At 37.4% G+C, this 72,089-nt stretch overlaps 2 protein-coding genes and 1 long non-coding RNA gene across 3 annotated transcripts; 2 read left to right on the top strand and 1 right to left on the bottom strand.

Annotated features, from left to right (window-relative positions):
* Positions 1-44,131: 44,131 nt before the first annotated feature.
* LOC113302404 lies at positions 44,132-47,358 on the top strand. Its single transcript, XR_003336869.1, has 2 exons — positions 44,132-44,597; positions 44,786-47,358. It is a non-coding gene; the product is annotated as an uncharacterized LOC113302404 (long non-coding RNA).
* A 2,896-nt stretch (positions 47,359-50,254) lies between these two features.
* Positions 50,255-52,696, bottom strand: LOC113302402 (L-lactate dehydrogenase B). The gene is made up of 2 exons (XM_026551310.1): positions 51,673-52,696; positions 50,255-50,974 (listed from the first exon to the last, which is right to left on the bottom strand). Exons 1-2 carry the CDS (start codon positions 52,282-52,284, stop codon positions 50,531-50,533), a joined length of 1,056 nt encoding a protein of 351 aa, XP_026407095.1. The 5' UTR covers positions 52,285-52,696; the 3' UTR covers positions 50,255-50,530.
* Positions 52,697-65,487: 12,791 nt separating this feature from the next.
* Positions 65,488-67,072, top strand: LOC113303550 (putative methyltransferase DDB_G0268948). The gene is made up of 2 exons (XM_026552583.1): positions 65,488-65,862; positions 66,157-67,072. Exons 1-2 carry the CDS (start codon positions 65,614-65,616, stop codon positions 66,850-66,852), a joined length of 945 nt encoding a protein of 314 aa, XP_026408368.1. The 5' UTR covers positions 65,488-65,613; the 3' UTR covers positions 66,853-67,072.
* Positions 67,073-72,089: the final 5,017 nt, after the last annotated feature.

Below are 72,089 nucleotides of genomic sequence, written 5' to 3'. Positions count from 1 at the left end.
TCCCATATTCTAATTCATAACCAACCCATCTGATCTTGACTGAACCCTCGACTGGCAAACCCATCTCCCAGATTTACTTTCTTAAAACCCCAATTTCTGCTTCAAACTCTCAATTGGTCACCAACATCTTGAGTTACTTCTTGATTAAGTAAAACCCATTTGTTCTTCTCATTCCTGTAACTCTTCTGTGCTACCAATTCTTCCATCAGAACCATGAACTTTTCCTTGTTCTTCTCGGCATCATCAAACCCTAACTTCTTCATTTCTCGATCTCTCTGAATCTCCATCAATTTCTCACAGAAGTTGCGCCTCTTTTTCCTCACATGTCTAACTTTCAGACAAACACCATAATGATAAAGAGAATATATTCATCTAGTTTTTAGAGTTGTGTAGGAAATGAAGTGGATATAACCACCTAGGTGAGGCAGATAAGGGGTACCCAGAATAGACAACACCCACTCATCAGATAAGGGCCAACAAAGATGTCCGCTCCTCGCTTCTCTAGACTAAGCTGCAGTAGTTGTATCCTATCGCTGGCTTGGATCGGATCCGCTCCCCGTAGCAATTGCACATGAGAATTGACGCTTTTTCTCTTCTTCGAATCCTTCCACCAGCATCAGCCTCCTCTTACATCTCATACCCACTTCTTCTCTACAATTTCTCTTCATCACTAAAGTAGTCGTGCTTTTCAGACATATATTTGCATCACTAAAGCCGACATGCTTTTCAGACAGAAATTAAGAAATTTAAGCAAATAATGAGAAATAATTCGTCTCCAACAGCATTTGCACCTTTTTGCCTTTTAAGCGACGTTTCTTCTTCTTTTGTTCCACATGACTCCAAAGTACCTAAACACTCAAAAGCAAACATAAGATACATATTTAAAAAAAAACTCGCAAAGAAAGTATATAGACTAGATATAAAGTTAGGTGTTTTAAATACCTATCATGAACCTGGAAGAAGATAAGTACTGCTATATTTGGAAAGAGTTTGAAACAAAACAGGGAAGTACGAGTCTTGGATTCGAGTAAATAGGGAAGTAATCATTGAAACAGGAGACGAGAAATATTAATGGGATTTTGTGCTTCATAAAAATAAGTTACGTGAAGGTTTAAGGAAGATGCTTTCCTAGTATTTGTGGCATCAAGTGTTAAGATCATAGTTGTAGAAGACGCGTAAGAAAAAAAAAGAAATAAAGGAAATAAAATTCCAGGACTTGAGGTGAAAGAAATAAAAGAATAATCGATGATATCGTGGGAGACAATTAGCATGTGGTATATAAATAGTTCTCTTAAGACCCGGAGGAAGAGGTTCGGGAGTTAAGGGTAGTTGGAGAGCAAGAAAAATCGTTGCAGAGCGATTCTGCAGTAGAAGCAGGGAAGAGGAAGAAGAAGAGTTGCAGACGACATATATGAAGTGTCGTTCTCAAGAACCCTAGGTTGAAGAACATATAGCTGCAGAGAACAGTCGCAATCAATGTCTTATATTTAAATTTTTCAGTAACAGTCCATCAGTCACGTTTATCCTCAGTTAGTAACACCTCTTGTAACGGTGACTTCTAGAACGCTAATACATCGTTGCAGAATCACTGTATTATATATTTTCTTCAATAAAAACACCTTTTGAGCCATGAGTTATTATTTTGAGTGTGTTTTCACCATGAAGAGCTAAACCCCAACACTGGGACGACGGAGGAAGCTGTATTTCATCCATGTGGTAATTTAGTTAATTCTTTATTTACTTTTTGCATCGATTTTAATTGAATTAAGATTTCGATTAATTACTCGTGACTTTGTTTGATGGAGCATGCTTAGTCCTAGGGATTCTTTATGTGCCATGCTTATAATCTATAAGTGATATTTTATGGAATCTACTTTGGCAAAGAATAGAGTTAATATTTGTTTTGTTTTGAGTTATAACTGCCTAGGATTAATTTCTGAACCACTTGAATATGGAAAACAGTGAAATCCTGAGTCCCAGTCAATTCTTCATCTCGACAACTTTTGTATATATTTTATTATTTTTTTAGTGTTTTTTAATTTTTAAGTCTTAAATCAAACCTTCACAAGCCCGAGTTGAACGAACTTTTACTACCAGTTTCTACAACAAATTAAAATCGTATCAATTTTTGGCGTCGCCGACGCGAACTTGTTTTTAGGTTAGTTTTTAGATTTTCTTTATTTTTAGGTTTTTATTTTTTATTTTATTTTGTTAGATTTTACTCTAGGTATTTTTGTTTTTGGTGTGCAGTTTTTGCTGGAAACTAAAGGTGGAAAGTTGGACTTGCCTAAAAGAGAAAAATATCCCAAACTTTTATTATTTATTTTTTTTTTATATTTTTTTTTTGGAACTTTTATATTTTATTTGCTTGTATATATTTTATTTAAAAAAAACACACAAACACAAACACGAAGGCACACATGTACTTCATATTGCATCGTCTGGCACCGATTAGTAGGAAAACACGTGGTTTAGTAAGGTGAACCCTCTAGGCATTATCATCCGAAATACCACAAGCCTTAGCCTCGTACCTTTGACTAGTCTCTGACTGTAGGTATATTTTTCTAAAGGTAACCAAAGCCTACCCAAAATAGTGAACCCCAGCATTTGCATTTGCATGTGCACGGATTATGTCGAACTGGTATTATTATAGCCAATACAATGAATATCCGACTGAGTTTCAAAATGGACATTATTCATATTACGACCATAGTGTGAATAGTGGTTGGGAAAATCAACCTTTGGAAGGTTATGGTTCATACCATGGTGAGCCCAATTATTATCCGTACGCACACCGCTCATATAAGCAAAATTCTTATGTTTCTCCTTTACAAGAGTCCCTCATGAAATTAGAGGAGTCAACACGTAAGATAGCTGAGATGAATAACTTAGCTATTGACGAGAGAATAAGTAAACTTTCTATAAAGGAATGCCTCGAAATGATGTCGAGATGAATGAAAGAATTTCTCGAGATAATCTTAATTTCCAACATAGTGTTTCCAATAATACCCTTGAAAATGAGGATAGTTATTTGCATAATCAAGATGGCGAGGTTAGAATTGGTAACACTACTTGTTTAGATGAGGCTCGACTATTTTTATGTTATTATGATGATTATGATGAGGATAATGTTGATAAATAATTTGAAATAAGTAGGCATAGTGATCAGGAATTTTCTACTTCAATTGAGCTTTATAATTATAATGTTATTTCTAGTTCAAATCCAAATAATTTTAATAATTATTCACCTATTCAAAAGGACGAGGATTTGACTAAAGATAACATTTCCTTAGATGGTGTGGTATTTCCTTTCGATTACGAAGCCAATTATGGTTTAAAGGAACAGGTATATTTTGAGTCTAGCGATTTAAAAACAGTAGACTTAGAAAAAGAAAATGAACTCGTAGAGATAAGTGAGGATGAACCTGACTTAGAAGAATCAATTGACCATTTTCAGGAATCTGATAACCTTGAATTTAGGGAAGTTGTGACTAGTCTTTCTAGAGACACTGAAAACTCTAAGTTTGGATTGATTATCATTCTCCATGCGCTTTTAGAAAGGTCCCTCACTTGGGACTTGACATATGTGCCTCAACCATTTTAAAAGATTATATTCATACACGTTTTCCTAGTGATGTCCATAAATAAGTTCAGTTGTTAGAAACCTATCCTCTGGTTGATGTGGTTTGCCCAGGCTATGATACCCAGATGGATTTTGTTTTCCCACCGAATATTTTTTAACCAATTATGGGAATGCATGAGTTTCAAATGTGTCATTTATTAAGTTTTGAGACTACCCCGAAGTACTTTAGGATATTAGAATCGACACATTTGCTTAATAATGACCATCACTCTCATTTTGGTCAACTGTGTGAGTCAAACCTGATTGACTTTAAGGATCCCCAATTATTCAGGTTATTGTTATGTGCTTCTAAATTCTTATTTGAGTTTTTCCAGACTCTTCAACATGATAATTGGATCTTACCTATGAGGAACACAATCCTAAAGAAATTTATTTAGACCCTTTTATAAAGCCTGAACCTGTACCACAACTAAATATAGTTGTCTTAAACGGGAAATTGAACAAGGGTGTGCTATGTTGATTCAATTTATTGGTTTGTTGTTGTTTCCTTTTGTATGTGATAACACTTTTTGATGCATACTACCCACAGTTATTCCGGCTATTGCTTTATGATATGAGGTAATTAATTCTTTATTATGTCTAGCTGAAGACGTTAAACTTAGCACTTCTTGGGAGGTAACCCATGCTCATGCAACATGGTACCTTAACTCTTTTGCTTCAAATGGTAAAAGTTTCTCTTTGTTCATGCTTTTAATTTTATCTTTAGAACATTAAGGAGAATGTTAGATTTAAGTTTGGGGGTATGGGAGAAACTTTTTTGTTGCATTAACTCCAGAGCCTAGAAATTTATGCCTATTAAGGATGGCACTAACCAATCTAAGTGGATGGAAGCATCTTGGTTGTAGGAGTTTAGGAACAAATCTGAGTGGATGGAAACATCACATAGAGTCTATTCATAAAAGCACAGAGCTCAGGTGTTAGAAATAACATGATAGTTTCACCGTATCTCGGAATCATCTTATTACTTCTGTTTTTATTTTTATTTTTGCACAATTTTTATGTTGATGTATGCTGGGTTGAAATAGGGTGATTGAGTTACTTAAAAAAAAGTTGGAAAAAAAAGGAAAGAAAAAAAGAAATTGAGACTAGACCAACCGGAATAAATTGTTCAATAAAATCGACTGATGGTTCCCTTGTATATGCCAGACGAGTTGATCTAGAATTAGGATTATCGACCATTGGTTCCCTTGTATATGCCATCTGTGTTGATATTATTCCAGACCAGTATCTCAATCCATTAGGTCATAGGATTCATCTTGGCATTGACGTCCATTCGCAACCATCTATCTCTATTTCCATCTTCTTAATCTATTCATGTGAGTTGCTTGATTCCGGATATTGACGTCCATAGTGCGATTATCTGAGTAGAGTTCGGTCACTTATATATAAATTTTAGTATGCTTAAGTGCAAACTCGTGTATAGCAATTGGAATTTCGCATCAGGGTACTTCCTCTTGTAACTAATGAGAGTATGCCAACCAAGGAGATTCTTTAGTGCCTTCCAAGGTTCTACGTAGATAGATAGGGTCTGGAGTAAAGGTTTTGCGGGTATACCTCTGGTAAACCCTCCCGAGACTATAACTCGGCCACTAGGGACACCTAGTGGTTTAAAGGCTTGTTGCACGCGCTAAGTGCAATCGCGTTGCCTGCGACAGTGAGTTAGGATTTTATTTTGTGGATTTCATTTGCTCGGGACTAGCAAATAATAAGTTTGGGGGTATTTGATAGACGCATTTATGTGTCTATATTCATCTCGATTTTGTATATTGTTAGTACCCATATTTGTACTTATTATGGTGTTTTATGTGTTTGTAAGTATTTTTGGGCAATAAACGTTTTTGGAGAAATCGGCTCGAAAAGTTGACAAAAACTCCCGGAGGACATCTACTATTCGGACTCTCAGTTTGGATACGGGACAGTTCAATTACTAAGGGGCACCTCACTGCTATTTGCACCCCGGATTTTCTATTTACACCCAATGGTTATGGGCACCCTACTCTTGATAGGGGGCATCCTCTTTCTTCACGGTTTGAGAATGAATTTAGCGGGAAACCAAGTTATTACATGCGGAGTTGCCTGGAAGAATAATTAAGGAGTTTTAGACAAAGTCGGACGTGGAAATGGATTAGTACTAGTTTGTTATGCTAAAACAGGGAAGGTATGCTTGTTGGATCCTATCCAATTGGGATGGATAACTCGATTAAAGGAAGGGATGGGGAGTTAACTATATCGGATCTGTTTGGATTTTGGGGAGAATTTTGAATGAGATTTAATCGGAGATTATCATGTTGTTTGTGGGTGAAAACTGTTTCTTCTGGTTTTGGTAAATTTGTGTGTGTAGATGAGAAACGAGTCTAGACCTTATACAGTGCACTGCACGGGAGTACTTTTGATTCGAGAGATCAATCTGTACAATCCTGGCCTAAACCAAGAAATGGACGTTCCAGGATTGCTTCGGTTACAAAGTGAAGGAGAAGGGTTGGTCTTAGGGAGGGAAGCGAAGAAAGTGTTGAGACCAGAATCGTTAATTCTGAAGGTGTGGTTGTTTACGACTTGTATCAGAAAGTAGAACTGGATAGCAGAATGGAAAGCTATCAGGTGATTTCTGGATACTGTGTTGTTATCTGACCAAAACTTGTTGTCTGGTGGAAATAGGTGAAACCTATTTATACAAGTCGTAATGAAACGTACCATGGTCTCGTAGGAAGTGGAAACTATTGACTGGTGGAAGAGTGGAGTAACGTGTAACGTCAGGAATTATTCTTCCATAATGAAGGATCCGTTTACACCATTACTTCTTGTCATTACTAACTGCCCCGTTGTATGACACTTTCTTGTAACGGGCGTATTGCACGCCGCACGCTGTAAACCGCCAGACCAATACCCTGATGAGTATCCCCCAGTTTATGACATGTTTGATGTCTCGAGTGTTTTCATATAAAACACGTAGCACTTTGCTACGTGTGGAAAGTTAAAATCAGGAGACTTGCCGCAGGAAAATAACATGTGATGCTATTAGCCTCGTCTTGGCTGGTCGCCTAAAACTTGCCACAAGTCTGTCAGTTCGGTGGCGAACTTCAATGGCTGAGATCGCATCTCAAGAGTAAGGGTAGCCGTCGATTATGTCTACCTTGTGTTGGCGCCTGATAGTGGCGTTTTGGTGTAAGCCAGTGGCAATGTGGCATGGCTGGCATGGCTCGTGCATGCCAGTGGCACGGGGGTGCAAGTAGCGCCTGGCGTAGCCATGGACACTAGATTTAGGTGGCTGGTCACCTAAAACTTGCTACAAGCCTTCCAGCTCGGTGGCGAACTTTGATGGCTGAGATTGCATCTCATTAGGAAGGGTAGCCGTTGATTATGGCTACCTTGTGTTGGCGCCTGAAAATGGCGCAACGGCGGTTTGGTGTACGCCAGTGGCAATGCGGCATGGCTGGCATGGCTCGTGCATGGCAGTGGAACGGTGGTGCAAGTGACACCTGGCGTAGCCATGGCCACTAGATTTAGGCGGCTGGTTGATAAACACATTTTTGTGACCGAATTGTCCTCAATTTTCAGCATTGTTGGTACTTGATTTTCTACTTATTATGGTGTTTTATGTGTTTGTAGGTATTTTTGGAAAATTCGGCTCAAAAAGTTGGTATAGGCACCCGGAGACACAAGTTATTCGGACTCTCAGTTTTGGATAAGAGGCATCTAACTGATAAGGGGAACCCCAGGGAGCCAACTGCTAATCGCACCCCATTACTGGTTAAGGGGGCTCCATCTTCTTCCTTGATTTGAAAAGAAAAATTGACGGGAAATTTGGTTTCAACGGTAAAGGATTTATTATCTTTAAGATAAGAATATCTTTTTGCCTTACAAACATGAAGTTTTGAAGAAAAAAGAAGTTATCTTGTATTAAACAAGAAAGATATCCTTAGAAGATTTTATCTTGGATTTTATACTGCGAATTAAAGAAGATATGGGTTTAGTAAAGACATATATAGTATAAAGAGAAGGAAAAATTCTTGAAGATATTTTTAATTAAAAAGGAGAAGATTTTGGAGTTATGGAAGAATATATTTGAGTGATGTGTATTTGTGTGTATAAATAGAGAGCTAGAGAGCACATTTGGGGGGAGTTTTGGAGAGAAAAGAAAATCACTGCTTTAATAATTTTCTCACATTTTCATCATTTGTAAACCACTTTTTGAGCCATGAATAAATATTTTAAGTGTGTTTTCGATGTGATGAGATAATCCCCAACACTAGGACGACGGAGGAAGACGAATTTCATACATGGGTAAAATTATTTAATTCTTTTAAGACTTTTGCATTAATTTTAATTGAAATATGATTTGAATTAATTGGTTGTCATTTAATTTGATGAGGTATGCTTAGCTTAAATGTTTTGATACATCATGCTTAGGATTTACAACTAATCTTTTGAGAATCTACCTTGGCAAAATCAGAGTCCATGATAATTTTATTTATTGAGCTTTAATTGTTGAGAATAAATAAATCGAACCCTACGTTATGAATTCGATGAAATCCTAGTCCCAGTAACTCTCTTCATCTTGTGACAATATTTTGTATATATTTTTCTTTTATTTTAGTTTATTAATTCTTAAAATCAATCTCATCAAGTCCGAGTGAACGACAACTCTATTTACCACTATATAAAATTCGATCAATTTTTGGCGCTGCCGACGCGGACATGTGTATAGATTTGTTTTTAGGTTTTATTTTTATTTTTATTATTTATGTTCATTTTTACGCCTTTTGGTATTTCTTGTTTGTTTTCAGATTTGGAGCTGAGCTAAAGAGAAAGGGAGAAAGTGTTGAAAACAAAAGTGAAGCCAAAGAAGGAAAGAAAAGAGGAATCCAAAAGGAGTGAAGAAGAAGATTTTTGTATATAGATATTTTATTTTATTTTTAGAAACTGTAATTAGGATTTTATTGCTGTATTTTTTTTTCTTTTTTTCTTGACATTTTTTGGACTTTATTTTTGGACATTGGACGTTATTATTTTTAAAAACCCTAAGGAAGGGTTCATTTAAATAAAACTGTTGCAGGGAAGGACGACGGTTATGATACCGTCTCGGCCCCTCGGGTTCGGACACTGAAATTGGAGTCGGTGGCCTGAGTCGACTTCAACGGTTCATCGCTCGTCTGGTACGAGAGGTAAGGCTCTATCCACCCACGAATCCCCTGTCAGTGGGTTTATTTTGTGTTGAGAATGTCGAACTGGTATTACAATAGGCAATACAATGAATATCCGACTGATTTTCAAAATGGACATTACTTTGACCATAGTGTGAATAGTGGTTGGGAATGCCAACCTTTTGAATGTTATGGCTCATACCATGGTGAGCCCAATTACTATTCACATGAATACCGGTCATACGAGCAAAATTCCTATAATTCCTTTTCTCTAGACGAGGCACGTAAGATACTTGAGTCAACGCGTAAGTTACATGAGTCGACACATAAGTCAGCGGACACAGATGACTTAGTTATAGACGAAAGAACTGTAACAATGAGTGAACCTTCTTTAGAAGATAACCTCGGGAAGTTAGCTGAGTCAACATGTAAGTTAACTGAGTCAACACGTGAGTTTGCTGAGTCAACACGTAGGCTTGAGTTAGAGACGGAAGAAAGAATTGCTCGAATTACACTGAGTTGCCAATACATTGCTTCAAAAATCAACCTTAAAAAGTGAGGAAATTTTTTATTTACATAATCAAGATGACAAGGATAGAATTGGAAGCAATACTTTAGATGAGGTTCAACCATTTTCATGTTATTATGATTATGATGAGGATAATGTTGATGAAGAATCTGAAATATTTAGGCATAGTGATCAGGAATTTGTTACTCCAACTGAGATTTATAATGATAATATTATTTCTAGTTCAAATCCAAATAATTTTAATAATTATTCACCTATTCAAAAGGACGAGGATTTGACTAAAGATAAGACTTCCTTAGATGATGTCGTATTTCCTTTTGATTACGAAGGCGATGATAGTTGAGAGGAGCGGGTTTATCATGAGAATATTGTTTTCGAGTCTAGAGATTTAGAAACATCAGTCTTAGAAAAACAAAATGAAATCGTAGAGATGAGTGAGGTTGTACCTGACTTAGAAGAATCAATTGACCATTTTCAGGAATCTGATGACCTTGAAACTAGGGAAGTTGTGACTAGTCTTTATAGAGACACTGAAAACTCTAAGTTTAGGGGTGATTTTTATTCTTCATGTGCTTTAACTCTTACAAATATCCCTCACTTGGAACTTAACATATATGCCTCAACCATTTTACAAGATTATCTTCATGCACGTTTTCCTGAACCTAATGATGTCCAGAAAGAAGTTCAGTTGTTAGAAACCCATCCTCTGGTTGATGTGGTTAATCCAGGCTACGATACCTCGATTGACTTTGTTTCCCCACCAAAAACTTTTTCTCCAATTGTGGGAACTTATGAAATTCAAATGTGTCAGATATTAGGTTTTGAGACTAAACCTAATTACTTTAGGAGATTAGGGTCGACATATTTGTTTAAGGAAGACCACCACTCTCTTTGTGGTCAGTTGTGTAAGTCAAATTTGATTGACTTTAAGGATCTGCAATTATTTAAGTTATTATTATGTGCTTCTAAGTTTTTATTTGAGTTTTTTAAGACTCTAGAACCTGAACATTCGGATCTAACTTTTGAGGAAATGCAACCCAGGAAAATATGTTATCTAGACCCAGTTAAAGAACCTGAACCTGAACCACAGCTAGATGTAGTTGTCTTAAACAGGAAACTAGACAAGGGTGTGCTTTATTTGTTAACTTTCTTGGCATGGTGCAGATTCCTTTTACTTGTGATAGCTCTATTTGGTTTTGGTGATCCGCAGTTATTCCGGCTATTACTTTATGATTCTATAAGGTGACTAATCCTTTCTTAGTCTGGCTGAAGACTTTAAACTTAGTACTTCTTGGGAGGTAACCCAATCTCATGCAATATGGTAATATCATTCTTTAACTCTTTTGCTTAAAATGGTAACAGTTTCTCCTTGTTCATATGGTTTTAATTTTATCTTTAGAACATTGAGGACAATGTTAGATTTAAGTTTGGGGGTATGGGAGAAACTTTTTAGTTACAATAAATAAACTCCAGAGCCTAGAAATGTATGTTTATTAAGGATGGAACTAACCAATCTAAGGGGATGGAAGCATCTTGGTTATAGGAGTTGAGTAACCAATCTGATTAGATGAAAACATCTAAAGAGTCTATTCATAAAAGCACAGAGCTCAGGTGTTAGAATTAAAAAAAAAACATGGTAGTTTCGCCATATCTCGTTGAATCCTTTTCACCTTCTGTTTTTATTTTCTTATAAGTGATTGGGTGAAATAGAGTGACTGAGATACAAAAAAAAAGACCAGTCCATCAGACTAACCGGAATAAATTCAATAAAGTCGACCACTGGAGCCCTTGTATATGCCAGTTGTGTTGACCTGGAGTTAGGATTATCACCCGCTGGTTCCCTTGTATATGCCAGCTGTGTTGATATTAGTCAGACCGATATCTCAGTCCATTAGGATAGGTTCACCTTAGTCAACATCAAAACCATCTATGTTTTTCTCTACATCCATGTTCTTAATATTTCCATGTGATTGGTTGACTCCGGTTATGATGTACAGAAACTATCTGAGTAGAGCTCTGTCACTTATATGAATTTTAGTATGCTTGAGTGCAAACTCATGTACATCAATTGGAATTTCGCATCAGGGTACTTCCTCATGTAGTCAATGAGAGTATGCCAACCAAGGAGATTCTTTAGTTCCTTCCAAGGTTCTGCGTAGATAGCTAGGGTATGGAGTAAAGGTTTTGTGGGTACACCTCTGGTAAACCCTCCGGAAACAACACTCTGGTTTAACGGCTTGCTGCACGTGCTAAGTGTAGTCATTTTTATTTTTCTAGATTAGATTTTCTCGAGGACTAGCAAATAATAAGTTTGGGGGTATTTGATAGTGTGACCGAATTGTCCTCAATTTTCAGTATTGTTAGTACTCGATTTTCTACTTATTATGGCATTTTATGTGTTTGTAGGTATTTTTGGAAATTAAACATTTTTGGAAAATTCGGCTCTAAAAGTTGGTATAGGCACCCGGAGGACACATGTTATTCGGACTCTCAGTTTTGGATAAGGGGCATCTAACTGATAAGGGGCACCCCGGGGAGCCAACTGCTAATCGCACCTCATTACTGGTTAAGGGGGCTCCATATTCTTCTTTGATTTGAAAAGAAAAATTTGGTTTCAAAGGTAAAGGATTTATTATCTTTAAGATAAGAATATCTTCTTGCCTTACAAACATGAAGTTTTGAAGAAAAAAGAAGTTATCTTGTATTAAACAAGAAAGATATCCTTAGAAGATTTTATCTTGGATTTTATTCTGCGAATTAAAGAAGATATGGGTTTAGTAAAGACATATATAGAATAAAGAGAAGGAAAAATTCTTGAAGATATTTTTAATTAAAAAGGAGAAGATTTTGGAGTTATGGAAGAATATATTTGAGTGATGTGTATTTGTGTCTATAAATAGAGAGCTAGAGAGCACATTTGGGGGGAGTTTTGGAGAGAAAAGAAAATCACTGATTTAATAATTTTCTCACATTCTCATCATTTGTAAACCACTTTTTGAGCCATGAATAAATGTTTTAAGTGTGTTTTCGACGTGATGAGCTAATCCCCAACACTGGGACGACGGAAGAAGACGAATTTCATACATGGGTAAAATTATTTAATTATTTTAAGACTTTTGCATTGATTTTAACTGAAATATGATTTGAATTAATTGGTTGTCATTTAATTTGATGAGGTATGCTTAGCTTAAATGTTTTGATACATCATGCGTAGGATTTACAACTAATCTTTTGAGAATCTACCTTGGTAAAATCAGAGTTCATGTTAATTTTATTTATTGAGCTTTAATTGTTGAGAATAAATAAATCGAACCCTATGTTATGAATTCGACGAAATCCTAGTCCCAGTAACTCTCTTCATCTTGTGACAATATTTTCTATATATTTTTCTTTTATTTTAGTTTATTAATTCTTAAAATCAATCTCATCAAGTCCGAGTGAACATCAACTCTATTTACCACTATATAAAATTCGATCACTGGTCGCCTAAAACTTGCTACAAGCCTGCTAGCTCGGTAGCGAACTTAGATGGCTGAGATTGCATCTCATGAGAAAGGGCAGCCGTTGATTATGTCTACCTTCTGTTGGCGCCTGATAGAGTCACAATGGCGCTTTTAGTGCATGTCAGCGGCATCGCAGCATGGCTGGCATAGTTCTTGCATGCCAGTGACACGGTGAAATGGCTGGCATAGTTTGTGCATGCCAACGGCACGATGGTGCAAGTGGCTCCTGGCGTAGCCATGGCCACTTAAATTTTGGCACGTTGGTGTTAGACTCAAACGTGGTGTGGAAACATCAGTTTCAATTGCCACATTGATCACGATTTATAAAGGGGGATACCAGTCCTACTAAGTGATGATACCATTTCATCGATCCAACGGCCAGGATCGGTGGGATCTTTTTGTCCTACATGAAACGGTATCAACACTTAGTAGAACTGGTATCCCCCTTTATAAATCATGCACATAGATCCCCATGTTCTATGGAACATTGTTTGGCTCGGTTGGCGCGGCAACTTTGCCTAAATTAGGGTTTGGCATGTCGAAACCCTAATTAGCATATATGGCATGCAGCATGCGGTAGGTGGTCGTGGATGGCGGAGATGATTGGCCCAAATTAAATATAAACCATTTAAGTTGGCTAGCCAAGTTGAATGGCTGAGATGATTCACATAAATTTGTGTTAACTCATGAAATTTCGTGATCAGAAAATTCAGATGCGGGACCATCACTAAAATCGTTGTAAAATTCTCGTACGAACTCGGATTTTGACGGTCCACCCCTCCATTCTTATCAGAAAAGAATTTCCTATCTCCTTTCGTGTGAATATTTAGGTTTTGAGATCGTTTAGGAGGTGAAAACTTCCCGACAGTAAAACTCATGAAGAATTCAGGAGGGATTCTGTCAGTTTTCAGTCATGACCTAGCTCGCCTTTTATGTTGTATCTTTTAGCTCGTTACTCCGATTGATTTGAATTTTTATTATGTTATGCTAGATATCCATACGAAACTTTTGGCATGTATATCATACTAAAATTGTTTACCAAACGTTCCCAGTTGTTTGTTCAATCTTTGGGAAGCCAATTTGGCATGGTGACCACTTGACGCAATTCCACCTCTTTTAATATTGTGGCAGGTTTAGAGCAACCTCATTGGTCAATAAAATGAGGGGTCCGGCCAAGCACGAGTGTGGACACACTTCTGGTGCACGTGGTAGGTTTAATGCGATCCGATTGGTAGATGGAGAATATGGCCGACAAATATGGGCTCAGCCACAACTCATTGGGAGTGTGGCAGGTTTAAAGCGACCTGATTGGTCTACAAAGGAATAAGGGACGGTTGGGTAGCATCGGGCGTGGACAAGTGGCGCCGTCTAGTCTATGGCATGGCCACGCTTCCCTCGTTGTTGCTCCTACTCCGCGGCTCTGTTTATTCTTTGCTTTCTAACTGAGTATTTTGTGCAAGGGCCTTAAACTTGGTACTTGGAGGTTCGTGCTACTCTGCTACGAGTGAACACAAATCCGTCATGCCATACCAATATTAAGGGTTCTTCTGGGTAACATAAGCACAAGAAAAGTACTCAGCAGGCTCCGGCGTTTGTGAGTAATGTAGCTAGGAGCTTATACACTCATTAGGCTTTATACTAGTGAACAATTCATCTAGGAGCTTGAGTTTCAATATAATATGAAGAGAAACATAGGCATTCATCAGATTTTGATATATTCTCCAAATTCCCTGTTGATTATAGACATATCAACGTCTACTACTTCTGATGCCGGGTCAGGTAGATAGACTTTTACAAATTTAGCCCGGAACTAAAAACCACCTTCAACATTAAGTCCCCTGCTTAGCTCGTAACAGTGGCATTTTTGCGGGGTAAGCATAAGATGGTGACAGACAAGGATAAAAATCAAAAGGGCAATTCATGAAGAGATTGCAAGGAAAAATTCAGCTAACCTTTGGCATGAGGCATGAGGAATCAATGGCCTCGTATTGGCGGCTTGGCCATAGGGTGCTGGTGTTGGCGCTACCACTTCGGTCACGGAGTGCTAATGTTGGCGATGCGGGTTAGGCTATGGAATACTAATGCTGGCGATGCAACCTTGGCCACGGGCGGAGATGGTGTTGCTGGCTTGACCACGGAACGACGGAGATGGTGCTGATAGCTTTGGCCGCGGAAAAGTGGAGATGGCGCCGACTAGGTCCATGAAGAGGTGAAGATATGGCGCTGGAACTTTGGCAACCAAACGGTGATGATGGCGCTGGAACTTTGGCTACCAAACGGTGATGATGGCTTCAGTCCATGGAACGATGGATATGTCGATGCTTGCTTGGCTCCTGGTTCGTGGAACGGTGGAAATGGCGCGGCTTGCTTGGCTCCTGGTTCGTGGAACTATGAAAATGACACTTGGAAGGCTTGCTGGATGGATCCCAGAATGTTGGATCGTTGGCGCTAACTTAATCACAGAGTGCTGGAGCCATGGAGAGTTGGCTTGACCACGGAGTGCTGGAGCCATGGAAAGTTGCCTTGACCACGGAGTGCTGGTGCCATGAAGCATTGAAGGTTGAGCGACTGGTGTTCCTCGTGCTGGCGCACTGCTGGTTTGGTCATGGATTGGAGATATTGGCACACTACTTGTTCAGCTATGGATCATGAGTGTGGTGCGCCCAGTCATCTATCCCCGTTCATGGAGCAATAAGGAATCCTTATTCTGTTCAAACTCTAGAAACTGCATTCGTATGAAAAGGGGTATCGACCCTCTTCATTTTTTGTTGTTCGTCCGGCTCCATGCTATAATCTGCAGCATCTGGCCCCTCTTCGTCATTTGTTAGCGGTGGTAGAGCTAGAATTAATGGCAACAAAGAAATCTCCAATAGTTATAATCAGCAACAAAGCAAGCCAGGTGAAAAGGCGGGGGTCTAACAACACCACCTAATATTTCGCTTAGAAATCTGTACGGACTGACTCCGAATTACTTTCTAGAGAATCAACTAGACAGTCAGACTCAATCTAGGTAAAAGTATCTCAAGGAGTTAATATCTCTCTCTTGTTTTGATTTACTCGAGCTAATAGAAATCAGCGAGTCTTTAATCAAACACAAGGAATAACTTAGATGGTACCAAAGACCAATATCCAAGGATCAATCAATTTAAATCAACAACCAAAGGTTAGATATTCTAATTGATGATCTACAACGCACAACCTATATTATTTCAATTATAAAGATAAACAATATAATGCGGAAATAGAAATAACACAGACACCAGAATTTTGTTAACGAGGAAACCGCAAATGCAGAAAATCCCCAGGACCTAGTATAGATTGAACACACATTGTATTAAACCGGTACAGACACTATCCTACTCCAAGATAACTTCGGACTGGACTGTAGTTGAACCCCATTCAATCTCACACTGATCAAACGTACAGTTACGCTCCTATGCCTCTGATCCCAGCAGGATACTGCGCACTTGATTCCCTTAGCTGATCTCACCCACAACTAAGAGTTGCTACGACCAAAAATCGCAGGCTTTGACAATAAACAAATCTGTCTCCCACAGACAAGTATATCAAAGGATCAATCTGTCTCCCACAGATAAACCCTAAAGGTTTTGTTCGTATTTTGATAATAATCAAGGTGAACAGGAACCAATTGATAATCCGGTCTTATATTCCCGAAGCATAGCCTAGAGTTATCAATCACCTCACAACAATCTTAATCGCATGGTAGCGAAACAAGATGTTGCGGAATCACAAAAAATGAGATGAAGATGTTTGTGAGTACTTTTTATATCTTTCCTATCGGAGATATCAATCTCAAGCCAATCAATCTGATTATTCGTATGATAGAATATGCAAGATCAGATCACACAACTACGATAAAAGTAGTATCGGTCTGGATTCAAAATCCCAATGAAGTCTTTAAGTCGTTAACCTGGTTTTAGAAGAAGAAAACCAAAGGTTAAAGGAGAATCGACTCTAGCACGCAAACTGGTATCACAGTAAGGTGCGGGGATTAGTTTTGCACAATACTAGATGTCTCCTTTATATAGTCTTTCAATTCAGGGTTTGCAATCAATGTTAGCTTAGTAACAAAGCATTCAATATTCACCGTTAGATGAAAACCTGATTTAGATTCAAGCTAACATTTCTCAACCGTTAGATCGAAAACTTAGCTTGTTACACACACTTGACAATGCAAGCTTCTAGGTTTGTTAACCGTACCCAAACGCATGCACTTGTTAGTTCAACAATAGTTAACCAAAAGGTTATCCATATGAGCATTTCATATCAACCATGTTCTTCTTCACCATAACTAGTTCAAATGACTTCAAATGAACTAGTCAGAGAGTTGCTCAATTGCAAGGAAATCTCATGTACTACACAAGACACAATTGAAGCAAAGATGATTTGATTCACTTGAATCGGTTCATGAACTTTTATAGCCACGGTTTGCAAACTGCATTCCTTAGTCTTTTTAAGTTTAAGATCAGAAATCATCTTCAGATATATAACCTTCTCAAGTTCGCAGATTAGGTCCGCGGACTTAAGTTACCGGGCAGAGTTTACAAACTCTAGCAAAAATTCTCGGGTTCGAGAACTTCGCCGGTTCGCGGACTGGGTTCGCGGACTTAGCTTCACGCAAGTAGTTTGTCAAATCCAGCAGAAATTCTTGGGTTTGAGAACTTCGACAGGTCGCGGTCTGAGTTCGTGGACTTGGCTCACGCCATTCTTCCGGTTCTCTTGATCAACAAAGTTCGCAAACTTTGGTTCAAGGAATATGACTTATATATAAATGTGTTTCCATAACAATGCTTATGTCCACCATTGGTTATGTAATCTAAACTCTCATTTCAATCATTGAAACATTCTTAGAGGACGTTATATAGTTGTTACACTATTTCTCGTCAAAGAACTTTTCAAAGTGATTGAAACATATCATGACTTTCGTCACTAGGTAAAGATAAACTTGATCAAAGCGAAAAGCTTACCAACATATATTTCGAGATATAGATAGGCGAGGTATACTCGGCTCGAAATACCAAATGTGTATAATCCAAGTCTATATATATATCATACGACTTCTTGTCTCAAAGAGTAGGAGATAGAGTAGATAGACTTTTGAGTGACAGATAAGTTCAAGTCTTCACATACCTTTTTGTTGAGAAGTTCCACCGGCTCCTTGAGTAGTTCTTCTTCTTGTATGATGAATCTCCATGAAGTCCTTGAGCTCAACTACACTTTCTATCCTAGTCCGAGACTTAGCTATAATAGACTAGAAATCAAGACTTATAGTTTTGATCACTAACATTTACAAACATGCTTGAGATAGCAACGCATGCGAGTTCGACCGAGCAATGCTCTAACAATCTCCCCCTTTGTCAATTTTAGTGACAAAACTATCAATACATATGGAATACAAAAAAGATAAAGAAACTTTAGTAGCTCCTATTCCACATGTCTAATCTTCAACATTCCTTGAAATCTTTGTCACTTCCAAGTACTCCAATGATCCCAAAGGTTGTAAGTTTAGCATCACAGCTTTTGAAGATCCGTAGCTATAACAATGAGAAAGCATCGGTCTCGATCATTGTTATACAGTGTCATAGTATTATTACACAATGTCAAAGTCCAATTGTATCACAACTTCAACAATAATACTATGGTGATATGTATCACTCCTCCTTAGTCAATACTCCGTCTCACTTGGAAAGCACTCCCCCTTACACAATGATCCTAAAACCATATGTATTTGTAGTGTGAACTACATATTAATTCTCCCCCTTTTTGTCAATAAAATTGGCAAAGGTACAAGAACGGGATCATAATGAAATTTTCGAAAGAGACATTTCGTGACTAAAAGAAAAAATACATACCAACTAATTTAGATGCAATCGTAAAGCCGAAGCTAGATGCATTCATCAAGGAGTTTAAAGATACAAGATAACCCCTCTAAAATTCCACAGCCGCACACCCGTCAAGATATGACCATTAAGCATAAGTTCAAAAGAACTCTCCTCCATTTGATGTCATTCCCGAAAGAACAACAACGAGCGACCTTAATTTCAAAAGAAAAGAAGGATTTTTATTGGACACCAAAAACCATAAGGATGATTTTCTATATCCAAAAACTCAATCAAATTAATCACAAGTAAACCCATGATTAATTTAATCGGAATACGCAACCAAATTAAACACAAAAGGTGATCAATTTAATTGATTGTGCTCAACATAAGATAACTTACGGAGCTACGACTAAGTTAACCATAAGGAAATGATTAGCTTAACCGTTCATATACTCAACACAAGAAAACCTTATGGAGTCACGAAAATACTCAATTAGATTAATTACAAGAGAACCCATAATTAATCTAATTGGAATACACAACCAAACTAATTACAAAAGTAATCAATTTACTTGTCATTTGTTTTGCTCGACATAAGAATGCTTACGGAGCAATAAATAAATAACCAATCAAGATGATTAATTTAGTTCAATATGCTCGACATAACATATCTCACGGAACAACAACTATGCTAAGAAATCAACTTGGTTGTATAATGCTCAATATAAGATACATTATGGAGCCTCACAGTAATATGGATCAGGGATGATCAATACTGCGGAATACACAAGGATTCATTCTATCTTTAATCATTATTTGCATAACGACAATAATAGATATAATCCTTGAAAACAAAAGATTTTAACCTATCTTCCATCAAGATTGACAATATAGGCTTAACTTTTGTATTTTCCAAAAGTCCATTCATTCTTTTACCAGTACGTGAATACCGAACACGAACGACTTTACTTTTGACAAAGTATGGGACAAACATAGTTCACGGACGTAAACACCAATCCCATAAAAAATTGCAATATATCAAATCATAAAGATTAATACTGCAAAACATCATCCTCCAAATATTTTTAGAATTTAAACCAATAAACCTAAAAAAGAACAAGAAGATGAAAAATAATAGCTATGTGTAGTCACATTCATTGTTATTCAAAGCACTAGTTATTCTTCCAACTAAACCAAAAAGAAGACATACTAGGCATCATAAATAAAACAAGCTAAAGAAAAACAGACTCCAGTGATATCTCGAACACGAACTAAGATCATATGGATGGTTCAGAATCCTCACGAGACAAAGGGTCTTTGAGCTTGTGATCAACAACATTCATTGCAACATAGGAGAGGTGATTCTCTTTGTGAAGATCATTGATGTAAGACTTTATGAGACCAAGGTCAACGGTAACCTTTTCCAACTCAGTTTTCAATACATTAAGATTTTTCAGAGTCACAATAAGCTCTTGTTTTGCTTCCCCAAAGTACTTAAGAAAGTCATGAACAACTTCAGCAGAAATCATATCATCCTTTTCAGCATCTTCATGAACATGGAAAAATAACATGAATCATTAGGATGATATTCATCTACAAGGGTTCTTTTCTTCTTGGACTCAACAACACCGTTGTCAAGGAATCCTCTTGCAAAACCACCATAGCAAGATAAATAAGAAGACATTCTTGACAACCCAGAAACCAACCTAGAGTATGCGTACATGACTTTTACAACTCAATAGGTAAGTATAAAAGGTTTTCTTAGGGAAGGGATTCTAGGGTTTTCTTAAACAATTAACTCGTCCCAGAACACGGATATCCGTTCGAGTACAACATGACCCCAAAAAAAAATCCCAAAAGGGACTTTTTTGCAACAAAAGACTCGAAAAATTCCATACTCAAGAAAGCAAATTTGAGCATAGTTGTAGCAAGAAACAAGATTCAAATGGAACTTCCTAAAGAAAAGAGAAGCAAATTTAGACACAACAATACCTTAAGCACATCAAATAGTTTAGCTATGGACGATAAGAAGATAGCTCAACTCAACAGACGCAGATGCCAAAAGTATACCTGATTATACTCAACAGGATTTTTATGAGAAAGCCCTTCAAACCTTGTGATTAATTAGCACAAGAATGAGCTACACGCTCATCAAGAGATTTGTGTTTAAGGTCAAGTCTCTTTTTCCTCCTGAATCTAGAGAGGGACTCCTTTTTATGTGAGAAGTTATCATAAACTTATTGTCATCAAAATACGAGACATAGTTTGAGTTTTTACCAGAAAAATTTTGGTTTGAGGAGGAAGACAACCTGTTGATGAATTCTTTATACCCTTCAATTATCTTTTTCAGATTATCTCTCATTTCATCAATTTTTCTTCTTTCTTCTAAACTTCTTTTCTCGACAGGAGCAGCGTTACTTCCAGAGACCACGACACGATCTTCCTTTAGACGATGTCTGTTTTGTTATTAAGTGTTCGAGGAACTCATTGAACTGACTTTCCTGGTAACATACACAGGGTAGGTACACAAACCAATTGGTTTAGTCATACGAATGTCAGTTACACCTTTAAGGATTAAATCTAAGGTGTGTTGAAGTTGAACCAAGGAGTTCTTCTTCAACTTAGAGATTCCCTTTCGTTTAACAGAATTCTTTGTCTCACAGACAAGACACTTTCTGATCATCAGAATGATTAGATAGTACAGTATTAATATCATCGTTAGAAGATTTCTTCCCTTCATTTGATGTGCAATATCCTTGAGTGTTAGTGACTTCAGGCACATCCATTTTACTAGAAGAGGCTTCCGTTTTTACTTCTGAGCATGAACCATCTTTAGTTATGTCAGAAGTACTTGGCATATTAGATTGCTTTGATCATCCTTGAATAGAAAGCTTACTCAAGCGATGGTCAATTTCCAAGTCATCTCTTCTGAGACTAGCTTAAAAAGACGTACACGAAGAATGAACTTCAGAATTACCTTTGGGTTTGCAATCTCTTATTAAACCAAGTATAACATTGACATTGTGCTTCAACCGATTGAATCTATCAGCTCGGATTCTAACAAGATATAGAATCAATTCACTCTCTTCAGTTGAATCTCGTTCATTAATGGAGAGGCTCACATTTGAAGGGTAATAGGAAGTACATATGTCAGTGTTAGTCTGTCTCGTCAGTACAGAAGCTTTATCTATATTCGAGATTGTAGAAACTTTCTCTTTAATAGAGTTAGACGAGATAGAACTTTTATTTCTGGTAAAGCGTTTATCAGAGATAGTGCTCTTGTCCATAGATTCAGATCGCTACAAACACATACTTGTAAGGTCTTGAACGTGTTTGCCTGCTCTGATACCAATTGAAAAAGCGGGGGTCTAACAACGCCACCTAATATTTTGCTTACCAATCTGTATGGACTAATTCCGAATTACTTTCTAGAGAATCAACTAGACAGTCAGACTCAATCTAGGTAAAAATATCTCAAGGAGTTAATATCTCTCTCTTGTTTTGAATTACTTGAGCTAGTAGAAATCAACGAGTCTTTAATCAAACACAAGGAATAACTTGGATGGTACCAAAGACCAATATCCAAGGATCAATCAATTTAAATCAACAACCAAAGGTTGGATATTCTATTGATGATCTACAACGCGTAACCTGTATTATTTCAATTATAAAGATAAACAATATAATGCGGAAATAGAAATAACACAGACACCAGAATTTTGTTAACGATGAAACCGCAAATGCAGAAAAACCCCGGGACCTAGTCCAGATTGAACACACACTATATTAAACCGCTACAGACACTAGCCTACTCCAAGATAACTTCGGATTGGACTGTAGTTGAACCCCAATCAATCTCCCACTGATCCAAGGTACATTATGCTCCTATGCCTCTGATCCCAGCAGGATACTGCGCACTTGATTCCCTCAGCTGATCTCACCCACAACTAAGAGTTTCTACGACCCAAAAGCGCATGCTTTGACAATAAAGAAATCTGTCTCCCACAGACAAGTCTATCAAAGGATCAATCTGTCTCCCACAGATAAACCCTAAAGGTTTTGTTCCGTCTTTTTATAATAATCAAGGTGAACAGGAACCAATTGATAATCCGGTCTTATATTCCCGAAGAACAGCCTAGAGTTTATCAATCACCTCACAACAATGTTAATCATATGGTAGCGAAACAAGATATTCCGGAATCACAAACAACAAGACGAGGATGTTTGTGATTACTTTTTATATCTTGCATATCGGAGATATCAATCTCAAGCCAATCAATCTGATTGTACTCGTACGATAGAAGATGCAAGATCAGATCACACAACTACGATAAAAGTAGTATCGTTCTGGCTTCACAATCCCAATGAAGTCTTTAAGTCGTTAACCTGGTTTTAGAAGAAGAAAACCAAAGGTTAAAGGAGAATAGACTCTAGCACGCAAACTAGTATCACACGTAAGGTGTGGGGATTATTTTTGCACAATACTAGATATCTCATTTATATAGTCTTTCAAATCAGGGTTTGCAATCAATGTTAGCTTAGTAACAAAGCATCCAATATTTACAGTTAGATGAAAACCTGATTTAGGTTCAAGCTAATATTTCTCAACCGTTAGATCGAAAACTTAGCTTGTTACACACACTTGAAAATGCACGCTTCTAGGTTTGTTAACCGTACCCAAACGCATGCACTTGTTGGTTCAACAATAGTTAACCAAAAGGTTAGCCATATGAGCATTTCATATCAACCATGTTCTTCTTCACTATAACTAGTTCAAATGACTTCAAATGAACTAGTTAGAGAGTTGTTCAATTGCAAGGAAATCTCATGTACTACACAAGACACAATTTAAGCAAAGATGATTTGATTCACTTGAAATCGGTTTAATGAAATTTTATAGCCACGGTTTGCAAACTGCATTCCTTAGTCTTTTGAAGTTTAATTTCAGAAATCATCTTCAGATATATAACCTTCTCAAGTTCGCAGACTAGGTTCACGGACTTAAGTTACCGGGCAGAGTTTACAAACTCCAGCAGAAATTCTCAGGTTTGAGAACTTCGCCGGTTCGCGGACTTATCTTCACATAGGTAGTTTGTCAAACCCAGCAGAAATTCTCAGGTTTGAGAACTTCGGCAGTTCGCAGACTTGGCTCACACCATTCTTCCGGTTCTCTTGATCAACAAAGTTCGCAAACTTTGGTTCAAGGAATAAGACTTATACATAAATGTATTTCCACAACAATGCTTATGTGTACCATTGGTTATGTAATCTAAACTCTCATTTCAATCATTGAAACATTCTTAGAGGACGCTATATAGTTGTTACACTATTTCTCGTCAAAGAAATTTTCAAAGTGATTGAAACATATCATGACTTTCGTCACTAGGTAAAGATAAACTTGATCGAAGCGAAAAGCTTACCAATACATATTTCGAGATATAGATAGGCGAGGTATACTCGGATCGAAATACCAAATATGTATAATCCAAGTCTATATATATATAGCATACGACTTCTTGTCTCAAAGAGTAGGAGATAGAGTAGATAGACCTTTGAGTGACAGATAAGTTCAAGTCTTCACATACCTTTTTGTCGAGAAGTTCCACCGGTTCCTTGAGTAGTTATTCTTCTTGTATGATGAATCGCCATGAAGTCCTTGAGCTCAACTACACTTTCTATCCTAGTCCGAGACTTAGTTATAATAGACTAGAAATCAAGACTTATAGTTTTGATCACTAACATTGACAAACATGCTTGAGATAGCAACGCATGCAAGTTCGACCGAGCAATGCTCTAACACCAGGAGAACTCAAAGTAGGTGCTCTCGCATGAATCCACCCAATAGTACCATCGATCTTCTCCAGAATGTGTAATAAGGTTCTGACTCCAGAAGAATGAGTATCTAACCTCTCCAGCGAATTTCAAAACTTACCAGACTCCATTGCGCTCTTGGGATGGATGGATGAAATAATGTCAGGTCTAATCTTTGAGATTGATGTTGCGTTGTTGGTTCATCCTTGACTTTAGGTTATTTGGCACCTAGACTTTCTGATTGCGATGATGATATGCTGTGGATGCTTGTATGGTCGAAATCTTCCGGAGCCATTGGGTGAAATAGATGAGTTGAGAGACGTTTCATTGCCGATGTGTTGTTATCAAGTCTTCAAGGAATTCGTTCCAAGCGACATCCTTTGAACCATCTTCTGAATCTTGGACTATTGCATGGAACGTGATGCGTTATACTTCTGTTAGACCCAATTGCGTGGCCGGATATGTGAATGTATATCCGTGGCTTGCTTTTGGATTCTTTGATGGTTGTCGGGATGGACTGCAATGAGCAGTCCTCGGTCGCACTTCTCTTTAGTTTCTGAAGTTGTTTTCTACGAGCAGGCTTGGGATCAGCTGCGACCTCGTAAAATTTTTCAGGCGCCTTCTAGACAGAGGTAATGATATTCTTGTGCTACACCTTTGAAGGGTGGAATACCTTGTCGTGGCTATGACTTTTTGGTTGACCGTGACTTCTGAGCTTTGACAGTGAAGGGATCCCGTGTAGAGCCTCACTCCCCAAGTGTGGTTTACATGTTTCTATCTTGCATGGTCGGTGATTTGACCACGATAAAGACATCATCTTGCATCCGTACTGGTGACTCTATTACTTCTTCCATGTGAAACTAAAATATGTAGAAGTATGGATTACCTTTGTAGTGGTTGTTGCTATTGTAAAGCTCTGGCTGGTATCGACAAACGAGCAGCAAAAGTTCTTGGAAGCAGATGTGGTCATAAGAGACTACATCGTTGTGAGAACCAAAATAGGTTTGCTGGAATTGCATGGGCGTCCATGGAAGCAAAAGGATTGGCTGGATGCGTAAGCGAGTAAACTGTCCACGAGCACGAGGTTTGGCGAGATGGATCAAAAAGTGGCCACAACTACGAACCTTGGCTGGATGTGATCACGATCCTTGACAGAGAGGAGTGTGGCGGCTACGACATGATTCTTGGCAGGGAGGAGTGGCGACTTCTGGAGAGAACGTCGAAGTAGAGCGGCTCCTGGAGAGAAACGTTTAAGCGGCCCCTGGACCGAAACGTTGAAGAGGAACAGCTTCTGGAGCGAAACGTTCAAGAGGCTCCTTCTGAGCTGTGACCATATCCGTCTGGGTTTTGGCAAGAACTCCCTGTCTCTCCATTAAATCGATAATGGTAATGGGAAGGTTGGTTTCCTCTGGATCCTCCAGTCTCTCTTCCTGATGAAGAAGTGGTGTCAACCCTAGTGATGATTGGAGGAGTCATGCTCGAAGAAATATTAGGAGTAGCGGCGGCTCTGGCTCTGGTAATAAGAGTCATCACTTCAGAGGGGATGCTTCCGGTGCTGCTGGTATTAGTGGTAGAGGATGTAACGCCATGGGACGTGTTGACTGCGCTTGTGGATGGTACATTGGTGTTGGCCATTCCCTTTTTTCTCTCGTCCGATACGGCCACATACTCTATTCGCTTAGAGGTCACTCCACAAAACTGAATTTTCAGGTTGCAAATCCGAGTTTATTGTGTGATGCAATCCTGGCCGCGAGACGACTGTGTCTGTGTAACATCTTTATGCCGATCCGCGAAAATACGGAGGATCTCTAGTCCCCAAGAGAAATTCCCCTGAATCTACCTTTTCTTGGACGATGCGCTTCAGAGCATTGCATTCACTGGCAGGATGATTGACGAACCTGTGGTAATGGCAATACTTGGGATTTGCCATTTGTTCTTCAGTTGGTAGGCGCCTAACTTGGGCTAGTTTGATGGCATCGTCTTGAATCCATACTTCCAAGAGTTCAATTACTTTCTCGATCGGGAACGAGAAGTTTGGAGCAGCATCTCCAGTTTCTTGTTGTTGCACATGAATCTTAGCTGTGACCTTCCGGGGTGAAGCCGTTTGATGCGCTGGTGCCACACGTTTGAGTTGTTGTTCCGCTGCTTGAGTTTTCTCTTTCTTCCATTAGCGATTGACTGGAGGTTGGATATTTTATTAGAAAGACGCCTGCTTTCCTGAACATCTTGACGAGCTTCTCATTCTGGAACGGTTCGGATCGACTGAGTAAAGCAGCAGCATATCTCTAAGCAGCTTTTGATGCAATATGGGAATTGATATTTTCCAGAAAAGACGCACATAATGAAATCACCTTTTCATTGCGAGGACTCTGATGAGAACGTGATAAATCCCACGAGTCTTCTTTCTGATCTTGAGGAAACATCTTTTGATCTTCATGAGCAGACAAGTTAGCTTGGTGGATACCTTTCCATTCAGCGTGACCATAGGCTTCATCCTCCTCACTAAGAGTAGGAATAGGAATCTTGGAAAAAAGACTAACACCATCAGCATTGATCCAAAATGAATGGTTGATGGCGTTTCCTTCAGAATGAATATGTGTTGGTTCCTTTGACAGTTGATCCGTGAGTGCTTTCAGAAGCGTAAGTACTCTATCCTGCATATTAACAATAGTAGCTTGATTCCCGACAATATCATTCAGGATTTTCGTCAAATCATGAATAGTTGCTAAATATCGAGACTCCATAGCCTCGACAATGGTTTTGAATGAAAGAACGGATTCAGGGATAACATGTGGAGTATTTTCGGTGCTAGGAGAAGTAAACTTGGGATTGAGGGTTTCTGAACCATTTCTAAGATCAACCATCTTGCGAAATTTAGGAAATTGAAAATGGGTTTGAATTTGGCCTAAGACCAATTGGGATGGAAATGAAATCGGGAATTGAATTTGCAACCGAGAGATTTAATCTCCCACTGTGGTCGTCAATTGTTTATGGGTGAAAGCTGTTTCTTCTAGTTTTGGCAAATTTGTGTGTGTGGATGAGAAACGAGTCTAGACCCTAAAAAATGCACTACACGGGAGTACTTTTGATTCGAGAGATCAATTTGTACAATCCTGGCCTAAACCAAGAAATGGTCGTTCCAGGATTGCTTCGGTCACAAAGTGAAGGAGAAGGGTGGGTCTTAGGGAGGGAAGTGAAGAAAGTGTCGAGACCAGAATCGTTGATTCTGAAGGTGTGGTTGTTTACGACTTGTATCAGAAAGTAGAACTGGCTAGCAGAATGGAAAACTATCAGGTGATTTCTAGATACTGTGTTGTTCTCTGACCAAAACTTGTTGTCAGGTGGAAATAGGTGAAACCTATTTATACAAGTCATAATGAAACATACCACGGTCTCGTAGGAAATGGAAACGATTGAGTGGTGGAAGAGTGGAGTCGTGTAATGTCAGGAATTATGCTTCCATAATGAAGGATCTGTTTACACCATTACTTCTTGCCATTACTAACCCCCCCGCTTTATGACACTTTCTTGTAATGGGCGTATTGCACACCGCACGCTGTAAACCACCAGACCAATACCCTGATGAGTATCCCCCAATTTGTGACATGTTTGATGTCTCGAGTGTTTTCGTGGAAAACATGTAGTACTTTACTACGTGTGGTAGGTTAAAATCAAGAGACTTTCCGCAGCAAAATAGCATATGATGCTATTAGGCTCGTCTTGGATGGTCGCCTAAAACTTGCCACAAGTCTGTCAGTTTGGTGGCGAACTTCGATGGATGAGATCGCATCTCATGAGGAAGGGTAGCCGTCGATTATGGTTACCTTGTGTTGGCGCCTGATAATGGCGTAGTGGCATTTTGGTGTATGCCAGTGGAAATGCGGCATGGATGGCATGGCTCGTGCATTCCAGTGGCACGGGGTGCAAGTGGCGCCTGGCGTAGCCATGGACACTAGATTTAGGCGGCTGGTTGCCTAAAACTTGCTACAAGCCTTCCATCTCGGTGGAGAACTTGGATGGTTGAGATTGCATCTCATGAGGAAGGGTAGCCGTTGATTATGGCTACCTTGTGTTGGCGCCTGATAATGGCGCAGTGGCATTTTGGTGTACGCCGGTGGCAATGCGGCATAGCTGGAATGTCTCGTGCATGCCAGTGGAACGGTGGTGCAAGTGGCGCCTGGTGTAGCCATGGCCACTAGATTTAGGCGGTCGGTCGCCTAAAACTTGCTACAAGCCTTCCAGCTCGGTGGCGAACTTGGATGGCTGAGATTGCATCTCATGAGAAAGGGTAGCCATTGATTATGGCTACCTTGTATTGGCGCCTGATAGTGACACAATGGCGCTTTTAGTGCATGCCAGAGGCATCGCGGCATGGCTGGCATAGTTCGTACATGCCAGTGGCACGGTAAATGGTTGGCATAGTTTGTGCATGCCAGCGACACGATGGTGCAAGTGGCGCCTGACGTAGCCATGGCCACTGAAATTTTGGCACGTTGGTGTTAGACTCAAACTTGATGTGGAAACATCAGTGCCAATGGCCACATTGATACCCATGTTCTGTGGAATATTGTTTGGCTCGGTTGGCGTGGCAACTTTTCCTAAATTAGGGTTTGGCATGTCGAAACCCTAATTAGCATATATGGCATGCAGCATGCGGTAGGTGGTCGTGGATGGCGGAGATGATTGGCCCAAATTAAATATAAACCATTTAAGTTGGCTATCCAAGTTGGATGGATGAGATGATTCACATAAATTTGTGTTAACTCATGAAATTTCGTAGTCATAAAATTCAGATGTGGGACCCTCACTAAAATCGTTGTAGAATTCTCGTACGAACTCGATTTTTGATGGTCCGCCCCTCCATTCTTATCAGAAAATAATTTCCTATCTCCCTTCGCGGGAATATTTAGGTTTTGAGCTCGTTTAGGAGGTGAAAACATCCCGACAGTAAAACTCAGGAAGAATTCAAGAGGGATTCTGCCAGTTTTCATCCATGACCTAACTCACCTTTTATGTTGTATCTTTTAGCTCGTTACTCCGAATAATTTGAATTTTAGTATGTTATGATAGACATACATACAAAACTTTTGGCATGCAGTTCATACTAAAATTGTTTACCAAACTTTCCCAGTTGTTTGTTCAATCTTTGGGAAGCCAATTTGGCATGGTGACCACTTGGCGCAATTCCACCTCTTTTAATATTGTGGTAGGTTTAGAGCAACCTGATTGGTCAATAAAAATAGGGTGCCGGTCAAGAATGAGTGTGGACATACTTCTGATGCGCGTGGTAGGTTTAATTCGATCTGATTGGTCGATGGAGAATAGGGCCGGCAAATATGGGCCCAGGCACAACTCATTGGGAATGTGGCGGGTTTAAAACGACCTGATTGGTCGACAAAGGAATAAGGGACGGTTGGGTATCATGGGCCGTGGACAAGTGGCACCGGCTAGTCTACGGGATGGCCACGCTTCCCTCGTTGTTGCTCCTACTCCGCGGCTCTGTTTATTCTTTTCTTTCTGAATGAGTATTTTTTACAAGGGCCTTAACCTTGGTACTTGGAGGTCCGTGCTATTCTGCTGTGAGTGAACACAAATCCGTCATGCCATACCAATATTAAGGGTTCTTCCGGGGAACATAAGCACAAGAAAAGTACTCAGCAGGCTCCGGAATTTGTGAGTAATGCAGCTAGGAGCTTATACACTCATTAGGCTCTATACTAGTGAAAAATTCATCTAAGAGATTGAGTTTCAATATAGTATGAAGAGAGACATAGGCATTCATCAGATTTTGATATATTCTCCAAATTCCCTGCGAAATATAGACATATCAATGTCTACTACTTCTGATGTCGGGTCAGATAGATAGACTTTTACAAATTTATACCTGAACTAAAAACCACCATCAACACATGGGTATGGACTGATATTGGCCTGTTAATGTGAAAAAATATTGGTAGTTGGTTCGAAATCGAGAGAAAAAGAAAGATATCACATAAACACGATAAAACAGGGAGTGTATATTCTCGAATATTTTTGTGTTATTATTTGAAGTTACGTATGAACCTGGGAGAAGATAAACATTGCTATCTTTGAGAAGAGTTTGAAACAAAACAGGGAAGTACGAGTCTTGGATTCGAGTAAAAAGGGAAGTAATCATCGAAACAGGGGACGAGAAATATTAACGGGATTTTGTGCTTCGTAAAAGGAAGTTCGTGAAGGTTTAAGGAAGATGCTTTCCTAGTATTTGTGGCATCAAGTGTTGAGATCATAGTTGCACAAGACGCGTAAGAAAAAAAATAAATAAAGGAAATAAAATCCCGGGACTTGAGGTGAAAGAAAAAAAAGAGTAATCGATGATATCGTGGGAGACAATTTAGCCTGTGGTATATAAATAGTTCTCTTATGACCCAAAGGAAGAGGGTCGGGAGTTAGGGGTAGTTGGAGAGAGAAAAAAATCGTTGCAGAGCGATTCTGCAGTAACAACATAGAAGGGGAAGAAGAAGAGTTATAGACGACATATAGGAAGTGTTGTTCTCAAGAACCCTAAGCTGAAGAACATATAGCTGCAAAAAACAGTCGCAATCAGTGTTTTATATTTAAACTGTTTTGTAACAGTCCATCAGTCACGTTTATCTTCAGTTAGTAACACCTCTTGTAACCGTGACTTCTGTAACGCCAATACATCGTTGCAGAATCACAGTGTTATATATTTTCTTCAATAAAAACACTTTTTGAGCCATGAGTTATTATTTTTGAGCGTGTTTTCACCATGAAGAGCTAATCCCCAACACTGGGACGACGGAGGAAGTTGTATTTCATCCATGTGGTAATTTAGTTAATTCTTTAATTACTTTTTTCATCGATTTTAATTGAATTAAGATTTCGATTAATTACTTGTGACTTTGTTTGATGGAGCATGCTTAGTCCTAGGGATTCTTGATGCGCCATGCTTATAATCTACAAGTGATATTTTATGGAATCTACTTTGGAAAAGAATAGAGGTAAAATTTGTTTTGTTTTGAGTTATAATTGCCTAGAATTAATTTCTGAACCACTTGAATATATAAAACAGTGAAATCCTGAGTCCCAGTCAATTCTTCATCTCGACAACTTTTGTATATATTTTTATTATTTTTAGTGTTTTTTAATTTTTAAGTCTTAAATCAAACCTTCACAAGCCCGAGTTGAACGAACTTTTACTGCCACTTTCTACAACAAATTAAAATCATATCACCTAGTACAAGTTAACTTCGGACTGGAATGTAGTTGAGCCCTAACCAAGTCTCACACCGATTAAGGTACAGTCACGTTCCTTACGTCTCTGAATCCTAGCAGGACTCTACGCACTTGATTCCCTTAGCTGATCTCACCCACAACTAAGAGTTGCTACGACCCAAAGTCGAAGACTTTATAAACAAATCTGTCTCCCATAGAAAAGTTTATTCTGATAGATAAATATGTCTCCCACACAAATACCGATGAAGTTTTTGTTCTGTCTTTTGATAAATCAAGGTGAACAGAAACCAATTGATAATCCGATTTTATATTCCCGAAGAACAGCCTAGAAATATCAATCACCTCATAATAACTTAACTATATGGTAGTAGAACAAGTTATTGTGGAATCACAAAGAGTGGGATGAAGAGCATTATGATTACTTTTTATATCTTACCTATCGGAGATAAATCTCGAGCCAATATTAGAGAAGATAGTACTCGATACGAGAGAACAAGTAAGATCAGAACACGCAATTACAGAGAAAATAGTTGAATCTGGCTTCAGAATCTCAATGAAGTCTTTAAGTCGTTAACCTATAATAATTTTAGGAAAAACCTAAGTTAAAGGAAGATCGATTCTAGTACGCAACTAGTATCACACATGAGGTGTGGGGATAAGGTTTCCCAGTTTCTAGAGTTCTCCCTTATATAGTATTTAAATCAGGGTTTGATAGCTTTGAAAAAAAGCAATCACTATTCATCGTTAGATGAAATCCTGATTCAAGATTCAAGCTAAGTTTGCTTAAAACTAAAGCAATACTTTTCCACCGTTAGATGGTCTTAGCTTGTTACACACAAATGAAATATACCTTCATTTAGATATGGGTAACCGTACCTAAACGTGTATATTGAGTTGGCTCAAAAATAATTAACCGTTTAGCCATATGAACACTTTTGTATTAATCACATTCATCTAACACTTCTAGAACAAATGATAATCAAATGAATCTAATTGTGTTACTCATAGAGTTGTTCAATTGTTTATATTCTCATAGAAGTATACAAGACACAATTGAAACAAAATCGGATTGATTCAAGAGAATCAATTCATGAACATTAAGTCACGATTTGCAAAGATTGCATTCCTTAATTTATATATGTATTTGTTCATGAGTATGAAATCATATTTAACCGATTTTAGACTTAAACCAACTTAGTTTGCAAACGGGTACGCAAACTTAAGTTCCGGACTTTGGTCTTGTCCAACAGTTCGAAAACGGGTATGCATACTGTTGTCCAAGACCTAACTCAGGTAGAACCGATCGCATACTTGTATGCATACTTGGTTCCCGGACTTTAACAGTTAAAACCGTTCGCATACTGGTATGCAAACTTGGTTTCCGGACCTGAATCCTACCACAACAGTTTGCATACTGGTATGCATACTGTGCTATATCCAGACAATAGTTAATTGTTCTAAACTCCCATTTCAATCATTGAAACATCATTAAAAGACGACAATAGCTGTCTCACACAAACTATTAGCTTATAAGTAATTTTCAAGTGATCGAATGGTCAATACGAAATATTTCGAGTCGACATCAAATGACTGTCTCACACAAATCATGTAAGATGTTTCAAGGCAATTTTCACATGATCATCTTTTGACTCATTGTTCAGTTTCGAACAAATACATTGTTTCCAACTAAACTCGTCAAGAATAATGATGAACGCAGCTAAACCAAAAATCTTCCAACACATATTTCGAGAAAGATATAAGAGAGTTAAACTCAGCTCGAAATATCAAATGTGTATAATGTAAAAGTCTATATATTATACGAATTAGTCTCAATAGGAGATAGAATAGAATAGACTTCTGAGTGAAAGATAAGTTTTAGTCTCCACGTACATTTCGTTGATGAAGTTTCTCCAAGATCTCCTCAGTAGATCTTCGTCTTCAATCGATGAATGCCTTGAAATATAAAGCTCAAGTACACATTGTATCTTAGTCCGAGACATAGCTATAAGTAGACTATAAATAAAGACTTACAGTTTTGATCACCTAAACTTGACAAACAAGCTTGAGATAGCAACACTTGCAAGTTCGACCGAGCAGGGCTCTAACACTTTTATTTCCAGCAATTAAAGCATCTGTAGCGCCCCCTAATCTAGCAGCTGACTAATCCAAGAGATTAACTAAATAAAGAGGCACTACGAATCTAATTCAAATACTTAAACATTCAATTAAGAAATCTGCTACAAAACTTATCCCAAAACTAACCCCGCTCAGAATATATATACATGAACTTCTCTCAAATGATACATATACAATAGTCAATTGGTTTACAGATACAATAAACAACATAATAAACATAGCAGAAGTTAACTAATTAACGGAGTCAACACTTGTGTCTTTCGCTGCGCAACTCTGGTCTGTCTCTGAAAACTGAAAGTGGGAATAATTAAGAATTAACTTCTAAGCAATCATAAGCAAGATTAAGAAAAAAAATAATGTTTTCCCAGACATTAAATAGTGACCAAGTCACTGAGATACACAAACACGAATATGAACAAGCTATTTCTTCAAACAATGTATACTATGGTTGTGCAATTCCTAACTCGCAAATCCATACCTAATCGTAAATATGGATGTCGACAATTCCGAACTCGCAAACTGTCGACCAATACAAGCATAAAAGTTGAATTCATGTAGATATAAATGTGAAAGAGCATATCCTCACAGAAGTAAACAAACATGTATATGGACAAAATCCTTCTTCAAACAATGTATACTATGGTTGTGCAATTCCGAACTCGCAAATCCACACCTAATCGTGAAAATGGATGTCGACAATTCCGAACTCGCAAATCGTCGACCGATATAAGCATAAAAGCTGAATTCATGTAGATATAAATGTGAAGGAGCGCATCCTATATACCAAAAGTGGAAATTCGTATTTCCCATAACAATTCATATGACAAACAAACATTACAAGTCCTTTCCAAACCATGGAAAGATTAACAAAATCAACAGAAGTATAGTAATGCAATTTAAACAAAACATGGAATGCACACTAGACAATGCATGAGTTTGTTAAGCATAAAATTTTGTAAAAGAAACAACAATGGTTACAAAAGAGTCAACTGTATTCCCACCTCTTTTGATGACAAGCTAGTCTACCTCGAGATCCACGATCCACTGGTTCATCCTTTGAATCGATCGTTTTTAATACTAACTGTTAATCACACAAGAAGTCTAAGAATCTAGCCAAAAGGCTCACACAAGAATCATACAAGTCTTTCTAATGATTCTAGGCCCATTTAAGGTTCTACATCTTTTATTTATCTATCTTTAGCATATCTAAGGTTTACTAATTGAATTGGGTTGGTTCTATAGTCTATTAGATAAGTCTTGTGGATATCTACAACTTTGTAGAAGAAGCCAAAGGTTAATTCAGACTACAAGAGGCCCAAAACATCTAACTAAGAATACAAGAGCTAACCCAAGTTCTCTAAACAAGCCCATTAAACTAAAGTCCAGTCCATCTGAGTCAACTAACAATCACTAATGGTCAAAATGATGGTCAAGGGTCAATTAACAGCCAACGTACATAGTCAAGTCAAGGTCATGGTCAAATGGTCCACTGAGTCAAACAAGAATCAATCAAGTTCAACTCGGTCAAGCCTGGTCGGGTCTAGTCACTGAGTTAACTCAGTCAAATACACTAACTCAGTTAAACATACCAAGTCACCTAGACTAACTGGAATAACTAACAGGCTAATCCTATTGTAGTTACAAGAATACAACTAATCCGATTCTATTCATAAGATCAAAACACAACTATTTATAAAAACAGAATTCCAGAATTCAATACACAACTGTAAGTTAAGCTTTACCTGCCAAAAGTAATAACAAGCAACACTCAGACCATCTCCACTCAAACACACTGAACTTCACCCTTAACTCTAAAACCACTGTACTTGCTAAATTCCACCTGCACAATCAACTCTAACTCCAAAAACACTTCCATTTCAATTCCAGTTCCAGACAACCATCATTTCACATTAATTCCTACAATTCATCTCGAAATCTCTCCAGTCCTTCTCAAACAACCTCAATCACTAACCAAAGTACCTCCGTTGCACACATTCAACTAACCTACACTTCTATACAGACAATAAAATTACAACCACCAATCTAACTTCACTATGCGTCTCCACCAGCAACTAGTTACAACTACAACCCAACTGCATATTCACCATCTCCAGCTCTTCACTGCCTCCATATTCAGTTTATGGCAATACAATTATTTCTCCAGTTCCATTAACTAAACAATATCTCAAATCAATCTCATTCACTATCATATCTCAGCAACAATCAACTCAACACATTCTTACATAACCAGATGTACCAGTTTCCTTTAGTGTAACATACATCCAGACCACAACCCCTCAATTAAGTTCATCCATCATCAACACAGAAACACAATCAAGCCTCCTGCAACTCAAACCAACATTTCACTTCACCAATATTTTCATCTTATACCTACAACAATAATTCTCATGGCAAGTACCAAATTCTCTACTAGTTCAACAACATCTTTATCAACATCTCATAACATCATCCATTCTCAAACACATAAGCTCAACCATATAAACAGATCAATACAGATATTTAAAATTCAAAAATTCAAAACTTACCCAAGTGTCAGCAACTTCTAAATTGTTGTTCCACTCACCACCTCCACAGGAGATCCAACTTGACCAAACCCTACGATCTTCTTCACCTTCTTTAATTCTCAGAAATCCTAATTCTTTGAATCTTCTCTGAGTTTTAATAATTAAACTCCAATTTATCTTCTCTGCTTATTTAGTTCAACTTTAATCAACATCAAAACTCATCCGATACTTCAACAATCATCTAATTATTCTTCATCCTTAATCTTAATTCCTCAATTGTTCAATACTCATCTCAATTCCCCGTTTCTAAGGTTCAATTTCATCTTCTATAACTTCTTTGAGATATTCATACGAAACCATAACTTCACTTCCTTCTTCGATTTCTTTCATAAACAACTTCACAGCATCAATCAATCGAATACCCTTTTGTTCTTCATCAATCTACTACTCTAAACATCCATCGATTCTATAAAATTTCCAGTATCATAAGAAAACCTAATTAATTCTCCCTGATTTTCCTTTTCTTGTAATCTGAATCAACTGCATGAATTAACACCACCACAACCAGCCAGTCTTGATCTAATCAAACCTATTTCGATCTCAGAAATTTAATTTATCTCTCAAAATTAGTTCTACCAGGATGAACAGAGAAGAGAAGACAGAGAGAAGGAGAGAAAGAACGAGAAAAAAGAAGAAGAAAAAAGAAATAAAGAAGAATAATGAATCTTCTCGAGGTGAAGATGAGTCCGACCCAGCTGCTGAGACACCCACTCCCTTCGACACGTGCAGCCACAAGGGTAATATCCAAAATTACTATTTTACCCCCCGAAAACAAATTGATAAATGTTCTTAACCCAGTATCCGAATGACGCGTGCGAGTAGTCCATTATGCATAACTCTTCGACACCTTTTAGTGATACTAATTTCGTATCTAGATCGTTGTTAGATTAATTTCTAATAATTAGCGTTCGAGGTACACTAATCGAGTAATTAGCGTCTAAATCGTCTCTTGACTAGTCTAATAGCGTTGACAAGCTTGATGTTCCTTACATTCTCCCCACCTTATACATTTTCGTCCTCGAAAATCAAACCATCCTTCTGGTCTTCAAAAACTCCCCACCTTATAAAATAACCGCATCTCTTATCTAAGCGCAAACAACATAAACAAAGCACAAACCTATATGGCTCTATAACTAAAATCTAAAATGTATAGCTCTAAGTTCAATTACACTGAGTTAAGTTCTATCAAATACGGAAGTCTAAGTTTCTTACACTAATTTCTATCTTATAAAATACTTGTCTCTAATTACAAAGGAGATTCATACGAATTTATTTCTAAGTTAATTTATATCTATCGGTTTCCTAAAGAATAATACTAAGCTTCTACGATCGGTCATCTCTGAATGTAGTTGCCCTGTCAAGGTTGGCCAAGCCCAATAATGCCTTCATACGAACAGAGAAAACACAAACTTCACTATTCTCCAGTGCTGGATTAACTAATTATTAATTTATTAAAATTAATTAGTCTCTAAAATTTTATCGTAATTGGTGTAATTATTATAATTTATTTCGTAAAATATATAAATAGTTCACAACATTTTAAACAATTTAGTTATCTAAATTATTACATATTATCTTCAATGTATCTATTTGTTTATTTCATTATGTGACTGGATATAAGTAAATCACCACTAACAATTTGTCATAATCGTTTGGTATTAATATTTTATTATCATTATAACATTTTTTTTCTTATTTCTTAGGCCGATAAAAGTTAATCGTAATTAAATTTTATATTATTGCTAAATAATCCTTAAGTTGTACTATTAATAAAAATTACATTTTGTTGTTACTATCCTATAATTATTATAATAATATTTTTATTATTAACATGGATGGTCGAACTCTTATTCTAACTAGTCTTCCAATTATTATTGAGTCCTAAAAGTATTATTAACATTTATGTGATAATAAATTATTGACCCTACATATAAGTCAAGGTGCTTAAAAATATATATATATATATATATGACTTTCAAAATTTATCTATAGTACTAATCTCATTTATTTATTTTTTAGTATTGTATTGTGTACATGTTCATACTATTTAAATCAATTATTCTCAAATACATATCAGTTAAATCTATTGGTGTACCCTACAATTTTTACTTCATTACAAACAAACAAATCAATCAATCAAATAATTCTTTTAATTATAGATAGTTTTTTGTGATTAAGATTTATCTCACAACTCAACCCAGTTCTTGACTAATCTATTTCACTAACTGGCACTGGCTATTCCTATGTTTTCCCATGTAAGATCTAATAATGAGCTCTGATATCAACACTGTAGCGCCTCCTAAGCTAGCAGCTGACTAATCCAAGAGATTAACTAAATAAAAAGGCACTATGAATCTAATTCAAATACTTAAACATTCAATTAAGAAATCTGCTACAAAACTTATCCCAAAACTAACCCCGCTCAGAATATATATACATGAACTTCTCTCAAATGATACATATACAATAGTCAATTGGTTTACAGATACAATAAACAACATAATAAACATAGCAGAAGTTAACTAATTAACGGAGTCAACACTTGTGGCTTTCGCTGCGCAACTCTGATCTGTCTCTGAAAACTGAAAGTGGGAATAATTAACATTTAACTTCTAAGTAATCATAAGCAAGATTAAGAAAAACAATAATGTTTTCTCAGACATTAAATAGTGATCAAGCCACTAAGATACACAAACACGAATATGGACAAGTTCTTTCTTCAAACAATGTATATTATGGTTGTGCAATTCCTAACTCGAAAATCCACTCCTAATCGTAAATATGGATGTCGACATTTCCGAACTCGCAAACTGTCGACCAATATAAGCATAAAAGTTGAATTCATGTAGATATAAATGTGAAAGAGCATATCCTCACAGAAGTAAACAAACATGCATATGGACAAACTCCTTCTTCAAACAATGTATACTATGGTTGTGCAATTCCGAACTCGCAAATCCACACCTAATCGTAAATATGGATGTCGACAATTCCGAACTCGCAAACTGTCGACCGATATAAGCATAAAAGCTGAATTCATGTAGATATAAATATAAAGGAGTGTATCCTATATACCACAAGTGGAAATTCGTATTTCCCATAACAATTCATATGACAAACAAACATTACAAGTCCTTTCCAAATCGTGGAAAGATTAACAAAACCATAGTAATGCAATTTAAACAAAACTTGGAATGCACACTAGACAATTCATGAGTTTGTTAAGCATAAACTTTTGTAAAAGAAACAACAGTTACAAAAGAGTCAAATGTATTCCTACCTCTTTTGATGACAAGTCATCCTACCTCGAGATCCACGATCCACTGGTTCATCCTTTGAATCGATCGTCGTTAATACTAATTGTTCATCACACAAGAAGTCTAAGAATCTAGCCAAAAGGCTCACACAAGAATCATACAAGTCTTTCTAAAGATTCTAGGACCATTTAAGGTTCTACATCTTTTATTTATCTATCTTTAGCATATCTAAGGTTTACTAATTGAATTGGGTTGGTTCTATAGTCTATTAGATAAGTCTTGTGAATATCTACAACTTTGTAGAAGAAGCCAAAGGTTAATTCAGACCACAAGTGGCCCAAAACATCTAACTAAGAATACAAGATACTAACCCAAGTTCTCTAAACAATCCCATTAAACTAAGGTCCAGTCCATCTGAGTCAACTAACAGTCACTAATGGTCAAAGTGACGGTCAAGGATCAATTAACAGTCAACGTTCATAGTCAAGGTCATGGTCAAATGGTCCACTGAGTCAAACAAGAATCAATCAAGTTCAACTCGGTCAAGCCTGGTCGGGTCTAGTCACTGAGTTAACTCAGTCAAATACACTAAGTCAGTTAAACATACCAAGTCATCTAGACTGACTGGAATAACTAACAGCCTAATCCTATTGTAGTTACAAGAATACAACTAATCTGGTTCTATTCATAAGATCAAAACACAACTATTTATAAAAACAGAATTCCAGAATTCAATACACAACTGTAAGTTAAGCTTTACCTGCCAAAAGCAATAACAAGCAACACTCAGACCATCTCCACTCAAACACACTGAACTTCACCCTTAACTCTAAAACCACTGTACTTACTAGAGTCCACCTGCACAACCAACTCTAACTCCAACAACACTGCCATTTCAATTCCAGTTCCAGAAAACCATCATTTCACATTAATTCCTATATTTCATCTCGAAATCTCTCAAGTCCTTCTCAAATAACCTCAATCACTAACCACAGTACCTCCGTTGCACACAATCAACTAACCTACACTTCTATACAGACAATAAATTTACAACCACCAATCTAACTTCACTATGCGTCTCCACCAGCAACTAGTTACAACTACAACCCAACTGCATATTCACCATCTCCAGCTCTTCACTGCCTCCATATTCAGTTCATGGCAATACAATTATTTCTCCAGTTCCATCAACTAAACAATATCTCAAATCAATCTCATTCACTATCATATCTCAGCAACAATCAACTCAACACATTCTTACATAACCAGATATACCAGTTTCCTGTAGTGTAACATACATCCAGACCACAACCCCTCAATTCAGTTCATCCATCATCAACACAGAAACACAATCAAGCCTCCTGCAACTCAAACCAACATTTCACTTCACCAATATTTTCATCTTATACCTACAACAATAATTCTCATGGCAAGTACCAAATTCTCTACTAGTTCAACAACATCTTCATCAACATCTCATAACATCATCCATTCTCAAACACATAAGCTCAACCATATAAACAGATCAATACAGATATTTAAAATTCAACAATTCAAAACTTACCCAAGTGTCAGCAACTTCTAAATTGTTGTTCCACTCACCACCTCCACAGGAGATCCAACTTGACCAAACCCGACGATCTTTTTCACCTTCTTTAATTCTCAGAAATCTTAATTTTTTGAATCTTCTCTGAGTTTTAATAATTAAACTCCAATTTATCTTCTCTGCTTATTCAGTTCAACTTTAATCAACATCAAAACTCATCTGATACTTCAACAATCATCTAATTAATCTTCATCCTTAATCTTAATTCCTCAATTGTTCAATACCCATCTCAATTCCCCGTTTCTAAGGTTCAATTTCATCTTCTATAACTTCTTTGAGATATTCATACGAAACCCTAACTTCACTTCCTTCTTCGATTTCTTTCATAAACAACTTCACAACATCAATCAATCGAATACCCTTTTGTTCTTCATCAATCTACTACTCTAAACATCCATCGATTCCATAAAATTTCCAATATCATAAGAAAACCTAATTAATTCTCCCTGATTTTCCTTTTCTTGTAATTTGAATCAACTGCATGAATTAACACCACAACCAGCCAGTCTTGATCTAATCAAACCTATTTCGATCTCAGAACTTTAATTTATCTCTCAAAATTATTTCTACCAGGATGAACAGAGAAGAGAAGACAGAGATAAGGAGAGAACGAACGAGAAGAAAAAGGAAGAAAAAAGAAATAAAGAAGAATAATGAATCTTCTCGAGGTGAGGATAAGTTCGACCCAGCTGCTGAGACACCCACTCCCTTTGACACGTGCAGCCACAAGGGCAATATCCAAAATTACTATTTTACCCTCCGAAAACAAATTGATAAATGTTCTTCACTCAGTATCCGAATGACGCGTGCAAGTAGTCCATTGTGCATAACTCTTCGAGATTTATTTATTGATACTAATTTCGTATCTAGATCGTTGTTAGATTAATTTATAATAATTAGCGTTCGAGGTACACTAATCGAGTAATTAGCGGCTAAATCGTCTCTTGACTAGTCTAATAGCATTGACGAGCTTGAGGGTCCTTACATATACCCTAGAAAAGGATTATTAGTAAATGTTCTATACTAATAATAGAAATTTTTATGAAAGATTTCAGAAATATTTGGTTGGCATTTATTGGAAGTAGGAAAAACGAAATTAGGTACTTTAATGCATATCTTGAGAATATTTTCGGTTTTTGGAGTTTCTTTGTTGTCCAAACAACTTTGGTCTATAAATATTGAGTTTGCGTTTCTTGAAAACCATCCTAAGAGCCAGGAAAACTTCATTCGTATTGTTTCTGGTGGAGTCGTCTATTCGGAAAGTAAAGTACCCTAATTAGGCGAAATCTTTACGACTGCTCGTTGAAAGACTTCTGTGGGATCAAGAATCTCTACGGGTACGATTGGTGGGAAACTAGATAATTCCATTGTTATTTTAGTTTTCGGTTATTGATTTGATTGACTAACGGTTGTTGAAACTTTGATTGCACCTAGTTTGATTATTCATAAGAGCCTTCTCTTCTGACATAAGGGCCACTCAAACTAGATCAACGTATCGACAAGATCTTTAGAACTATTTATAGATTTAAAGACATCTTGCGATATTTCATTTTTAACAGACTTTGTTCTGTGTGTGGTTGATCACGAGAGGATTCAAGTTTATGTTGTGCATGTTATTGGGAAGGCAGTTGAAGATTTCAAGACGAAGAAGATTTTTTATTAGTTTTCGTATCTTGTGAATTCGTGCACACATCTTGATCGCTTGGGATCCGACTAAGATTAGATTTATATTTGATAGATTTGATCATATAGTCCTATTGATTGGCAACTATCATTTGGTGGTTATCTACGATTTGATAGTTGTGAATCTAGATCTGAACTTTTGGATTTGGATTGATCATACCCGACAAATGAGTTTATCAGAATAAACAGAAGAGCCTTTGTCGACTACTCAACATATCTTTTATAGTAAAGATAATTGAAGTGGTTACAAAACAGTTTATTCACTGTTTGGAATATGATCTAAAGGAGGTTAGTACATAAAGAGCTTACTGGGTAAAGCAACTCGAGATAGCAACTTCTATCTTGAGATTCACGTGCGTGACCAAAAGGTCGAAGACGCAGGGATACTGAGGAAACTAAGTAGATAGGAGTAGTCTACTTTGTCTCAATTATACGAAGTTGGCTTATGTTCTTTGTATAACGGCTAAATTCTGAGAGTATCCAAAACTGGACTAGGTCCCAGGGTTTTCTACATTTGCAGTTTCCTCGTTAACAAATCTTGTGTGTGTTATATACTTTACTTTCGCATTATAATTAAGTAAATAATACTTTTGTGAGTTAATCCGAATTACTTGACAATATTGATCCTAATAGTCAATCGATTTTATTACCGTAACTATTATCAAGTAAATATCTTGTTATCGTATTGTTTTATTACCATAGACAATCATACAAGGTATAAGACTTATAAGTTGATATTTAAAAGATTGTGGTTTATTTGGGGACCCTCGTCTTTTCAAATGTTTTTTGGGATAGACAAATGCTCAAACTGGACAGGAAAATTGTCAGAATTGAGCATTTGCCTATCATGGTCAAAGGATAACCACTCGGTCAAAGAATGGCCATAACTATATTTAATTGAACGACTTATATTTTTCAATCTAATGGTCTTTATTAGATCAATCTAACAATAATATTGGTTCGATTCCACTCCTAATATTATTCCAGCCTAATGAAAAAGATGAACTAGTTATTGCGATCCAACGACCAGGATTATATAGTCATTTTGGTCCATGGCTAAGATTACTATCCGTTCGTAATACGCCTTTTGGACGAGTAAATATATACTTTATAAAAGGCCATATCCATGTTTTTACGAATTATTCTGTATCCCTACAAATCACCGCTTACTGAAACTTAGAGATATAAACAACTCTAGAAATATAGATTCAGGCTTCAATTCATTTGAGTTATGATTTACTTGTTGTTTTTGTGGTCACTATGCGCGTGATTGTCCATAGGATCGAAGAAACTGTAAACTAGAAATTTTCAATGGGTTTTGATTTCTTAGAATAGTTAGATTTGAAAAATACCCTAGGAAACAGTTTCTAAAATACAACTCAAGCGGTGATTAGGTTATGTTTTGGGATAAATTGGCAAAATTTGAAGGTCGTCCTCCCCTTTCTGTATAAATGTGTTTTAATCACAGAACAAAACTCAAGAAATTATAATGTTTCCACTGTAGCAACCTTGACCACCTAGATGCATAGTGATTGAAAGATGATACGATGATTCTATCAATATCCAGAAGATCGAATATATTCATCAAAAATTTCGTATTTGGTTTCTATGTGATATAATTAAGGTTAGTATCTCGAATAAATACTCATGTTAAATAATTGATTCAGGATTTGATTTTTAAATCCTAGTAAAGTGAATTCAAATTTTTCACATTCAATTAAATTTGAATTAGATAATAATATTAATTAATTGATTCAACATATTATGCTAGCTACTAATTTATTCTACATTCTTTTTAATGCTGTTGATTAGGATCCCACTGGTGGTAGCCATGATAAGTGCCTTGTAATATATTGAGTATTTTGAAGACCTTGATAAAAGAAGAAGGTTGTGAAGACTCATAGTCATCAAGTCGGTACTTGGGTTTGAAGTTGGTTCTTGAACAACAATAAGAGTAATATTTTTTTTATTTTTTGTGGATGATATAACCTCTTATAGCATCAAGCAGGTACTTGGGTTTGAAGTTGGTTCTCTCCCAATGAGATATCTCGATCTCTCTCTCATGTCCACTAGGTTGTTTCACCAAGACTGCATGCCTTTGATTGATAAACTCAAGACTAGGATCTTGTCTTGGAAGGATAGAGACCTTTACTTTGCTAGAAGGGTGCTCTTGATTAAAGCGGTGCTCAATAGCATGTTAATTCATGTTCTGTGCTTCCTAAGAAGGCCATCAACGAATTAAACTTCATCTTTAGGAAGTTTCTCTGGGCAGGTATCGACCTCACCTATAAACAACCGTCAGTGAAATGCTCCAAGATCTGCCACCCAATCAAGTATGGAGGTTTGGGCCTTAGGTTCATTGCTACCACCAATGTTGATGTATATCTCAAACATATATGGAACATAATCAGCAATAAAGATACCATTTGGGTAAAATGTGTGCATGAAAACTTAATCAAGAATCAAGATCTCCGGCACATGAAAACTCCGGTGGACTCATCATGGTGATGGAGGCGTATTTTGGATCACAGGAGCACTGCCACTAAGTTTGTTTTCCACCTTATAGGTGATGGGGATAACAAAAAGCTATCGAAAGATAATTGGGTGGGTCAAGGAAATATTTTGCATATATTTCCTCGTCACATGAAATATGATTAGATGAATCACAGTGAGGCAAAGGTGAGCAGTTATCTTGTTGATGGTGCTTGGACCTTGAATCCTAACTTGAAGAATGATCTCGACAGTATAATAGAAGATGTTAAAAATGTTAAAACCGAAAATCTTATTGACGACAGGGTGGTGTGTACTGTAGGTAAATCTGGTGACTTTGTGCTTCGAGATACCTATAATTCTTTAAGGCATAAAGAGACCAAAAATAAATGGCACAAATTGGTGTGGTTCTCTAGTTGTGTACCTAGGCAGTGCTTCATTGTATGGATGTGTGTTCAGCTTAAGCTGAAAACCAGGTTCAAGGTTCTCTTTTGGGGAATGAATGTCAACCCAGTTTTCATACTTTGCAACACTATGCTTGAAGATGATTTCCACATGTTCTTTGGCTGCAGGTACTCAATTGTCATGTAGAAACATCTTATAAGACTCATGGGACTGAAAGAAATAATTCTCCATGATTGGGATGCTCAAATTCTTTGGTGTGTGGTTAACATTAAGGGTGTGAACTCAGATGGCACTATACAAATCTCACCTTCAATGCTTATATATATCATGCATGGGGTGAAATAAACAGGAGTATCTGTAAGTCCCATATGCTTGATTGCAATGAATTTTATGCTATTGCTGCAAATATGAGATGCAAATCATATTACTATATGCTTATTCACAAGGTTATTAGTTGGATAAAACCAGAGCCAGAGGAAGTGGCAGTTAACACCGACGGGTCATTATGTGATGAAGGAGCAAGATTTGGTGCTATAATTCGAATTGAACTTGGTACTACACAAGGTGTTGTTACAGGAAGCTCGGCACCTGTGTCTATCACTCTCCATGAGCGTCAAGGAATTAAGATGGCCTCCAACTTGGGAACCAAAGAGGCTAGCCTAGAAACTCTCTCTGATCCGACTCTAAAACATCTTTGAGCTATTTTAAGGAGGATGGCAGTGAACTCCCTTGGTCCTGCCTTCGTGTAAGGGAGTCTATAAAACGACTCAGGTGTCAGTTTGAAAAATGTAGTCCTTTACACACTTACAAAGAAGCGAATAGTGTTGCCGACATGCTTGCAAGCTATAACATGCTGGTAAGTTCGTAGAAACCCAACCAAACTCTTTCTCCGAAGAGTTGAAGAAAATTATAATGGATGATGCAACGGGAAAGTTTACTTTAGATAGTATTAAAGTGTAGGGGGTTTTCACTTGAGTCTTCTGTTGTTGTAGGTTTTCTGTTTTCTTATCTTTATTTTCTGTTTCGTTTGTTTGGTTGGAGTCTCCTTAACCCGCTCTCATTTCCCCAAAAGAAAAAGGACTCATAGTCATGGACTGAATGATAACACTGGCCGTGATCTGCAAGCTTGCCTGGTCGAATGCTCAGCCAAGATGGCCGTGATCTGCAAGCTGCAAGCTTGTCGGGTCGAATGCTCAGCCAAGATGGTCGTGCATGATGAAGCTTCATTCTTCCAAGCCGCAAGCCGGCTTAGCACGATGATTGGTTGTGAGCAAAAATGTTTTTCGAGAAATATGAAGCTTCATTTGCAAGCCGGCTTAGCTCGATGCAGCTTCATTCTTGCAATTTGCAAGTTGGCGAAACACGATGAAGCTTCATTTGGGCATGGCATTTGCAAGATTCGCACTTGGGGACTTGGTGAATGTTTTTTGCTCCCCTAATCTTATTTGTAGAAATGCTAATAAGGCATATATAAGTTTTCTGTTTTCTTATCTTTATTTTCTGTTTCGTTTGTTTAGTTAGAGTATTCTTAACCCCTCTCATTTCCCAAAAAAAAAAGGACTCATAGTCATCATGGACTGAATGATAATACTTGTTATCTATATGTTGTTTTGTATTTGGCACCTTATTATCCTAGGTAGTCCCAGTTAAAAAAATTGGATAAAATTTCACGGTGTTGGCCTTTTATCTTTGCATCCCCCAAATATGTGGGCTACAATTGCTGTGTTTAAAAGTTCGTAATCTTTTTATCTCTCCACCAATTCATCGCTAGCTGACCTTATTCCTTAATGAGAAATAGGTCACTTGATACCTTGTGAAACGATTAGGATCATCCGAGTTTTACCTTGCGAAATTATATCATGTGTCTCTTAAGCCAATAGTAGCAATTCTGACCTAAACAATGGCGAACCTTCGCCTGTTGGATATGTAAAGAACAAGGTTCTCATAAAAGAGAATGGATTGGAAGGTACTCTTACCACAACAGATCTTAATTGCTAAATGTAGGTGCATTCAACCCATAGATATATAGTGCATCTATATCTATAGCTTTGTGATAGACGTGCACCAACTGAGGTGATCACATTCTGTTATATTTGTCTGAAAATTGTTTTCAAATGGTTCCTAACCACTAGCTAAACACGTAGCTATATTGGTTTTAGAAGCATAATCTGGAGGTGGATGGTTTACGATAATTGTTCTTTTGCCGATTAACTCGTACGAAGTTTTCCCCCCATATACCAATCGCTACATGGTTCAATGACAAATTGTATATAAGTATCTGTTGTGGTGAAATTTATATCATAGCTCGTGGTTTTGACACCTCTGTACAAGATGTTTCCATATTGATGCAGTGACAAATTTTTATTGTTATACTTGTTTATGGACAAATAAAAGCGTTCGTTATATTCTTCATTAAAAAAAGATCCACGAACAAGGAACTGAGTATACCACCAATACTGAAAGTAAATTCATACGTTATAGTAGATGATTATATTATTTTTTTAAATGAAACAATGGAGATGAATTGGGATATATACCTCAATGACGCCCCTAAAACCATTGAAGTTTTGTTAGATATGAATTTTGTACTACCGAGGACTATGTACAGTTCGGTTAAAATTATAAATCCCTAAACATAAATTGGACTATGTACAGTTCGGTTAAAATTATAAACCCCTGAACATAAATTGGGGCTTGATCTAAATCAGTTTACTTTAGTATTGCTGACAACATCTTCTAGCCAGTGAGATGGTATTTAAAGAGAGTCATTATTATGGAAAGGAGGGTCTAGCTGCTATTATACTTGATATGTCTAAAGCTTATGGTAAGTTTGAATGGAATTTTCTGGAGAAAGTTTTTAGGAAGTTGGGTCTGTGTGAACACTGAATTTCTTTGGAAATCCAATGTTTGGGCACTGTCTCTCGTTCTGTTTTGCTCAAGGGAGTCCGTACGAGGATCATCAAACCTGAAAGGGGCCTTAGGAAGGGAAATCCCTTATCTCCTTATTTATACATCCTTTGCTCCATGTCTTTACCTGCTTAAATTGAAAAACCCACTAGAATAAACTTGGTCCAAGATATTAAGGTTTGTAGAAATCCCCCGATAAACCACTTACTTTTTGCTGATGGTTTTCTGCTCTTTTCTAAATCCACTGCCCATGATTTTAATATTATTAAGGATTATCTGCATAAAGACTGCTCTGCTTCTGGTTAGGAAATCAATTTTGATAAGTCTAGCATTTTTTTTTGTAAGGACTGACCCCCCCCCCCCCCCCCCCCCCCCCCAACATCTCTCTGATATTCTCAACATTAGCTCTTAAGACCTGGGGGAAAGTACTTGGACGACATTCCCATTAGTTTTCAAAAGTTTAAAATCCAAACCCATATGAGTAATTTATTGTATATAAATGCTAGAATCACTTCTAGGTATCATAAGTCTTTATCCCAGGCTGCTAAAACCTTTCTGGTTAAACATGTTGGTCAACCCATCCCTGTTTATCAAATGACAGCTTTTCTCATACCTAAAGCCCTATGCAGAAAGATGAATTTTCATCTCTGTAAATTTTGGTGGGGGGAATCTCTAAACCCCAAGGAATGGGTAACTTCACTTGCTTGGATAGGACACCCTTTATTCTCCTAAGAGTGAAGTGTGTGTGTGGGGGGGTGGGGGGGGGGGGGGGTCCTGATTTTCTTATAGGTACAATCCTTAAAGCTAAATATTTTCTTAATTCTGATTTTTGGAATACTAAATACCCCTCAACCTGTTCTGGACTTGGAGATGCCTTTATACTATAAAGGAACTCATACAACTTTTTATATCTTGGATTGTTGGGGGTGGTAAATTTATTGATCATTCATTTTGACAATAATTTTGTCCAGAAGATTATTACTATTCCTTTAAACCAATTATGCACTCCTGATATGAGGGACTGAGATCTTTCAAAGAATGGAAAATTTAGTTCTTAATCTGCCTATTTGAATCTCAGATGTTTTAGACCTTCCCCAAGAAACACTCTTTAGAAATGTATTTGAAAACTAAAAGTTCATCACGGTATCCAACTTTTTATTTGGAAATCTGGTAAAATGATTTGTCAACTAAAATTGTTTTGCACACTAGAATGCCAATTAACACTATCATTTGTCCTAAATGCGTTGCTAGAATTGTTTTGCACACTAGAATGCCAATTAACACCATCATTTGTCCTAAATGCGTTGCTTGAGTTGGTCCTACGTCCTTATGTCTGTTGTGTTTAGTCTGCTACCTCAAACTTTGCCAACTCTACTTTGATTGATTGGTTTGATCATTGGCTTGTTAATGCTATTACTTCCCTATCTAAGGAGTTAAAAAAAAAAAAAAAATGTTGATATCATGTGGTCTATCCGGAAATGTAGAAACAAGATGATTTTCAGTAAAAAGAAAGAACAGAAAACCCTAGTAAACAATTTGCTCCTATAATAATTCATGCATAAGATATGTATCTGAGAAAGTAACTTGAATTTTTTCGATCAACAAAGTAAATGCATACTTAAGCTACTATAATAACTCATACAGTACATTGTAAACACTAGCAAGAGAGGTCTAACAAAAACAAAGTAAAATTAGAAAACCCAATGAATCTCTTGAAGGAGCTCAGTCACCTTTTTCTTTTGTGTATTTCTCATGTTAGATTCCAAGCTGTGTTTGGATCTCCAAGATAGTCTTAGCAGACTCTTGTAACCGCTGCCTTTCTTCATCGTTCAAGTGCAAGTCAATTACACCCAAAACTCCATCTCTACCAAGTTGTGCAGGTAAACTGAGAAACACATCTCCTCCATCGATTCCATAAAAACCTTCAGCAAGAACTGATACCGGTTGGATCTTCCTCTGATCTCTCAATAGTACTCTAGCCAAACTAGCTGCAGAGTACCCAATCGCCCATGAGGTATAACCTTTCAAATTTATAACCTCGTAAGCTCCATCTATCACAGCTTTGTGTATTTTCTCTAGGGTGTGTTTCTCATAAGCTATCTGTTGTTTCTCCAAGAAACTCAACACCGGTACTCCTCCGATACTTATACTTGACCAAAGAGCAACTGAAGTATCACCATGCTCCCCAAGAATGTATGCCTACACAAATCAAAATCAAGCATTACATTACATATTCTAGATTGTCATGGACAAAATTTGCATATGGAAGACTGCCACGATTATAATAAGAATATACAAAATTAACGTATGAACAATTCAGAGTACACATTTCAAGTCATTATAATAAGAATATACTCCGAAAGGGACCAAAGTTTATGGGAATTAGTGTAATTTAGTATTTTGTCACCACCATCTTTGTAGTTTGTACCCCGAATCATTCGTATGGTGCTGGGATGGCGACTATTACCTACTTTAATTATTATACACTTAACAGTCAAAATTACTGTTCACGTTCAAATTCGACAACCAAAACAGTTCTGATTAGATACGAAACACGATTTCAAAGCACAAATGTAGAGGTACTCTACACCGCTGGTTGTCTAAAAAGGTGATCATCTCAGTGTAAGAGAAGTGTAAGAACTTTGAGCAAACAGCTCCGATGATTTGGCCTGAAATATCTAAATTCTCAACTTGTCCGTCTGGTAGAGCGGAAGTGACATGTGGAGGGATATCAACAACCGGGGGTGTGTGTTTGATTCAAACCATGTATGTGTGGATTTCTAACACATTCCAAATTCCATATGAACATGAGATTCGCAAATTTTCTAGATCCTTGGAAGTAAAGAAAACAAACATAACCTAAAAGAAAATAGTGGGATCAGTTGTAAGAATGGTACCTGAACATCCTGGGCATTAACATCAAGATGATCTGCAATAAGAAACCTAAACCTTGAAGAATCAAGATTAGTTCCAGAACCAATTACTCTATTTGACGGAAATCCGGATAACTTCCAAGCTATATAAGTCAAAATATCAACAGGATTTGACACAATCAGAAGAATTGTATGAGGAGAGTACTTTGCTATCTGTGGTATAATCTTCTGAAACAAATTCAAATTCCTATGAATTAGATTCAATCTTGATTCGCCAGGAATTTGACGAGCACCGGCAGTAACAATACAAAGATCAGATCCACTGGTTACTTCGTAATCGACTGAAGCAACTATTTTAGTTCTTGGTAAAAATGCTGCAGCATGTTGAAGATCGAGCATTTCTCCACGTAGTTTGTCGGGTAATGCGTCTACCAGAGCGATCTCGTCTGCTATATCCTGTGTTAAGATTGTTTGAGCTATTGCCATTCCTACATTTCCTGTTCCGATGACTGAGATTTTTGTTGGACGGTTTGGTGATGAAACTTGAGATGATTTTGAGATTTGTTTAAAGAATACATTATGACCTATGTCTAAACCAGCTTCTGTAATTGATGATGATGAGGATGAACTCTTCATGGTGAGAGATATGGGATTAAGGAGGTATTAGGGGATGTTTAGGGGTTGCTGGAGATGGAAATGATTTTGGGTTGATATATTTTTCGTGAAGGGAGGAGCGGGGATTTATAAGAAGAACGTTTAATTTTCTAAAGTCGGCTTTCTTCTCTTTTTTTAATGAACACGTTAAGGTTTTTGGTCGACTATTCTAGAGACTCTAGTGTCTTGAAAAGTAAACCTTTTCCGTATTTAGAATTGGGAAGATTGTTGTGGATTGGAACATGGTTTTGTTAAAGGTGGGTTTGAGTGGATTTGGTACAATGCTTATAAAATTGCTAGAATAGGTGGTGAACCTCTTTTGTGGAACTCCGATCCACGGTTGATTTTATGCATTTTCGGAAGAGATTCGCTTAGCAAAGCGTCAAGTACCGACTATGATCTTGACCAAGACGCATGAGAAGATGAGAGAACCGAATATGATACGAAAGCTTGGGTAACTCTACACTCCAATGAGCACAGCCTCTTAATTATTATTTTTTTTCGTTCAATGTCCTTTTCTTACACCAGATTTCGGGTTATAAAACAGCTCGACCCTAAAATCTTAACCGGTAACAAAAGGCGTCCTTACACGTGATCATATCTCCCACGTCTAAAAATTAACATCTACCTAAATTCAAAACAGATTAATTAAAGCCTACGAAATATTACCGACTAATTTTTCTGTTACACACACAATTTCTTAGGCGATGACAGGGTTGGGACATGACAATTACCCTCCCCTTCACACAATTTTTGTCCTCAAAGATTAAACTTTGAAAAATATGCTTGAACGTTCACAATGTCTTCCCAAGTAGCGTCTTCTGGAGTTGTGCGAGACCACTGGATAAGAACTTGTGGTACCATTCTGCCTTGACGATAATCTTGTCGAAATTCCAAACCAGCAACTGGAATTATGTAGTGATCTACACTACAAATTAGCACATAAACAACTCAGAATCTCTAAGGATAGAGATTAGATTTGGGAGAACAGAAATTGGGAGAGAAAAGCAATTTTGATTAATAATTCTTCATGAGATCTGAATACAGATGCGGCTGGAATACATGTACTAGACTAGACTCACTTGCATTACGTGCGAGTCACACAATCTACTAACAACTTAAAATAGATTAACAGAAAGATAAACAAACAGTTAAATAACGGCTAGCTAACAGGCACACGTGAGAACCGGTTATCCCTTTAATAACTACGGATCTGTGAAAACAGGTTCATGACAAATTAACACAAGTTCACCTTCTTCATCAGTTAACGACAGAGTAGGGACAGTAGTAGCAGATGCTCCAAGTTTTTTCTTCAGTCGAGATACATGGAAAATTGGATGTATTTTGGATGCAGGAGGGAGAGCCAATCTATAAGCAACTTGTCCAATTCTGTGAGTTACCTGGAAACGGCCATAATACCTTGCTGACAGTTTGAAGTTGCTCATGACTGCCATGGAAAACTGTCTGTATGGCTGTAACTTCAAGCCCACTTCAAAAGACCTGTTATCAGCAAAAAACTTCATTCTCTCCTAAGACTTAAAGAGAGATTCCTTAAGAAGATCTACATGGCATCTATGTCCTTCAGATAGCTTTCAACAACAACTATTGAAGATGTGACTTCTACATGGAAAGCTATATGTGGTGGTGCATAGCCATAAAGGGCAGTGAATTGAGGCATCTTCAAACTTTAGTGATAATTGGTATTGTACCACCACTCAGCAAGGGAGAGCCACCTTCTCTAATGCTTGGGATTATGGTTATACATGCATCTTAAATAGCTCTTTAAACATGCATTGACCCTCTCAGTTTGACCATCAGTTTATGGATGGTATGCAGTACTCAAGTTCAATATGGTGCCTAAGGATTTGAAGAGCTCTTGCCAAAATGCGTTGGTGAATACCTTGTCTCCGTCAGAGACAATTGAAACTGGCAGACCATTAAGCTTGAAAATGTGATGTAAGAATTCTTGAGCTACAGTGAGAGTTGTATATGGGTGAGTCAATACAATAAAGTGCGCATACTTTGTAAGTCTGTCAACAACTACATTGATAACATATTCCATCAATAAAATCCATAGAGATATGTTTTCAAGCTTGAGAAGGAATTGATAGTGGTTGAAGGAGGCCTGCAGGATGTAGATGCTCCACTTTATTTCTTTGGCAAGTGTCACAATGACTGACATATAAGGTGGTGTCATTTTTGAGGCCCTTCCAATAGAAATAATGTTTTCCCTCTGGTAGCTTCATTGAATACCTGAGTGACTTCATATTGCATAGGAGTGGATGAATTCCAATAATTTCTTTCTCAGTTGATTTCCATCTCCCACATAAAGTCTCCCTTTGTACCTTAGTATGCCTTCTGTATAAGTGAAGTGAGGAATAGAATCTGGAGTGACTAATATTGGGTGATCATTGCAGCAGCCGCATGGTCTTGTTCATATCTGGTGATGATTTTTTGTGCCCAATTGGGTGTGGAAACTGCCTTAGAGTTGCAGCTAGCTGAGGTACTGTCAGAATGAAGTCTTGAGAGTACATCTGCCACTTTGTTGTCACAGCCTTTCTTGTACTGAATAGTGTAGTCAAAGCCTAACAGTTTTACCAGCCATCTTTGTTGTAGAATGGTGGTAATCCTCCATGAAATACTTGATGCTTTGATGGTCAGTGTGGACGAAGAAATGGTGTCCCAACAGATAATGTCTCCATTTTGTAACTACCGTAACCACTGCTAAGAGCTCTTTTTCATAGGTAGATAATCCAAATTTCTAGGTCCAAGAGGCCGGATGAAAAAAGCTATGGATCTACCTTCTTGCATCAGAACAACTTTGTTGATGGTGGATTTTCAACAAGGGATAAAATCGTAAAATCATGATACTGCATGTTTCTGACCAGGCTTTAGGAACACATGTGACGATTCGTGTTTTACGATCCGTGAACTGTTTCACGATCTCTGACTGAGTGAGCATTCCTCTCAGAGCCATGATGAATATGTTTTTCGAAAGGCTTCCCACTAGCTGAGCGTTTGATGCTACACATTTCATCGTGCCCTCTATGTAGAAGAACGGTTGGGCGGTCCTCTGGACATAATTGTTTGGCGGAGGGCTTAACGCCTTCAGGACGTCGGCGATACTCGTTGTTCCCTGACTATGTAGAGAGACTGTGTATAGATTCAGGCGGATCTCTAGACATAATTGTTTGTTGGAGGGCTAAACGCCTTCAGAACCTCGACGCTGCACGTTGTTTCCTGACTATGCACTCTTCAGAACGAGTATGATGCTTCAACTATCTCATATCTCTTCTGCAATAGATTAATTCTACCGTGACATTCACCGGAATTCCTAGAAAATAATCTATTTTATCTCATTACTCCGTTCCATGGCTGATCCCCGGCTGATTCCATGGATTAGCAAAAAGATAACCAATTTATCTCATTACTCCGTTCCCTGAATTCCCCGACTGGATTTCATGGACTAGTAATAGATGCGCAATTCCTAATTATTACTCCGTTTCATGAATCATTCTCTGCTGAATTTCATGAATTAGTAATAATTACTTAACAATCGGGCGTCTGGACTATCACCAAGTAAGCCCCAGTAAAATGGTGCAAGTGTACTCAACGATGATACACGAACGAGCACCCAAATGCACGAACGAGTGTTCGAAAATATGGACAAACGAGGAATCCTACACAAAATATGAGAGAGAAAATAATAATAATAATAATAATAATAATAATAATAATAATAAAAGAGGCGCTTAGGGCCGGGTCCACCGGCCGGCCGATCATGCCGCCATGGCCAGTCCCCACGCCTCTTCCTTTATTTTTATTATTTTATTTTCATGATCTCATGAAGACTCCTTCATTCGAGAAAATTTCCTTGTTTGAGCAGAACTCACGGTTTCTCCATATTTTCACGGTTTTATGAAAAATAATAAAAATAGGGAAAGGTGTCAAGGGACTGGGCTACCTAGCCGTGGCCGGTCCCACACCTTGCAATCCTTTATTTTTCATAATTATTATTTCCCTCATCTCATGAAACTCCTCCGTTTGAGCAAAAAATCCTGGTTTTTCCGTATTTACTCAAATATTGTTCAAACCATGAAAAAGTCAAAAAGTCAAATGGTCACAAGACCGACTAGGCTATTTACGAAAAATATTAAAATACTATTATTTTAATATTTTCAAAATATTGATCAAACGAGCAAAGTTCTACTTGCTCATTCGAGCAAAATCGAGAATTTCGGTCAAAGATCAAACTCTTCTGAAAATCTAAGATATTGCTCAAACGCATACCAGAAAATACCAAAACTCTCAGGACTGATACACGAACATTATGGTGACACGGGCATGTGCATCCTTCCTTGACCGACCAAGGCCGGCCCTAGAGCTTGCAAGGATCCGGTACCACACATCTTTATGATTTTGACCTAATTTGCTCAATTGCTCATATTAGGTCCAAACTTTTTCCAACCGACTTGGAATTTGCTCAAACTACCATCATATGATCCCACGACCACCAAGGGCCGGTCTCATGCCCTCTTGGTCGGTCCCTCACTTATCCCTAATTAGGTTTTATCACCTAATACTCAATTGAGCACTATTTCAATAAATGATTAAACCTGCATTTAATCATCATTCCACCAACCAGTCAATAAAGGACTCTGGTGCGCGCTAATTCGAACACTTGGGTACCACATGGTCGTCCATGATCCCGTGTGGTCGGTCACTCCTTCACTCAGTGTCATATTTTCAGTAATTCATCAATTGACGAACAATTGATCAAAAATTAGGGTTTCAAAGTAATGCTCTGCAAATCACGATTTTGAGCAATTTCAAACACTAATAAATATATGTTAACTCAGCAATCAACATCTGGATTAATTATATAATATTTGGTAGGCTACCAATATTTTAATTAATATTTTATTGGGTCACGTTACCAATAATTCATCGAATTGAGCAATACTTGCTCAGTTGCTCCAATATTGATCATACTGTTAATATTTAGTAATTTGTCGAATTGAGCAATACTTTCTCAGTTGCTCGAATATTGATCCTAATGTCAATATTTAGTAATTTATCGAATAGAGCAATACTCGCTCAATTGCTCGAATATTGATCCTGCTATCAATATTCAGTAATTTGTCGAATTGAGCAATACTCATTCAGTTGCTCGAATATTGATCTAACTATCAATATTCCGCCGAATATTACTCAATACTCAACAATTCGTCGAATTTACAATACTTGCTCAGACAAGCAATATCAACATCATTCAAGAACTATAACATGTTCAATCCATGAATCACTGACCATTCGTCAATCATGCTCAATTCAACAAAACTTAGACTTACTGTCTAATCAAGTCAACGACTGAATAATCAAATACACGTCTGCTTTGCAGACTCCACGTTCGTGAGACATCAATCACGTCACATGGGGGATAACAATTAGGGTTTTGGTCTGGCGGTCTACAACACGTGTGTTCATCCACGATGAGAAATGTGAGTAAGTGGTGCAAACGGTTGAGGGAGTTAGAAAAGTAGTGGGTGTACGATCGACCAAGTCTCCACACGACATGGAACTGATTTTACCACGATCTCCCACTTTCCCACGCTTTCACTCAAGAAACCGTCACACTTACTGGGATCAATGTGTTCACTATTCTGACAATATAAATAAGTTCTGAATCGATGACTGAGGACGACATTGTCTACACAGAATTCTCTTGATCGAAACTTATTCACAGAACTCAACTCAGCAGTTCATCAGTTTGCAGAAACCCACAACACATCTACAATCTTTGATCATCATTGATCCCACAATTCTCAGCTTCCCTCCTACAGATCAACCCATCTCCCTCTTTGTGACCGAATTGACTCTGGAACGGCCATTGACTTGGTTTAGGCCGGGGTCCTATAAATTGATCTCTCGAACTCAAATCACTCATGTGCAGTGCATATGTGTGAGGTTAAGAAGTTTGCTCGGTTGAGGAGTCTCGTCCGAACCGTCGTCTCTTCACTTTCCAAAAAAACCAACAAATCATTTCCCCCCATCTACAAGCTTCAACACCATGTGTGCAAGCATCAGATTCTACCACAAATGGTTTAGATAAATCAGGCAGTGCCAAGACTGGTGTAGTGCACATGGCATCTTTGAGAGTATTAAATGCCTCAAGAGCTTAAGAAGACTAATAGAATGCATTTTTTCAACAAGTCAGTGAGAGGCTTGCAAATTGTACCATAACCTTTCACAAATTTCCTGTAATAACCTGTGAGGCCCAAGAACCCACTCAGCTGTTTAAATTGGTAGTAATTGGCCAATTTTTCATACATTGAATTTTTTAGGGTCAGCTGAAACTCCTTGTGCAGTGATTATATGACCCAGATATTGTAAAGATGGTTGATCAAATGTGCATTTGGAGAACTTGGCATAGAGCTGGTGTTGTCTTAGAAGTGTAAGAACTATAAAAAGGTGTTGAATATGGTCCGTAAGGTTGGTACTATAGACTAAAATGTCACCAAAGAAGGCAAGTACAAACTTTCTAAGATAAGGGACAAAAACAGAGTTCATTAATGCTCGGAAGGTGGATGGTGCATTAGCTAAAACAAAAGGCATAACTTTGAACTCAAAATGCCCATGATGTGTTTTAAATGCAGTTTTGTGTATATCTGGAATATGTAATCTGATTTGATAGTACACTAATCTAAGGTCTAGTTTAGTGAAGATAATGGCACCATGCAATTCATCTAATAATTCATCAATGATGGAGATAGGAAACTTATCTATGATAGTAATGTCATTGAGATTCCTGTTTTTTTGTGGTAAAAATTGGTTCTGCTGAAAATGGTAAATTGGGTGTGCCGCCGAGAAACGAATATAAACCCTAAACAAATGTACTTCACATGAGTAATTTAGATTCAAGAGATCAATCTGTACAATTCTGGCCTAAACCAAGGAATGGCCGTTCCAGTCTTGCTTTAGTCACAAAATGAAGGAGAAGGGTTGATCATAGGGAGGAAAGCAGAGAAGGTGTTGAGATCAGAGTGATGAACTATGAAAGTGTGGTTATTTTATGACTTGTATCAAAATGTAGAACCTGCTTGCAGAATGTAAGCCATAAGGTCTTGGTATTTTATGGATACTTGTGTTGGTAACAAAAAGGCTGCTCTTGTTGAAATAGATTGAAAACCTATTTATACAAGTCATAGTTGAACGTGTTGATATCGTAGGAAGTGGAGGTAGTTGAGTAGTGGAGAAGTGGGGATCGTGTAAACATGGTAAGAACCATTTCCCTGTCATGAAGGGAAGACCATCTTTATACACACTACTCATTTACTACTATCAACCGTCCGCCTTTCGTGACACTTTCTCATAATGGGCGTGTTACATGCCGCACACTGTAAACCAACATACCAATACATTGATGAGTATCCCCCAATTTGTGACATGTTTGATGTCTCGAGTATTTTCGTAGGAAATATGGATCAAGTTACATGAATAGCGGAACAAGTCCTCATGGTAGTTGCTGAGTGGGTCTTGCTGGCAAGACTTGATAATTTCGACCAATCTCGCGCAGGCTAGACGATAGGTGGTCATATGTGATAAGTCGTGTAAATGAAACTAGGCGTGAGTTAGCACTCAAAAATAGCATACGGTGCTTTTAGGTTAAATAAATAATTAAATAATTTATTAAATAGATATTTATGAAATATCGTTTATAATTAATGCACGTAAATCATCGCTTTTAAGAAATCAGCCAAATTAAATCGATACATAAGAAGTGTCGTTGTTAGGAGAGCAACCAGCCTTCTTTGGTTGAGCGGTTGGCAGCCAAGTAAATCGACTGAAGATAGCATGACCGACTCATGAAGAAGGGGAGCAACTGACAGCAATCATGACGTCCCATTGGTTGCCTAAGATTGGATCTAAGCCGGTCAAATCATCTAATGAAGTTGGATGGTTGAGATAATTTTTCGGCAGTTGTTAATTACTGTTAATTATTTAAGACTCTTATGACTAGCGTGGTCAACCAACTTTGGGTAGCTGCCATGAGTCGTATAAGTAGGCTGAGGACAGTCCGACGGTCCTCATGGAAGAGGGGCTGCCGGCGATCATGACAGCATCTCATTGGCTCCTTGAAATCAGATCTAGGCCGATCGATTTGGCTGACCAAGTTGGATGACCGAGATCTCTTTGTGGCAGTTACGTACTGCCGTTGGTCGAATTCGAGGCTTTTAAAGCCGTGTGAGCGGCATACTTTGGATAATCGGTTTAAAGCAATGCAATTGGTCGGAGCTATAGCCGAGCCGAAGGTGAGCATGTCCGTGCTTTGCTGGTCGCTTAAAATTGTATCCATGCCAATCGATTCAGCTAGCGAAGTTGGATGACCAAGATCGATTTAAGACTGCCATGTGCGGTTTTAATTCGATTAAAACCCTTTTTTGTCCACGTGGCTGGCCTATTTCGGCTAGTGGTTATGGTTGCTGCTAGCGGGCTAGGAGAATTCGGATTGGTTGGAATAGAAGTGGGCACGTCGGTGGTTACCATTAGACTTGTTCGGTCATATTTGCAAGACCTAGAGTTAGCTAACGTATCTTACCAAGTTGTGTGGTCGCGATCAATTTGCGACTGTCTTGGACAACGAAGATCTATTTTTTTTTAAGGATTGTAAGCACGTCGACCAACCTACTTCCACTTTTAATTAAAAGCGTTGGTTTCAGCTTTGGAGCGATCTGGTTGGTCGATGGAAAAGAGAGACCGGCGGTAAGCAGCATGGGGCGTGGACGGTCGGCAGGGAGGGGCGCCAGCTAGGGCAAACCGACCGGCCAAGTTGCACAGTCACGCCTCCCTTTGCTGTTTCCCAAGCCGCGGTTTCTCTATTTCTCTTATTTTCCAACTTTCGATAAGATTCTACTTCTACTAGGTACATGATAGCTTAGTTTCCTAGCTTGCCTAGGTTTGTTCTCGACCAATAGGAATCGAGAATTTGTGTAGGTTCCGTTTTAGGGCGAAAACCTAATTTTTGTAAGTTGACATAAAATTAGGTTAAAAATTGATTTTTTGCGAGCTGGCACAAAATTAATCAAATTTAGTGAGTTTGGCACGTTGGCACAAAATTATTAATTTTTTAGCTAGTCTTGCAAGTAACACATTTTCAGTGGCACGACTTGCAGTGCCTATTATGCAAATCTTAATCTAATCATTAAGAAAATTTATGCTTTCATCTGAGAATGAACACAAATTTAACGTCAGTACTTAAGAGTTCAGCGGAGAACATAGCATAAGATAAATGCTCAGCAAACCTTGCATTAGTGAATAATGCAAGCAGGATCTCAACAAAATCTACACAATATTTTGGGATTTTGCAATCAACACCATTCTAATTAAATTTTGTATATAAATATACTGAATTGCTCAGTGTATATTGTAAGCAGAGTGGCGTAAGCGCTCGTCATTTTTAAATAACTCTTATTTCTTTGCAGAACAAGAGTATGTAAATTTAGGGTTTTACGGTTTTATCCCTGAACTAAAAACCACCATCAACACCGATAATCCACACAGAACCTCCAAGTATTATCTTTATTTTTCACTAGAAGTATTGGAGAAGCAACAAGACTTTGACTCTCTTGAATGATGTCAGCTTGGAGCATCTCTTTCATCAATGATTCTACCATTAATTTATGAATATAAGGACATTTATATGGCCTCAAGGTGACTGGTTGAGCATTGGGCTTGAGTTGAATTTTATGATCCAAACTTCTCTGTGGTGGTAGATGTGTTGGTTCTGAGAAAACATCTTTGAAATATTTAAGAAGATGTTGTATTTCAGTGGGTATGGGAGATTGTATAGGGGTGGAAAAGATGTGAAATAATTGGCCAACTAGGGTAGGGGTGTTCTTTGTTAGAAACTTCCTCATAGCATTTCCACTCATCATCATAAGTGAGGGTTTTCATGTAGCTCCTTGAAGTGTAATCAGCTGGCCATGATGGAGAAATGAAATAGAGAGTTTGGTTAGATTAAACGTGACATCCCCAAAGGTACTGAACCAATCTGCACCTAAGACTATATCACAACCTCCTAAAGGAAGTAGTCTTCAGTCCCCAATAAATCATTACCCTGCATTTACCATTGTAGATTATGGCACACTCCAGTGCTAGTAGTTCTGGCACCATTTTCTACTGTCACCAGCATGTGAGCTGTGGGTTGAACTTCACAAGCTAATTGGTTCACAAGTGCCGAGTCAATGAAACTGTATGTGCTTCCAGTATCAACCAAAATAGTAACAACATGTTTATTTAATAAATCCTGGAATGCGTATAGTATCAACACTCATTGTGCCTGTAAGAGCATGGAGTGAGATCTTCATATCTGAGTCAAGCAAGGAATCAACATTGTCCTTAGTGGGTACTTGCTATGGAGAATCTTCTACTTCTTCATTGATGGACATGAATAATTGTTGTAACTTGCATCTGTGACCAGGAAAATAAGTTTTATCACAATTATAGCAGAAGCCTTGAGCTCTTCTCTTATCCTGTTGTTCTCTAGATAAACGAAGAATATGTGGTGGAGCATACAAGGATTTTGTTGCAGTGGTGGTGGGTGTAGAAAAGGGGGAAGGTGATTTATTTTTTGTTGGTGCAAGGGAAGTGGTGTTGATTTTCTGTGAGGTTGGTGAAAATTTGCTGAAATAAGTTGTAGTGGTGGGTTGTTTATAAGCAGGGGGTTTTGGTGGTTGTTGTTGTTGAAATGCCAGAGCACTCTCTTATAAACGTGCTAGATAGAAGTCCTGAGAGAGTGTTGTGGGTTTGTGCATTTCCATTGGATGTTTAATCACCTCTTTCAAACCACTCAAAAAGCTCATAACAAAATAATATTCTTTAAGATTTGGTTTATTCTGGAGCATAAGTGCTTTTAATGGTTCAAATTGTTCAAAATATTCCTTCACTGAGTTGATTTGAGAAAGTTTATTAAAACAGCCAACAACTCATTGGCTAAATCCTCAAATCGTTCAAAATAGTAGTAGAAAAATCAAACTAAGAGATAGTTTGTTTACCAGTTTGAAAATCTTGAAACCAAGATTCAGCTTTGCCGTCAAGATGAATAGAAGCTATCTCTGTTTTTTGATGTTCGTGCACACCTTTCAAACGGAAATAGTGTTCACACTTACGGAACCAACTGCGAGGATTATCACCATGAAATTCAGGAAATCGATTTTTGGGGTTTTGTTGGTGAAATCCAGGTTACCAGCTTCAAAGAGAGGTTGATTGATAGAAGATTCACCAGATTCAGGTGTAACAGGTTGAACAGGAGTAGATATGATAAGGTGAGCCATAAGTGTATTAAATTGAGCTTTAGATTCCTGTGCCAAAGCAATAAGTGTGGTCATTGATTCCTGCTCCTTTTTTTTCTGCTTCAGCACATGTTGTACTCTCTTTAATTTGCAGATCTGTTAATTGTTTAACCATAGAGGACAACTCTTTTGTTTTGTGGTCAACGTCTTTGATTGTTGCACCTCCAGTCATTGTAAGAACGATGAAGAGGAATCTAATAGATGATACCAAATGTCAAGTACAGACTATGATCTTGACAAGACACATGAGAAGATGAGAGAACTGAACATGATATGAAAGCTTGGGTAACTCTACACTCCAATGCCCTTCTCTTATATCATATTTCAGGTTATAAAGCAGCTCAACCCTAAAATCTCAACCATAAAAAAAGGGAAAATTGGGGATATGTCCCAAAATCCAGTGTCATCTTGGGAATATATCCCAGAATTCCAAATTACGGTAATATGCCCCAATAAAACGGTCTCTATCCAATAAAGTTAAGTTGTTAATTTATCGAACATTGACCGGTCAAAATCTCAAAATCTGAGATATCACGGATGTAGGAAACGACATGTTTGACCATCTCTATTTGAACGACCAGAGATAAAACTCCAGTGAATCAGACGAACCAAACGTCAGCTTCTTCTCAATTACACAAAAACAACAGCAATCGGAGATCCAAAAAAAACCAGAGATAAAATATGAAAAACCAGAGACAAAATATGAAGTAAGAAATGATGTTGCAGTGACACATTGGGAACTCAAAATCAAAGTATTGAAGCTTCTAATGGAGAAATATGAACCTACGACTGATTCGTTATTGGGAATAGTTAATCTTGGTTAGAGATTGGTTTAGATCAGGATAATGAAGCTCTCATAACCCCAACTGTAAGGTTTATTACCACCATGATCGAATGAGATTATATATCTTGGAAGATTTTGTTAAATCGATTAATGGGTACTTGTTAATAGTGTCGAATTGCATTTTATTAGTTTGATTTCATCGGTTTGAACCTGTAAGGTTTTCAGATGCAATTAGGTTGATATATGAAATTTAGGATTATGAATCGATCTTGGTGGTATTTCTATAATAAAAGATAATAATTTTGTTGAATTATTTTTGGGTGATTTGAATTGATTGATGGAGATATTCAAGCTTACCTCATCAACTGAACATTATACTCTGAAGTCTGAACTTGTGGTAGCAACTCCTAGACGATGAAGAAGATGGATCCGTGTGGTTTACACATGTGATAAAAGGGTGAATAAGTCTTTTTTTCGCACATGTCATCTTACTCGTGTGCTTAGTTTGACTAGTTAACATAGCTGGATGGAAACTTAAACGGCCGGGACATATTACCGTGAATTGGAATCCTGGGATATATCCCCAGGATTGCACTGGATTTTAGGACATATCTCCAATTTTCCCTGACAGCCCTACACGTGGTTATATGTCTAACGTCTAAAAACTAACAACTACTTAAATTCAAAACAAATTAATAAGGCCTATGACAAATAAACGGCTAATTATCCTGTTACACACAACTTGTTAGGGGCTGACAGGGTGGGGACATGACACAAAGATGTGTGAAACAAGTAATTAGGGGCCACATGAATTTTTCAATACAATCATACATTTCAGGCTCGGCATCAACTTGATTAAAAATTGACATACGTAATAGTCAGCCAAGAGCCGACTATATATTTAAATAGTGGCTGCTACAAGCCTGTAAAATAGAATCTTCGTGTACATTTCATCCTATCTACTCATATAGTTGTATGATCGGTCAATATAGGTATATGTTAGCAAAAGCTGAAAGTCAATATCGGTGTATATTGTACATTATAAAATGTATATGATTCGACAGCACAGAGAAGCACGAAGAACCTCATCTCTGACTCTCTCTCTCTTAATCTCTCTCTAGTCTCCCTTGCTTTCATATTTGATTTTGAACACAACAATTTCAGATCGAGTAAGCAATGGCTGAAGAAACCACTGATCTTTTAATAAATGAGAGCGAACTGGTTGAGGAAACTAGTGATGCTCTAGCAGATGAGAGTGAAATGAGTGAAGAATTCTATGATTTTCTATCAGATAGACCTGTTGCAGAATACTGGGATGGGAGACCTACATACCTACAGGAATGGTATAGCATGGTAGCAAACTTCAGCACCGGTCACTCTCGAGCTTGGGATGTTGGTACTGGCAACGGAATTGCTGCACATGGTGTAAGTCACTCTCGTCTATCTCTAGTTTTCGAGTTAATTCTCATTTCTACGACTTTAATAGTGGTTTATACGACACAAAAAGTACTACCTTCGTTCTAAAATAATAGGCAGGTTTGTGTGGTTTTACTCATGATTTTGGAACAGAGGGAGTATTACTCGTGATTTTGATCGCCAACCCACATCATTAGACATGAATACAAGTTTTTGCATCAGAGTTCTATATGTTTGTTTAGTCCCTATCAATATTAAGACCACTTAACTTAATCTCACTTGTTCCTCATTTTAATGAACCAGATTGCAGAATTCTACGATGAAGTAATCGCCACAGACATAAGTGAGGTGGAACTAGAAAAAGCACGACCACACCCGAAAGTGACTTACATGCACACTCCACCCTCCATGTCTGACGAAGAACTAATATCTAAGCTCGGTGGTGAAGCTTCACTTGATATGATTACGGTTGCTCAAGCAATTCAATATTTTGATCTTCCACGATTCTACTCAATGGTGAATCGTGTTTTAAAGCCAGACGGTGTAATCATTGTCTGGGGTTACATTAATGAAAAAAGCGAATTTTTCTTTAATGGGGAAAGCGGCCCTAAATTTCTTCCTCAAGACTTGTTATGGGAAAGACTCCTTGAAAGTGCACTTCCATATCGTGGTCCCAATGTCCGTGACATCTCCGATGAGTATAAAACACTTCCTTTTCCCTTTGAGGATGTAGGTATAGGAGGCGAGGGGGATCCATTTAACCTCATCATACCAACAAGGTTGACTTTCGAAGGATTTTTAGAGATGGCGAGGGCATGGCCGGATGTTGCTGCAGCCAAGGATCAAGGAGTAGATGTATTATCCGAAGAGCTTATTGAAGAATTTCGGGCTGATTGGGGAGATAGGCCTGTAGACTTGATTCCACGACCATTTCTCTTCAAGGGATTCATGCTTGCGGGATCACTTAAAAAGGAAAGTATGGATGTGAATGGGAGTTGACAAGGAGGTCGCTTTTATGTGAATCCTGTTTGAGTGGCATATAATCTCATTGTATTATAAGCTTGTGAAGAAAAACTTGCTTGAACGTGTGCAAAATTATAGTTATCTTCCCATTTCCGAGTTTCATAATGTAATTTGTATTTGTTGAAGAGAGTGATGATTCACTTGATTACTTGTTGTGTTTGTTTATTTAATAGAAAAGTTATCAACTAGTGGAAAAGTTAAGCAGGGGTGCACATAGATGGACTCCTAAAGAAGAACAAAAGATTCCAGTCATTCCCTAGCAAATGCATCATTAGATAAAAGATTAAAAGTACCATTGATTTTGCTTAGTAGAATATCTCCCGTTGGAATAAATTCACAAGATCACCCACAAAAACTTCACCCAAAGTATTTGAGCACAATATGATATTTCGGATCAAATAGTTCCTAATGTTGCTAAGCCAATTGTTTATCTTACTAATTTACCAATTGTTTATTCCAAATAATAACATATTAGGTTGCAAATATGCTAGGTTTCCTAGTATCTATCTTGGTCTTCCACCAGAGGATAAAGTGGGAGGCTCACAAAAATGGGAAAAGATCCTTGAATCTTGCGCGAGGAGAGTAACTTCTTGGAATCGGAAAACAATAATAAGAGGAGGTGAGTTAATTCTCATCAAAAGTATTTTGGCTAGTCTACCCATTTATTATCTCTCCATTTTTCTTGCTCCATGCTTCATAACTAAGAAAATCGATAAAATGGTTAGAAACTTCTTATGGGATGATGTTCATAATAAGAAAATAATTCACAATATTGGTTGGGCAATGGTTACTAAGTCTAAGAAAAAAGGTGGTCTTCGTATACGAAGAACTAAGAAATGAATTCGGCTTTGCTAAAAAAAATGGTGGTGGCGTTTTGGTTTAGAGAAAAATGCATTGTGGAGGAAAATTATGGTTGAGAAATTTGGTGAGACCTCTACCGGTTGGGAAACTCTCCAACCCAAAAGATCAAAAAGTGGTAGCTTGTGGTTTAATATCTATATAGAGCTTAAAGATTTTAACAAAAATATTAGATTTAAGATTGGACCGGGTAAGGAAACTAGATTCTGGGAAGACTCTTGGATTGGTGAAGGAAGATTATGTGATATGTTTCCCTTGGCATATGAAGCCTCAAGGACAAAGGAGTTTGTGGTGGCAAGTATGTATGAAGTGAATGAAGGTTGTATAAGGTGGAGGTTTATGTCTAGACAAAGATACTCTGAAACCGTTTCAAGTGAAGTTTTAACCATCTCAAATTTACTTTCTTCTATCACTATTCAACAAGGCATCTCGGATAGTCGAATTTGGGTCAGAAATAATCATGGTCAATATACGGTTAAAGATGGTATTAGAAACGAAGAAGATCAAGATGAGACAAATTTTCCAATCGATGTTGTTTGGAGCCATGATTTTCCTTGTAAAATCAATTTTTTCCTTTGACTTCTTTCTCATGATAGGATAACGATGGCGGATAAGCTTTTGAAAAGAGGTATGGATGTTTCTAGTGTATGTTGTTTTTGTGACGAAAATGATGGAACAAGCTCACATTTATTCTATGGATGTTGGAGGACCCGGAGAATTTGGGATTACTTTGTTGAAGGATGTCGTTCTCGGTGGATTTATGAGGCAAATATCACCATAAATATAAAGCGTTGGAAGTTTGATTGGGAGACGAAAGACTTAGTCGAATATGGAATAACATCCCGGTTGCAATATGGTGGTGCATTTGGAGAGAGCGAAATGCAAGAGTCTTCGAAAACAAAAAGTAAAGTTTGGTAAGCATCATTAGAAACGTTAAACTACAAGCGTTCTTTTGGGCCGAATCAAACACAAGGATGTTAGGACTAACGGCGAAGATGGTGATAGTATTATGTGACTCTTTTTTCGGTCTTCATGAGCTTGAAGTCTTAGGTAGCCGAACTCCCCTTCAGTTTTCTTTTCTCTTTTGTTTCCGTTTGTATTCATTGGGCTGAGGTACCCCTCTTAAATACCGTTTGTTTTCAATGAAAATTCTCTTAGACCGATTTTAAAAAAAAATGTTTATTTCGGGAGGCCGGAATAAGGAAATTTGTGTTTCTTTATTTTATTTTTTGGGTTTTTTTTTTCTTGTGTGCGTCTTAAAAGAAGTTTGTTTGAGGATGTTTACTTAGATGAGTAAAACATGGTTGAGCAGTCGGATAAAACTAATCGCTGTACTTGCTAGTAGTATTTAGGGGCCATAACTAACCGCTGTACTAATCCATAAAAAAAAAGAGCAGTCGGATAGAACCACCATCATAATGCCATTTGTTTGCGGGTCAGTAGTTTCTTTACCATGTATGTTTAAAACTTTTGATGTCACCAACTTATTTTGTTTTTATCAAACCTTGGTCATGCATAAGAAAATTAATCTCTCTATCCCCAACTTTGCTCCTAGAACTCAGAAGGCATCATATGGCATGGGGTTAATAGCTTGGTGAGCTTGGATCAACATCTATTGTGGACAAATAATCAGATGTGCCACATCTTCTGTTCTTGCAACTGGAACTTCATGATTTTTAGGTCTGAATTATGTTTCCAGAGTAGTTATTCCTTTTTTAGGCTCTTCATGATTAGTAGACATTCTAACCTCTAAGTATCTACATCACGACAACCTTCACTATTTAGCAACAATTTTTGTGAAATCTCCTAAATTCGTTGATAAAGAATCCTATCATTGGGATGCAAGTCGGCTGGGTTTTTGGGGCTGCATGGGTGGTGAAATGGTAATCCATATAACCCCTTGTCCTCTTATTTTCAATAATACCTAATGTATCCTTAATTAAATTAATGTTAATTAGAGTGATTAATTAAACTAATTAAGATTAGTGAAAGAATTATACTAATCATTAGAATAAACTTTCAAAAATCAAAACTTTTGTTTTCTTTTTCTTATTGGATTTGCAAGATGGAGAAAGGGGTTTTGATGAAATTTTTGAAAACTTTTGCAGAAAGTGATGGACATATCCTGAAAATAGTCAGGAGAACCTTATAAACATGTCCCAGTAACAATTTTAATTGATTCAAAACCGTTAAAAATCGATAAAATTCTGAGTTTTTTTTTGGGTCACGACTAGGAAGTATTATCGACCCAACGGAAATCAACACTTTACGGCGGGGAAATAAAGAACTCCCGACCGATTTTTTTTTTGATTTTCAGAAGTGAAAAATACTAGAACCCCCTTACTATATGGGTTCAATATATAGAAGTCTCATTAAATGGATCATACACTGTCAACTCCATACTTTAGGAAAATGATATTGCTAGGCCCAAAATATCAAATTTTCTTCAGATCTGGCCCATAATTAATTATTATTAATTTCAATAATGACAACACTACCCTTTTGAATATATACAAGAGAAAAAACATAATAGATTTTCATTTTCAGAATTCATCTCTCTCGCCTCCGGACAAGTTTTTCTTCTGCAGAAATAGTTTCTGTTTAGATTTTTCATTTTCAGATCAAAGAAGATTTCTCTGTCGAAATCAAGTTCTCAAACATAAAAACATTGTCCAAAACTCTTGTTCTTGAGGTTGCAGTGCATATTGATGAAGAAATCTTAATCAAAATTGTCATCAACAACTAGAAATGAAGGTTTTAATCATCCAATCATGATGAGAAAGATAAGTTTAATATATCTTCATCTTTTCATTTGATTTCAACTTCTAGTTTTTTTATTTCCAAATCAATATCAGAAATAAAAATATTCTCGGTTTATTATTATATACCAAATCGATCTGATTTCATTTAGAAATCCGTATTCAAAATATGGTTAGAACAAAGATCTATAATTATTTAATCTTTATCTCTCTTTTAAGATCGAAATTTCCGAAAATTTTTATAAACAAATTTTGGGTTTTGAATTGGAATTCGATTTAACTTTTAATCTATATTTCCGATCGAAAATCTAGGTTTATTTATGAACTCAGAGCATCTTAATCTTCGTAACCCGTCAAATAAGATCGGAGAGAGGAACAATACATTTTTTCTTGAATCAATCGATTCATGTATTTTGAATCTAGCTAGGTACGTTTTTGTTTGTTATTGTTGATGTTGTTCTTGTTGTTGTTTGAGGTTCGATTGGTTGTTTTTTATATTTCAATTTTGATTTTACAGGGATGATTAACGGCAATGGTAATAATTTTCATGGGTAGGTTGAATAATGAGGGGATATAATTGAAGGAGAATGTGACATGAAAGAGGATGAAACGTTTTTAGTTTCTGCTGCTGGTGTTACTGGTGGTGGTGGTTGTCACAGGTAATTAGCTGGTTTTAAGAACTGAATCATATATCTAATCTAGAGTATTTGTATCAATTTTTTTAATAGTTTATGTTCTCACAGAATATCCATTAGTGATGACATGGTTCATGGAACTAATTACCATTCTTTTGTTGTTATATTCCATTTCCTGCCGATACTGGAACATCCATTTGTTACAGGCGGTAAATTATTGCAGGTAATTTGTGTTTAAAACTAGTGTTGTTTTCTATTTGGAGTGCGAAAGATGTCATCTAGAATAGTGATCTTTAGAACGCTATTGACTGCCTGCATTTTTTTCTTCATTAATATATGCTTTGAACTAGTAATAGTATAATAACTTTCGGTTGCTGGGAAACAACATTCAGATGAGGTTTGTGCTGCTCAAAAACTGTTTGCTTATGCAAAGTTTTTCAGTATTTTGGTTGAATAGGAGGATTTGTATTGCATAGGAGATAAGAATGGTTTAACGTACTATGATTGCATGTCTGTTTTGATTATAAATGATGTTACAGTAACATAGTATGTAAGTAGTTGCAACATATGCAATTTTTTTTAAATATAAAGCTTTTGGTGACTGCATATTGAATATGACCTTGAATGCTTGTGTCTGTGTAGCTGTTGAAGTAATTCATGGTGATTGTTATGTTAATTTCAGAGAGGATGTTTTTATTTGGACCTAGTGGTGGTAATCGCATGGTAATACAAGATGGGGAGAGAGCTAGTGTCAATTTTTATGGTGTTTATGGTGTAAGTTATGTCTCATTAAGCTTATAGAGCTTCCCAAGGTTAATAATTCTGCGATAACTAAGTCTGGTCATGCATGTATTTCTTATTCTAAATTGGGATTAGCTCTGTAACCCTTAATATACGGATGTGTAACTCCTAGTACATAAGTCATATGAATATGTAACTTCTAGTTACACATTTCATATAG

The sequence above is a fragment of the Papaver somniferum genome, chromosome 8 (genome assembly GCF_003573695.1).
Source record: "Papaver somniferum cultivar HN1 chromosome 8, ASM357369v1, whole genome shotgun sequence".
Taxonomy (NCBI): domain Eukaryota; kingdom Viridiplantae; phylum Streptophyta; class Magnoliopsida; order Ranunculales; family Papaveraceae; genus Papaver; species Papaver somniferum.
Note: the sequence above shows the minus strand (reverse complement) of the source record. Positions and strands in the feature narration are given on the sequence as shown.

Excerpts from the sequence above, each read along its gene's own strand:
- LOC113303550 (XM_026552583.1), top strand. The coding sequence starts at position 65,614 with ATGGCTGAAGAAACCACTGATCTTTTAATAAATGAGAGCGAACTGGTT. Across the intron at positions 65,863-66,156 it reads ACGGAATTGCTGCACATGGT|ATTGCAGAATTCTACGATGA; the intron begins GTAAGTCACTCT and ends TTAATGAACCAG.
- LOC113302402 (XM_026551310.1), bottom strand. The coding sequence starts at position 52,284 with ATGAAGAGTTCATCCTCATCATCATCAATTACAGAAGCTGGTTTAGAC. Across the intron at positions 50,975-51,672 it reads TTAATGCCCAGGATGTTCAG|GCATACATTCTTGGGGAGCA; the intron begins GTACCATTCTTA and ends TGATTTGTGTAG.